Source organism: Bombus huntii, unplaced genomic scaffold, assembly GCF_024542735.1.
Source record: "Bombus huntii isolate Logan2020A unplaced genomic scaffold, iyBomHunt1.1 ctg00000080.1, whole genome shotgun sequence".
Taxonomy (NCBI): Eukaryota; Metazoa; Arthropoda; class Insecta; order Hymenoptera; family Apidae; genus Bombus; species Bombus huntii.
In genome coordinates this window covers 264,284-325,231 of record NW_026099336.1, presented here as the reverse complement: position 1 = coordinate 325,231, position 60,948 = coordinate 264,284, and the positions used below count along the sequence as shown (strand labels likewise).

Below are 60,948 nucleotides of genomic sequence, written 5' to 3'. Positions count from 1 at the left end.
CGGCAGACAATACATGGGCAAGAAGCAACGAAGAGCAAGCTGAAGAATTTTCCAACCACCTTTCCAACACATTTACACCACATAATATCAACAATAGCAGCCCCAAATGCCATACGGACGAGGATGCGCAAACCACTAGTACCTCAACTGACAAACACTACATCATACCTAAAACAATAGCACAAGAAATTAGAAACATAATCGAGAAAACAAAACATAATAAAGCACCAGGAATCGACCTAATCAGTGGTAAAATCTTGAAAAACCTTCCGCCAAAAGCGATAACACTAATGACAATAATATTCAATGCAATACTACGAATCCAATACTTTCGTAAACTATGGAAACTAGCCAGATTATAATGTTACGTAAACCAGGCAAAGAACCACACCAAACTGCATCTTACAGATCAATATCACTACTTCCTGTGTTTTCCAAAATACTAGAGAAAATAATATACGACCGCATAAAACCAATAATAGAGAAGTAACCAATGGTCAAAGAGGAAATTAACAGATACGCAGGAAAATACAAAGAAAGAATAGGAATATACCCAAACCGGCTAGCTGTGGAAACGGTCAACACCCCAAACATGGATAGAAGACTGAAAAGGAAACACCCAGCAAACCTCACAAAGGACACAACCTAACAAACACGAAGATGGTATCCCGCTGGGGGTAGCCACCCACATGATAATCAAGCAGTTAAAAAATGTCCTACCAAATGTCCAAATTAGACAGATTGTGAATGAAAAGAATTAAACAAAAAAAAAAAAAAAAACGCGTATGGCGTTAGCCATACACGCTGGTCATCCTGCTTGTATCTCGGGCTGATAAAAATATTGATAGCATTTTTATGTTGTATGACGTCTTTAGAATTTCACACGACTCTTCCTCTCTGTCTCTCTTTAAACAAGCTTTTTTCTTATTCCTTTCAATAAACACACAACATTTCACACTTTATTTTCTATATTCGTTCAGATTCGTTGACAAAAAATTTGTAATCATCTTAAAAGAATGATTTTACATAACAAATTTTTAAAAATCTCCGATATACTTCTGTTCTAATACTTCTATTTTAATACTTCTTATTTTAAAAATCCCTAGTTATTATTATAATGTAATCAATAATATAGAAGAAGTAGTAGGAAAAGTATTACAGTTTGTATCATTAATCTATATTAATCTGATTTGGTATAGTCACCGAATAATCCTAATATACTTTACTTTAATCCGAATAAATTTCATTATAACTTATGAAAATGAGAGTGATCATTTTAATGAATTCGCAAATTGTTACGACCGTTCGCGGAGAGACGCGGTCGCTAGGAGATCGCGTCAGCGAGAGGCGTAAATTCTCGCTACGATTATGTTGATCGACGCCGCGAAATAGTCGTTCCCCTGTTTCGGTTAGGATAACAGAGGTGGTTTAATGAATGTGACACTGTATTAACAGGTTAACATAGAACAATATATTTTACAATAATATGACGAAGATGTTACAGAAATTTGACTCGACTTTGCGATATCTCTAGATAAATTCGTTTGCTCGTCAGATTTGTCGAAGTGTCACGTTTGACTCGTCAGAAGGAACTGAACGCCCTTCGATTATTCCTTTGTCTCATTTGGAAGACGACCCCCACTATGCTCGGGTCACGCCACCGCTCGCGCCTATGATCACGTATGCCTCTTCTTGTGTGAAAAACGTAACGGTCAAAAATCGACGTTTCTAGAGCTCGCTACTTGGCGACAACTATGCTCTCGTCGATACATTGTATATGATCCGGCGGGCAGATAAGACGATCTGCCTGCGACGTTGTAGGACCGCGAGCGACGGTTAGAAAATACAGCCTGTGGTAAGCCTCGTGGCGTAACACAAATCTTTTGACATTTCGTGAACAAAAGGACTGTCATAAACACCATTTTTGGTGTTACTACCCGATTCTAGAAACTGAAATATTTTACGTCACGTAACGCGGTCGCGGTCGCGGTCGCGATAGGCAAATTGACAAACCTGTCAATCCCTATGCCCATTAACATCGTTTCTCCGTCTGTCTGTCGTACATCCAGCCTCAATTACAATTTATTCCCGTCACGGAGCGCTATCACCAGCCATAGCAAATTGTCCCTGAGCTTTCTTATCAATCGGAGAACGACTGCCGCTTATCGTTGACCTCGACCGCCGACCACGACGTTCAAAGTTTCCGTCTAGATTTACAAATCGACCACAACCAACGAAATTTCATTTGTTCCCTATCGATAGATTGTTTCGTAACCATTCTCGAGCAATTTCTTCGAATATCGAGGAGGTGCGATGCGTTTCGCTTGCCACGCCGCGACTAACCGTTCTCGATCCAATATTTGCGCGAGAAAACGGTCAGTCGTCGATAAGGCAAGTAAAGACGAAAGTGTGAATTGAGATAGCGAATCTGTGAAAAGCGAAATCGGAGCAACTGCCGATGTCTATGGAGATGTAAGTGGAAGTTGAACTTTTCGAGGAAAACAAGAAGAATTATTGGAAGTAAACTGTAAATTTATATTTCTATGAATAGAACCATAGAAATGGAATTCAGATGGAGATTCTTTTCGCTCTTGAGACATTGTATATGTCGGAGTCAGGTTGGAAATTTGGGGCGTTCAATGAACCTTTACTTACTTTACCATCTCGGGTGTAGCTAATGTTTATTGGTACAAATGTGGACTTGTGACTCTGGTCTAAGACTCGATAACGCATCCACGGTCAACGGGTTAGTAGGCTTGTTTCTTCGTCCAAGTCTAAGATGTAATGGTTACCCAGCAAGACGTTAGTTAACTCGTACAAGAGCGCGTACCGGTGAGAAAGTGACTTTCCGTCACGGTGGCGCTGTCAATGAAAACTATGATGGGTGTGTCTAAGAGAACGACATTCTCGGATTAGTGGAGAGACGTCTTCATTTGAAAACTGAGGGAAATTGACGCTGCTGTTAATTGGTCAATTTGGAACAAAGACTGCTTGTCCGTTCGAAGAACCTTAGTTAACAAAATCCTAAGGTTTAAAGCGGGTCCTCAGGCTAGCTGAACTTATGCTGCGCAGATGCATCGACATCTGGTAATCATTTTGCCCGAGGAAACCGTTGGAACCTTTTTTTTTTTTTACTGTCGAGTACCTCTACGGGTATTTCTTTTAATACGGGCTATGTTATTACTCCGTGCTTTTGTTAGACGGAGCTTTCGTCCCGTTGATCGCGGCTACGTTCGGCAACTGACTGTCGCTTTGAGCTCAAGCTCATTGTCACAAATCTCAAATAAATACAATTGGGTAGAATAACGGCAAATAGTTTAATTACAATTTTTATGGATTTTCCCGAAATTTCGGAGGGGCGGCCCTGGTGTTCTCTCATCTCCGACATATATAAAGAATATTTTATTCCGAATAGTTAGTTGTTTTTGTGGTGGATAGTATAGTGGATTAATGAAGTGGGAACAAGAGATTCCTGTTGCAACCCGTCAAATATATTTGAAATAATTAAATAAGTTAATAAATATATGACGTAGAATGGTCACAAGCAGGGCTGTGAGCGTTCGGTGGATCTTCCTTGGAGTTGACCATCGTCGCGGAGGCGCACGCGGATACGGTTTTCTCACGCGCGAATGAACACTCCCGACGCGGCAATCAATAGCAGCGGTGTATATCTCGTAGTGTGAACGCCGCGGGTCTTAGGTCCGGTAACGAATCCGCGGTCAACGGGAGGAGAGATAGACTGACACTGACTCGAACGTGTACTACTCGCGGATCAAGCGGTGTTGGTCCCTTCGTCGATGAGATCTCCCGGAGGAATGAATGTTCGTCCCAACGTCACCACCGAAACAACCTCTGGTAGTGTGTCTAGGTATGCCAGCTTCTCCGATCGGCGTCGCTGTCGATTGGTCGATTTGGGACAAAAGCTGCCTGTCCGTTTGCAAAAATCTTAATTGCCGAAAAAAACCCCGGTTTTATAGCGGGTCTCCGGGATGGCTGAACTTGTACTGTGTACGTGCCTCCACGTCTGGTATTCATTGTCCGAAGGGACCGTTGGAATGTTTTACTATCAAATACCTCTATGGGTGTTTCTTTTAATGAGGGTCATACTGTAACTTCGCGCCTTTGTTGGACGGAACGCCCGTCCCGTTGAGCGCGGCTACGTTCGGCGGCTGATGGTCGCCTTGAGCCCAAGTTTATTATCGTAAGTCGCAAGCAGGTAGGATTGGGTCCAGTGACGACAAATCGTTTAGTTATAACTGTAAGCTTTAATTACAAGTTTATGGGTTTTTTCCGAGGCTCCAGGAGGAAGGCTCCGGTGTCCTTTAATCTCCGACATATAAATACTGTCGAGAGACGCTCATACAAACGTATTCGCAATGATAGTGTATGATCGTTCGTAGATAACTCGATAACTCGTATAACTCCGTTAATAACTGTTAATAACTGATTCGCTCGCGATCGCGTCCGTTTATTTATACTGGTTGGGGAGAGTCGAAAAATTCAAATTCGCCTTTGTTCTACGGTTGCACATAGCGGTGACATTGTTTTGCCCGGAGTTTATTTATCGTTACATTTCATGCGTCAAGGCTGTGTCAATGTTCCGAGTCAAAACAACAACATGAGTCGCTCCCGATTCGCATCGTCCTCTGACTCATGTGCCGTTACATCACCCCCTTCCAGTGATAACGTTTCTATTAGGTTATGTTCAAAAAATTATTTACACTGTTTTTTCTTGGTAGTCGCTATTTTAAAAGTTAAATACATACTTTCGATACATACGATACATCCTGTGTCCGACAATTTACGACTCTCAACCGAAACCTGCCTGAAACCAATCGGGAAAACGGACTCTTCGCCCAGACCGCCTAACGGACCTATTCCTGGTGTTTTCTTCCGTCGTTCGATTATTATTATTTGCACCGCTTTCGTCGCGGGCGTTCGTTTGTCCTACCGGAATACGTATGTTACGAGTTTCGGCCGTTTTTTTTCTCTAAGTCGTCCGGTACTATACACGCGGGTTTTAATCGGTCTATGGAAACCGTTACGTCGCGATTATTTACTTTTATAATATAATCTTTTTCATCCCTTTTTACAACTTTATGTTAAGGAAATTCGAGGATTTGGAAATACAAATAATTGACTATATTTCACACACAACAGCTATACATCTATATTACACTCTGAAGAACGTCTTGCACGCACGCTTGTCGCCAACCGACTATCCAGAATCTTCTAACGTCTTTTGTCTCAACTAAGACCTGGACGCCCTCTGACCCTTACACACACACTCTTATGTACAATGTAAATGTATCACTTCCCTAACACTTTAAACGGCCCGTCGTACTGCGGCTGTAAAGGGCCTCCTATCGCGTCATGGCGCAAGAAAACATACGGCGATGATTTTAGATCTTTAAAAACGAAAATTTTCTGTTCGCCATGACGCGTAACCGGGTATGGCCTGACTTTCTCCATCCGCTCTCTTAGCAGGTTCGCGAATTCGAAGTTGGCCCGCTGATTAGTAAAAAGAACTTCGCCGGCAATCGTATACCGGTACCGTAGATCATTTCGGCCGCCGTTGCGTTAAGGCGCTCCTGTATCGCGGTTATAATCGGCGAATTGTACGATCGGCAGAATTTCGACCCAGTTGCTCGTGTCGTGGCACTTGATCGCCGCTTTAAGCTGTCTATATAAGCGTTGTACCATCCCATTAGACGCGGGATGATAGGCCGACGTGCGTAGGTAGGTTACGCCGAGCAACCGGTATAACTCTTCAAACAGACGCGATTCGAATTGGCGTCCTTGGTCAGTTGTTATTTTTAAGAGAACGCCGAAACGAGAAATCCAAGTTGAAAGGAGGGCCGAGGCAACGGTTGGCGCTTCCATGTCAGCGATGGGAATGGCTTCGGGCCAATGCGAAAAACGATCGATACACGTTATACAATATTGATAGCCCTCCGAATACTGCATTACGATAATGTCTACGTGTGCTGAAAATACGTACCTGGTGATTTTACTGCGTTGGCACTTTATGCATTGTTGCGTCCACGTACGGCAATCTTTGTTTACGGACGGCCAGACAAAGCGCGTTGTGGCCAGTTCTTGTGTGGCTCGTATCCCCGGATGGAAAAGTCCGGCTAACGACTGAAATACGTTGCGTCGTAACGGTTTCGGTACGAACGGCCGCAAGGTTCTGGTCGAAATGCCGCAAAATATTTCCACATTCTTTTCGGGAAAACGAATCTTCTCTAGTCGCAGTGTGCGAGAGTCAGAGTTGAGGATTTTCTTGAGCTGATGCTAACGTTCGGTGATCTACCGAGTTTTCAGTTGTCCCGATGCGAGCTCCGCAGAGAGGACTTGCTTATGTAAGTCTATGGGGGCTGGTAAACCCACGTTCCCGCAGTCAGGGAGGACCATCGGGATCAGCGGCCCGCTTACGTGAGTCCTCTATGTACACCGCAGGGAAGGTCGCCGGGAGTGTAAGCGAGAGGCTCGTTTATGCTCTCTGTATGTGGCCTTGGGTAGTAGCGCACCCACGATCCCGATGCCAAGGATGGGACCGTCGGGATAAGTTCCCGGGTACCTTGTACCTTGAGGCCCCCGCTTACGTAAGTCCCATCTGGATCTGTCGAGTACGGTTAGCAGCTCGCCGGCCGGCAGTGACGTGGCGGTACATCCACATGATAGTCCCACCAATGACTTAGGATGGTACCACGGGGGTCGAGTGTAAGCCCGGAGGGAGTAGCGACCCCTCTGCTCGGCCAATTATGGGTTTGGACTCGTGGTGGCAGTGATTGATGACCAAGATGCTGGCAAGAGGGCCGATTGAAGGGGTAATGGCTCGCCCCGAATGGTCTTCAGTGGGTGAGCAGCGTCCCGCCTGCTCTGGAACCGTCCTGGTGAGACAGTAGGGCTTGCAATCGCCCCGTTCGACCTGTAACGAGCGACAGCCCCTGCAGGCTTAGCTAATCAAGGTAGCACTGGGTGCCTTGCGCGATGGTTGGGCGTATCCCAGCCCCTATGGTCCTAGGGGTACCCGGGTGCCGGGTAAGTTGACGCCGAGGAAAGCACCCGTTAACTAAGACTGACAATACTTGTCCCGATGCGAGATGGCGTATCGGCTACATCGTTTTCTACGCCTTTAACGTACCGGATATCCGCTGTAAAGTGTGCTATATAATCTAGATAGCGAAATTGTCGCGGCGAACATTTTTTAAGTTTTTGTCGAAATACGTAAATGAGGGGTTTGTGGTCGGTATAGATTATAAAGTTTCTACCCTCAACGGCGTGTCGGAAGCGTTTTACGGTGGTTTACATCGCGAGCAGTTCGCGATCGTAGGCGCCATGTTTTTGTTGCGCGGGTTTTAGAGATTTCGTGGCAAACCCTAGCGGCTGCCATTTGTTGTTCACGTACTGTTGTAAAACGGCTCCTAATGCATAATCGGGCGTGTCTACCGTAAGGCTGATGGGCGCACCTAGTATCGGATGCGCCAGCATCGTGGTGTCCGCGAGGGCACGTTTTGATTCTTCGAAACTGTCCTCCGCCTGTTTGGATCACTCGATGGGCGTGTTGCCCTTTTCCGCGCCTCTTAACAGGTCGTGAAACGGTTGTAAAATTTTTGCGGCCCCCGATATGAAACGTCGGTAGAAGTTAACCATACCGAAGTACCTGCGTAATTGTTTAACATCCGTGGGCTTCGGGATTCTGATTATCGCTTCGACACGTTCAGTCGGCGGCTTGATTCCTTCGGCGTTCACGTTGTATCCGCATTTCGAGGGATTAATGACTACACCGTAATCATTGAGGCGGTTGAATACTGTTTACAGATGTTCGCGAGGTTAGTTTTCGTCTTCTGAAGCGATAAGGAAGTCGTCTATGTACGCGTAGACGAAATCGAGACCGCGGATGATTTCGTCGACGAATCGCTGGCACGTTTGCACGGCGTTTCAAACATCATATTGGTCGCTTCGAAATTTCCGAACGGTGTTGTAATTACCGTTTATTCCACGTCTTCCGGCACAATTGGAATTTGGTGGTAAGCGCGAACGAGATCAATTTTTGAAATTATGCGCTTACCGTGTAGATGGGGGGCGAAGTACTCTATGTGTGGTGGCGTGTACCACCTATCAGGTATCATGCGAGCGTTTAACGCACGATAGTCGCCACATGGCCGCAGGTTTCCGTACCTTTTCGGTACGACGTGCAGAGGTGACGCCCACGGGCTTTTCGATGGTCGCACCACGCCTTGCTCAATCATGAGTTCAAATTCAACTTTCACCTGCTTGAGCCGATCCGGTGCGAGGCGGCGGGGTATTTTGTAAACTGGCGGGCCTAGCGTGGTTTCGATGTTCCCGTAATTCGGCGGACGAGTGAGGCCGGGAAATTCCGCCAGTAGTTGATGATACACTGAATTACCGCAGATGATTTTTATAGATGAAACGTTGACCGTGGCTGTGTATCCCTTCGAAGATAACTAGGTCGTCGTATCGAGAAGTCTTTTATTACGTGGGTCCACGAGCCGTAGTGACTTAGAAAATCCATACCGATAATAGGTGTTTGGACGTCGGCCACAATAAAATACCACTTAAAGGCACGCCGTAGGGACAAGTTAAAATGGACCGCGACGGTCCCGTACGTTGCGATTTGTGCCCGTTAGCCGCGAACAACTCGTACTCGCTTTATCTCGCATGTCCTCGGATTCTGCTGCGCGGGTAGATGCAAATGTCGACGCCTGTGTCTGCCAGATACGAGATACGCGTGTTTTTGTCGAATAGGAAAATGCGGCGGAACATCAAGCTGTCGTCGTTTGCCGCGTTTACAGCCGTTTCCCGGCTTCCAGTTGCACGGTGAGTTGCATTTTCTCGCGCGTTCCCGAAACGTAGCGTGGTAAAAACTAAACCATCTTGTCGCAGCGTGTTTCAGGATCTCGAACGGCGGCGGTATCTCGTACGAGAGCGTGATCGTGGTCGCGGTCGTCGACGATTATCCATGGGCAGCACGTTCATTTGCGCTTGCATCTGGATCGTCTGCTCTCTCAACGCGCTGATGGCAGCAGCGGTAGAATCACTAGCTCCGACGTTTTGTGCAGGTGGATTAGATACCGCAGTCATTCGGTCTGTGCTGACCGCGACAACCTGTCCTGGTCCCGAGTGTATTTCGTAAATGCTGCCGGCGATCCGGGTCAGCGTTTCGGGGCTCTTATCCTGCACGACGGCCAGAATATGCTGCACGTGAACCGGCAGCCGGCCTTCCCAGATGGTAAGGATGAAGTCATCGGACGTTACGGGAGTGGCGAGGAATTTTATTTCGCTCACGTCGAATTCACATTTCGCGATATATATTACAACCCCATACTCGTTAAGGCGTTTAAACAAAATCCGCCAGTATTCGCGGTGTTGTTCTTCGTTTTCGGATGCGATTAAAAACTCGTCTATGTATGCGTAGACGAAATCAAAGCCTCTCGTGATTTCGTCCACGAATCTCTGACACGTTTCTCTGACGTCATGTTGGTCGCTTCGAAAATGCCAAAAGATGTTGTGATCGCGGTTTTTTCTACGTCCTCCGGCGCGATTGGAATTTGATGGTAAGCGTCAACGAGATCGATTTTAGAAAAGATACGCCTACCATACAGATTCTGCGCGAAGTCCTCTATGTACGGCGGTGTGTATCTATCCGGAGTGGTGCGGGCCCAATAGTCGCCACAAGGTCGAATCCATCCGTCCTTCTTTAGAACGATGTGCAAGGGTGATGCCCATGGGCCTCTCGATGGCTGCATCGCGCCTTGCTCTATCATGACTTCGAATTTCGCCTTCGCGGCGAATTGAGCCGGCCAGATTGAGTCGATCGGGGACGAGGCGGTGTAGTTTGGCGTGACGGGGGGGGGGGGGGGGGGGGGGGTCCCCGCGTCGCCCTGATATGGTGTTGCACACCGTGTCGTAGAAAACTTCTCCGGAAAACGGGCGGTTTCGTCAAATCAGGGAATTCCGTCAGTAGATTGGGATACGATGATTCTCCGTCGATGGTCTTGATTGACGCTATGTCGGTGGTGGCGGCGAATCCCTTTGTCGACAGTCATGTAATCGTATTAAGGAACCGTTTGTTTCGTGGGTCTACGAGCAACTCATAATGACTCAGGAAGACGAAACCGATGATGGGCGTTTGCACATCGGCAACGACAAAACGGCACTTGAAAGATCGACATAGTTGAGGGACACGGTGATGGTGCCATCCTAACCCCAACCTAAATAAATAAAAATAAAATAAAATCGAATACAGGTCGCACGATTAACATTTTTGATCTCGAAAGCCAGAGGAACGTGAGAAACTTCTCGGTATTACTTTTCCTTTTTCTTTGACATTTTTCTTTGACTTCTGCAGTACGTTCGAAAAACTTGGTCGTCGAAATGTAGACGCGCGGCTGGTAATACACTCGTTTTCGACAGAAAGGAAAATACGGAGGTGCAACTGAAAATTAAATCGATGAACCGAGGCAATATTTGCTCGTTTTATGAAAAAAAAACTGTTTTAGAGGGTTGAGTTTCAAGAAGTTTGAATGTCGATTACGAAATAACGTGAAACTTTATATTTTACGAATAATTTGGTTTATTTGGCGAACAAAATGCAGAGAGTGCAGGGAATGATGGATTTTAATAGGTATAAAGTTTTAAAATCGCGAATGGACCTGTTTCATTCGACGTAATATTACTATAAAATTTTCTCCGTATAATTAATTTCATAACGTTTATTCGTTTAACGCAATAAGAATTAATATGTCAGATAAAATTATAGTTATAAAATTAATCGTAAAAAATATAATAAAAACTGTAAAATTCCTCCATTAACAAACGAAATCTGATAGAATAGAAATTGGGAATTTTTTAGACTCTGAACGTACCAGAATGAAAATGGACTACTCGTAAGCAGACAAAATCACCATTAGGTTTACAGGTTTACAGTTGTCACAGGTAGGTTTACAGTTATCGTTTTCAGGAACAATGTATGTAATACTTGTTCGTCGTGTTACGTCTGGGTCAAAGATGTTTCACAGATAATTCTCTATTCACGATGTATCGATGGATCGTTTGGAATTTGCCAAGTAGCTGTTAATTTCAATGAAATTATTCTTTGTAAATTTAGAACGGAAGTATTATAAATATGCCGGCATCCGACGGTTTTGTGAGAATATCTCGTTATCGAATATAATATAAATTATATTCAATGTTACAATTTTGGAAAAGCAGGTCTCAATGATTTATTATGTGATGTACGTACAATGTTACTGCTTTATGGTTAAACAAGAAAAGAAAAAATGTATAAGAGTTTATTTGTTACGGCTTAATATTCCTGTCGTATCAGCAGACGCTTCTTTCCGTATTAAAGTCTTATCGTAGATGAAAATCTCAATCTCACGCACGATATTACAAGGTCTGGATCACAATACGTTACGAGTTGTTCCTAGTTATTCTTACGAGGCGATGTCCCACGCGCCTCGCTCGTTCGTCCTTCCGGTTTCAATGCATTCATCAGCTAAACACGTGGAAGGTATCAAAAAGGAGATGAGAGCTCGGACTCAGGGTTCAGGAGAACACAACTGGAGGGGGGAAACAAAACTCTGTCCGCTGTTACTTTCTTTATCTTGAGGGCAACGTCACCCCCTTTGATGCCCCCGCTTCCAGTTTCACGAGGATATCCTCGTCCGTTTAATGCCTGTGCTCTCGCACAGCACCTCCTTCGTTACCATAGGCTCCTTATAGGTCTGGAGACATTCCTTACCCTCCCGGACTTTCACCAAGAGGGCCTATTTCGAATTCTAGGCAACCTTTCCCTCCAGCCTTCGTTAACCGGTGGCCTCCTTTCCTCGTTGTTCCTCCTCTCTCTCACCCGTCTTTTTTATTTTCTACCTATTTGAACAATCCATTCGCCTCCAGAGTCGTAGGTTTCTCTATCCCTGGGGTCAACTTCGCCCCTCTTCCACATACGAAGGATCGCCTCTCTTCGCCCTTTTTATCCCATCGGCCTTCGTGTCCTCAAGCGGCGACACAGTTTTCCTTTTGTTACGCTGTTCAAACTTGTTTCTCACGTCCCCGTTTCTTTTTCCAATCTAGACTATTGGAGGGGAAGTTTGTGTAGAGACGTTAACCTCAACGGGCCTTTCAACCTGTCTCCTACCTTTACGTCCCTTCTTATTTGGTAATTTCTTTTTATTTACAAGTACTTTACAATCAATTCTCGCATTGAGAATTTTGAGTAAGTTTCTCTGGCGTGGTGCAGTGGTTGTTGACTATTATGATATATCTATTACCACATTTTGTTATTTCTTCTCTGACTGTGGGTATCTTGAGGTGGTGATGTATTGCTTCGTTGGTAACATACCAGGATGCATCTATTAGGGACCTTAGAGTTTTCGACTGGAAGCGTTAAACTATTTCAATGTTGAAATTACTTGCTGTTCCCCATAGTTGGATTCCGTATAATCCGATAGAGTGTAATTTTGTTCTGCGTGCTTAGGTTAGAACGTCGACCAACGAACCAGTAGAATTTTTTGAGTTTAGCCTTGAGTTGCTTCGATTGGTCTATGTTGTGTTGTTTCCATGTTAGTCTCCTGTCGAGAATCATGCCCAGGTATCTGACTGAATCCTTGTTAGGAATTGTTATATTGTTAATGGTCACCTGAGGGCAGGTTTGTTTTCGCAGCGTCAAACTGTTTCGCTGTTATATTAGAAACAAAACATGAGTTTCCAGTTTTCCTCGATGCTTTCCTTAGCAGAAGTTTGGTTAACTAATTTTATGAAACAGTATTTTGAATTATCCCTTCGTGCAGCAAAATCCGCTTCAGTCGCACGAGCCATGGAACTTAACAAGGTCAATGTTGGTAAAATTTTTTCATCCGTTTCATGACCTTGTAGACAAGCATAAATTTCGACCATATAAGATTTTTAACGTTGACGTGACAGGTATCACGATAGTACAAGAAAAGTGATTTCAAATTATCGGTTTTAAAGGCAGAAGACAAGTTGGTATAATCAGTTAGCGACAAAAGAAGACAGCTTTCCATAGCTGTCATCTGCGTTACTGTCTCGGGAAATTATGTTCCTTTGTTATAAATTTTTCCAAAAGTTTGGAAAATAAAATAACTGGGCCAACGATTCTATCATTTAAAATTCCTATTCGAGTATTTGCTAGAAATTACGTTTGCGGATTTAATTCTTAACACGTCTGGATTTTCACTTGCCGAGAAATGTTCATTCTGCATATCCACCGTTCCATATTTACTGAATGAGCCCTTGTCCGTAAATAATATTTTCGCAGGAAAATTACAGTTACACTAAATTTTGCGAGACATCCATCTGTAAAATTCTCTCTTCTCGGGAAATCTTCCGCACTCAATTCTTGAACTTTTCGAAAACTGTACGGGTGTAGCTTTTCTTTCTTCAATGCTATCCATATGGTTGTTGGTATCTTCTTCTGCAGCATAATCCATGTTTTAGCTAAACACGCTGCGATGTTCTATACCCAAAGTCTGAATCATCTTGTTGAATAGTCGGACTTCACAGATTTTAATGTACTTGCATCTAATAAATTTTGGTTGATTCTACGTAATATACTTGTTCTTTGTATTCTATTCTATTCGGAGATTTTTCACGTAACGCAAGTGCATATCGGCAAGTGTGTCAAAAGTATGACATTGTACAATAGACTACGAAAAGATGATGATGTACACTACGACCACAATATACACAATACGCAGTAAGTGCATTACACACGCAATAACATGCACTGCACACAATACACACAATACAACTCGCTCAACAATAATTGCTACATTCGCATGGACATTAAAGAACAAATAAAACGAATCAAAAATAAAAGAGTTTAAAAAAGTGAAAATTAAAAAGGTCTAATAATATCTACAAAAATTAAAAAAAATTGTGGTTGGTATGATACAGAATAGCTACCATCAGCTGCAACAGCATTATCCGTGTTTGTTTGGCTGCTTTCATTCGATATGTTTGTTGTTTTCGCATGAAAATAATGTTTTGTACAAATGGTCTACATGCTTCGGTCTCCCTTGCCCATATCGCATTCGGGTTTTTAATTGCTGGAATCAGTTTTATTGGGCTTTTCTCGTTATTTGAGTTCTTCTCGAAAGCCCGTTTCGTAGTTTCCCACAGTGAGTAATTGGTGTCCTCGTGGGGTGAAAGTGAGTCTAGATATTTCGAGAATTCCATATCATTGTATCCTTTATAGCCTTTTTGACGTTTTTGTTATTTCGCTCAGGACCTTTTTATTTGCTGATATTTCGTGTTTCTGCCAAATCGCTTTTGCTTCCTTCTCACATTTAATTTTTTCCAGAATTTCATTCGGTATTAATTTGTTTTGTCTGGTTGTTGATTTGCAATTCGTGGTTGCTTCCACTACTTGTGTCAGTTCTGTTAAATGCTTACTCAACTTCATCTGGTGTCTTGTTATTACTAGTACATTGCCTAAATAATTGTTTTATTGCAGAGTGATGTTGACTTACTGCAAAAGACTCGTTTGCGTTATATTCAATTATTATTGGAGTATGATCAGAGACGAGTCTTAGGTTTCCTGATATTCTTAGTTTGTTTAGATCTGTATCATTTGTGACTGCAAAGTCAAGCACATCCAGTGTTTTATTGAGTTCTGTTGATAAGTGAGTTAGCTCGTCAGCTGACCTTAAGGTTACTCCTAATATTACTCTGAGAGTGTACTTCCAGTATTCTAGTGTTATTTTATATTTTAATGATGCGTACAATGTTCAAATTTGGAAAGAATTTGTATTTGTTTGTACTGAGACGGTTGTAACTTATACGTGACCCTGATTAATTTGGCTATGGAGGTAGTGTTTAATGTTATTCTTAATTATTATTGCTGAACCTCCATGTGCTCTTCCTGATGAGCATACAGTATAGTGTGATATTTTTATGTAACTCTATTTGTTGTATAATGTATTATACAAAATGTTTTTATTTCATGTATTCTCTTTTGTAGCCCATTAGCGTCCCATGCTCTTATCTTTAATATATCCATTGATTTATTTTTGCATTAGTGCGCTGCTGATAAGTTGTAGCATGGCTGATATTTCTTGCACTTGTTACTTTAATAGCGAATTCTGTTTAATTCTGTTAAATCCATGTTTTTCTATAGCTTGCCTCACGTAGCTCTTTAAATTCTGTTTAGATTCATTGCTCCAGATTAATAACTCTAACAGGGCCCGCCTACGGCACTGGAGCTGCCAGGATGGCGAAGATGCGGGTGGAGGTACTAGAGAAGGAGATCGAGGTCTTGCGGAAAGAGCAATCAGGAAAGGCCGGGTGTGTCCGTTCGGAGAATGCACGGTACTTGCTCATGTACCTTGTCTTGTAAAGGCGTCGCTCGCACCTTGTCGCCAATAAGTTCGTTTATCTTATTGGCAGCTACTTTCACCTCGCTGCCAGCCCTCATTTCTATCAAGATGTCCCCAGCTCTTGTTCTACGAATGCCCGAGCTTTCCTTAAGAACATCCTTCGCCACCATGAGATCTTTATACACCTGAAGCCATTCCTTGCCCTCTCCTACTGTTACGCCACGAGGCTTGCCACAGACTGTGTTTTCTAACCGTCGCTCGCGGTCCTACAACGTCGCAGACGGATCGTCGCGGCTGCCCGGCAAACGAACATTGTAGTGGCAAGCGCATGGTTCACTAAGCAAGGCGACCTCCAGAAACGTCGACTCGTGGCCGTTATTTTACCTCGCGTAAAAGAATGTGGCGTGATCCAAACGTAGTGGGAGTCGCCTTCCAGAAAAGACCAAAATAATCGAAGGGCGGGCAGTTCCTTCTGACGAGTCAAACGTGACACACCGAACATATCAGACCAATAGCAAACGAATTTATCTAGAGATCAAAGTCGAGTCAAATTTCTGTAACATCTTCATCAGATTATTGTAAAATATATTGTTCTATGTTAACCTGTTAATACAGTGTTACATTCATTAAACCACCTCTGTTATCCTAAACGAAATAGTGGTTCCCCTGTTTCGAGAGGAAATTCAAAGAGCTCGGGCCTTCACTAATGAGGATCCTGGAAGAACGCCTACAGGAATGGCGTCATAGTCTGAAAACAAGGCAGAGAAAGGCAACCACGGTTGCGGGCAATGCCACCAATCGCCCTTGAAGTCGAACACAAGAGAAAGAAAGATGCGAAGAGACCAGTTGCTGCCAAGGCGCCTAGGACCTCACAACGAAGTCTTCGGTTTAGGACGCGATGGAGAGCGGATGTGTTGACGGGTTGCTCCCGCTAGCCGAGTATATGTACGAGGACGTAGGAGCGTTTGAGATGGGTGTGATTGTTATAGGGTGTAATGGGTCAATGAGGCGGGAAGTGTAGTGTAATAATAATTGTAAGGAAGTAGTGAAATGAAATGAGAGGTATGAGTGGACTGAGGTGGCAGGAGAATGCATGGGAGTGAAATAGTGTTGGGTGATGCGGGGGAGAGTGAGTGTGTGGAAATGGAAATAGAGTTGGCATGTATGATGATTGAGTAGGTGAGCAACAAGACGTTTGTGCGTAATGGGGTGATAATATCCTCACTGAACAAGAATAAGTAAGTGGAGGATGTAATAGGAAGTGTGCAAGAAACAAAAAGTACGGTTAGTAATCGTTAATTTGAATTTATCCGTTCTAAACATCTAGACAAGACCCCATCGACTATAATGGCAGATCCACGCGTCACGGTAATTAGTCGCTTATATACATACGCGATAGTGGATAACTGCAAATAAATAAACAATAACGTGAGCATGTCGTGTGAGTCGACACGTTGTAAGTCCCTATTTTTAAGGAATAAAGTCGGGCCGGCCAGGGTTCTTATACTTATAATATTTATTTGGCCATTTATTTATTGTGACACGAGCCGAACAAGGTTCTTTGGAATAAATAAATAACTAATAGGGTGCCGAATAATGAGGGGGCTGTAGGAGTTACGTGGTGATTAGTAGGTTGGAGTATGTAACGGTTGGATATAAGCACCGCTATAATATTATAATATTTTGTTATTTTATTTATTCTTTTAGTTTATTTTACTTCTTTATTTATAACTTTATATTGATTAACTAGTAATTGTTTTATTCGTTTTATTTATTTATTATTTATTATTTAAATTATTTATTTATTTATTTATTTTTATTTATTTATTACTTATTATTTATTATTTATTATTTATTTATTGATTTATGGTATTTATTACTTATTGTCCATTATTTATTATATATTGTTGTTATTTATCTATATTGTGGCGTTCTTGGCGCGCATCATCGGGTCTTTAGCAGTATGCAAGCGTTTGACAGGGGAAAATTAGATAGCACAATTATTGTAAATATAATCATTGTTTGGCTTATTTGTTGACGACCTGGCGATGTTTATGGACTTGCTTATTACATACAATATGGACAGACGGTCTAACGTAAAAAAACGTACGGCGCAGGAGGTTTCGGAACCCCCAGGCCCCGTCGGGAACACGAGTGGCTTACCAGGCTCGACCCGACGGTCATCATGTTACTGGAAGAACGGCGGGGGGGGGGGTGGAACACCAGGCACCCCCTTGTGCGGTAATAGCTACTGGGGAAAAGGAAAAGGAAAAGGAAAAGGAAAAGGAAAAGGAGAAGGGCAAACTAAAGAAGACGATAGCGGGAGGAGAGAAGCCGAGGATGATGTCTGACGTGAAACCGAATGAGAATGTGATAATCTCGGTTATTCCGAGGAAGGATGGGGGAGTAAAGTGAGGATTTCTGCCCCTTTAAACCGAGTAAGAGGCTTCAGAGGAGCCCTGATTAGTGAAAGGGCGAAGGTTGGAGTGATTGAGGAATCGGAGGGGTGCTTTGGGACTAGAGGGAGCGACCACAGTACGCCCGTAGCAGGGATAGGGCTGGCCTACGCTAGAATGTTGACCAGGAGGGTGGTCGAGAGGAACGTCAGCGCGAAATCCACGAGATCGGCTATGGCTAGCGAAGTCGAGGATAGTGCGAGAGACGATACGCAGATTAGCGATGCTGACGACGAGGATCTTCTGATCTCCAGGGCTGAGTTGAAGGGGCTCACACAAGCCATGGTAGGGATGGTTAAAATGTTCAACATGGTGTTGAAGAGGCTGTTGAAAGTTGGACAAAGAGAAGGATGAAGGGATAAGGGCGATAGGCAACATGATGAAAGGTATCCTATCTACCTTGGAGCAGTGTGGGGAACACAAGGAAAGAAGAAGAAGGAGAAGGAGAGAGCCTGCCGAGGTTGTGAAAAGGGCAGACAGGGCAGAGGTGGAGAGGGAAGTGACGATAGCCAAGGGCGGATATTCAAAAAGAAAGGTATTATCGCCGGCTGAAGGTATCAGAGCTGAGGAGTATAAGAGACCCCGAAGAGGAGAGGGCACATACGCTGAGGCGTGTGGGAGGGAGAATGGAGTGATAAAAGGTGACTACAGCGAGGACTCCGAAGGTTGGGTGAGGGTAGAAAAAGGAGGAAGGAGAGGAGAGCTCGCTTAGAGCAAGCTACACCGATGGTGCACCCGGCAAGCAACCGGCGAGTTGGTACTGAAGAGAGAGGCGTACCAAGAAACCGGAGGAGGAAGGAAGCCATACTAATTAAGGTAGAGGATGGTTGTAAATGGCTTCAGGTGTATAAGAGGATAATGGCGGCGAGGAGTTCATTGGAGGGAGCCACGGCGGTCCGTAGGACGAGAGCGGGCCACATCCTGATTGAATTCGACAGGACGGTGGTGGTCAGCGAGGCGGCGGCTAAATTGAGAGCCGCCTTGAGTGATAGTATGGAGGTGGCCGCTCTGGTGATCAGGGCGACTCTACAAACAAGAAACATCGACACCCTCACCAGCAGGGAAGAGCTGGTGGAAGAAATCAGGCCACACTAGGGAATCGAGGAGAGTGGGAAGGTGGAAATTAAATCTATAAAGGCGGCACCATGGGACACGCAAGAGGCGGTAGTTGTCCTCCCGGTGAGTGGAGTTCCTAGTGACGAGAGAGAAAGGAGATTGAGAACTGGGCTAACGATAGCCTCCGTTAGGCAGTTAGCTAATGTTCGGCGCTGTTACAGGTGCCACATGTTGAGGCACGTGGCGGCAAGGTGTACTGTTGCATGTCCTGGTAGAAAGTTGTGTAGGAGGTGCGGCAGCGCTGAGCATAGTATGAAAGATTGCGATAGAGAACCGAGACGCGCCATGTGTCTGAAACACGGTGGTATAAATGCAAGGCATGTAACGGGTTCGTTGGCGTGCCCTATGGTGCGCTTAGGTGGTAGGAATAGACGGGTGCCCAATTAGTGTCTTACAAATAAACCTGAACAGGTACAGGCTTGCACAAGACCTGATGATGCAGTGCGTATGTGAAAGCAGGGTGGACATAATGGTCATCTCCGAGCCCTATAGGCAGTTGCCTTATTTATTTAATGACGAGGGTGGGGATGCATCGGTATGGGTCACCCTATTTAATGGAAAACATGCGACGAGCGAGGCGCTGATAAGAAATGTAGGGATTGTAGGGGTCAGGGTTGGTGATGTGCTTTGCGTCAGTGGGTATTGTTCCCCCAATACGGGCAGGAACCAGTTCAACGATTATTTGAAGGAACTGGAAGGGGTCATAAAGGAAGGGAGGAAAGGAGCACCGGCGATTATGGACTTTAATGCGAAATACAGCCGCTGACAATGCTCATAGAGAGAAGCATGGTCACGATCCATTCCATAGGGATCAGTATGGCTTCAGGAGAAAGAGGGGGACTCTTGAAGCCCTGGATAGGATCGTCGCAGTTGCTGAAGAGTGTAGAAGGAAGGGCCTGGTGTGTGTTCTGGTCGCCCTTGATTGTGAAGAACACCTTCAACGCTCTAAGGAGTGAGAGGATAATGGAGGAGATCCGAAGGAGACGGCTACCGGGACGGTTACAGGAGTTGTTAGCGGACTATCTGGCTGAAAGGAGAATATTGGTACACTGTCGGGCGATGTCGTAAGGAGGAACGTCTACGCAGGGGTCCCGCAGGGGTCGGTCTTAGGACCGTTACTGTGGAATCTAGTGTATGACAGGGTGCTGGAGGCGCTGGACCGGGAGAAGACGGAGGTTATCCTCTTAACAAGGAAGAGGATTCCGAAGATTTTTAATGTTGACGTGGGGGATAGGGGGGGGGGGGAGAGATTTCCACTAGCCGTGTTGTGAAGTACCGAGGGGTAGTGTTGGATAGTGCTAGGAGATTCTCCTCCCACCTCAAAGCAGTTTGTGATAAAGCGGAACGGTTCTTGGGCGCCATACGGAGCCTACTCTCAAACGTCGGTGGGGCCAACGATTTAGTCAGGAGACTGTATTATGGGGTCTGGAAGTCTGTGGTACTAAATGGCGCACCGATATGGGCCTCCTCTCTGGGAAGAGAAACAAATAGGTCGATCATGAGAAGCGTGCAAAGGGCAGCGTTGATCTGTACGTCTACCGCCTACCGTACGGTGTCACATGGGGCTCTGTGTGTGCTTACCGGTAGCATGACAATTTACATCAAGGCATGGTTGCGGTGGAAGCAGTATGAAGTGAAGAGGCGGATCAACGAGAGCCCTGAAGAAATGGCACATGTTGGGCAAGAAGAAATGAAGGATTTGGAGACGGAGGCAGAGGACAGGTGGAGATTGGAGTGGGCGTTCCACAACCCCCACAATTGAACTACGAGACTGGTAGAAGATTCGCTGATCTTCTACAAAAGAAAGAGGAAGATCAACTACCATACGATGCAGATCCTTACGGGACACGGTATCTTTAACTGTTACCGTCTGTTTCGATCATTCGCGGAGAGACGCGATCGCGAGATATCACGTCAACGAGAGTTGTAAGTTCTCGTTACGATTAAACAATCGACGCCACGAACTGATCGATTCCCTTATTTCGATTATGATAATAAGGGTAGTTTAATGAAATTTCACAAAATTAACACAACTAAATTAATGTTTATTGCAACAACTTATTAACTAGAAAGATATAAATGGAACAACAAAAAGAAAATGTGACTACGTAATGCGCGATATAAGATGTGTGTTGACTGTTTGGCTTCTCGAAACGTTCTGATTTTTTCTGGAAGGCGACCCCCACTACCTTCGGATCACGCCACATTCTTTTACGCCAGATAAAATAACGGCTACGAATCGACGTTTCTGGAGGTCGCCCTGCTTAATGAACCATGCGCTTGCCACTACAATGTTTGTTTTGCCGGGCAGCCGCGACGATCCGTCTGCGACATTATAGTGCCGCGACCGACAGTTAAGAATATGATCTATGGCAAGCCGCATGGCGTAACACCGTCATAAGATCGGCAAAGAGTCTCACACCAGCTGTTGGGATTGTGGTGCGGTGATGGATGACGCCGAGCATGTGCTATTTTGGTGCCTTAGATGGACGGAGGAGAGAACGGAGTTGGAGGTCGAGATCGGTGAAGATTTTCAATTGGAGAACCGAGTCGTTGAGAAGATGGCAGCAGAGGAGCGGCTGTGGAACAGGTTTCATGACTTTTGTACAAAGGCGATGAAATGCTGGCTTTCTAAGGAAAGGGCGGTGGAGGTCAGGAGAAGATGGGAAGGAAGGAGGAGAAGAATGACCGGAGTCGAGGAGAGAGGATAAAGGATCGGGTACGTGGTGTAGAGGCCAACCTGAAGTAATGTCGAATGACTGTACCCGGTTGGTGCCTCGAGTACCGTAGCAGAGGGAAAATGAGGAGGGGTTTTTAGTGGGTATGGCGATGTCATCTGCCGAGTCCTACATAACCCGGAGACGCGGGTCTTTGGGTATGCGTAAAAGCGTTTTCCCCTCCTCGCTATTAAAAAAAAAAATAGGACCTCACAACGAACTCCAACAGGAGGGCCGGTGCAGGAGACCAGGAAGATGGTGCTCCCACTTCCTCCGCGGTCATCTGCGGTGACCCTAACGCTGAACGAGGGGAGGAAAACATCATAAGCTGAAGTGCTAGCGACGGCTAGACAGAAAGCCGAATTCGGCATTGAACGAGTTAAAATCAAAATGGCGATGACTGAGATTATCATTCTAGAAGTTCCCGTAGACAAAGAGAGGAAGAAGGCACCCGCGCTTACAGCATGGTTGACACAGGTCCTGGATCTGACCACGGTGAAAGTTGCGGCCCCAACGGTGGAGCCGAGGGTAACTAAGATTGACATCTCGGTCGGCAAAGAAGAACTTCGGGACACCCTGGAGAGGGCCGGAGGATGCAAGGCACTGGAAGTTTGAGTAGGAGACATGAAGACTTCCAGAGGTTGGGTCAGCCTGGATAAGATGCCCGACAGTAACAGCGGGGAAATTAAGTCAAGCGGGAAGAGGGTCGAAGTCTCCCCGAAGAAACTAATAGAAGCTACAGATGCTTAGAACTGGGACACGTGAGAGTGACCTGCAGATCTACGGTAGACCGGGGGCAGCTATGGTACAGATGCGAAGGCATCGGTTACCAGGCCAAGAGCTGCTCTGCCACCGTGCCCGGGGGCCCGCTCTGTGAGTCGCTTGGTGCGCCACCCACAGAATGGGAGAGGCGGCATGCGTTCCGCCGAAAACTAAAGGGACGAGCCGGATTCGGGAGCCTGCTACGGGCTGGAGACAGGGCGACAACGCGAGAGATCTACCGCAAGAAGAGGAAAGAATCACGAGTGGGGCAGATGGCCAGGGGGAAGCCATGGATATGGACTTAGTAAAGTAAATAAATTCATGCGGCTCCACCAGACCAACTTGGAGCGATCGAAACGGGCATAAGACCTGCTCTTCCAGGCGATAAGGGAGAGCAGGGTTTTTCTGGCAATGGTAGCCGAGCCCTATTGTATACTAGACACCCCTGACAGGGTCGCAGACCTGGACGGCTTAGCCGCTATGACGTGGATGTCAGCACCGAGCACATCCGCCGCAGAGATCCTGTTCGAGCAGGGCAAGGGGTATGCCGCGATCGAGTGGGCTGGGATGGTAGTGGTGGGCGTATATGTTTCCCTGAACAGTGGCCTGGTCGCGTTTGAGGAGTTCCTGGACGTGTTTAGCGATTGCGTGAGACGATACCTTTCACGTCAGGTCCTCGTCTTGGGAGACTTTAACGCTCACTCCTCGCAATGGGGAACACAATGACAGATGCTCCGGGCCGGATGCTATCAGACTGGGCTGCGGGCCTCGGGCTCCTCTTACTTAACAGAGGCTCGTCCAGCACATGCGTGGCATGGAGAAGATGTTCCGTCGTCGATATTACATGGGGTACCCCCAATGCCTTCCAGCGGGTCTCAGGCTGGAGAGTAGCCGAAGGGGTTGAGACTCTCGCAGTCCACCTGTATATATTCATCAAGGTCGGCCCGGAGGCAATACCCGCGAGACAGACCTGCGGCATTAGGGGAATGGAACTCTCCAGCCCGCCGCCAAGATGGCGCCTCAAGGATAGAGACAACGAGATGCTCCAGACAGCAGCCAGTGACGCGGCCTAGAACTGGGACGCCCGTACAGAGAAGACAAACATGTAGGAGGAGGCGGAGAACCTTCGCCGAGACGTCAAAGCGGCATGTGATGCGTCAATGACGCGCTCCGTGCCTGGGATTAAACTGGTGGACCTGGAGATCGCAAAGCTACGGATAAAGTGCATTCGGGCCCGCAGGCGGTTCTAGAGAGCCCGCTGTCGGCGGCTTTATGACGAGGAAGAAATCTACTTTTGAGTCTGTACGATAAATTGTTTTACTAATAGTGAATAGAGAAGAGGTCTTCTAACACTCCATACATCTACCCATGTTGATGGGTTATTATTAATTATTATTAGCCATAAGTATATAGGAGGGAAGTATTTGCGCACTTTTACTCACTGGCGTTTACTGGAGAACTAAGCCCTTGCTTGTGCAGTGTTAGGAGGTTACGAGTGTTAGGTTCTGACCTATCAAACCTGAACAGGCACCTTGGCCGACATCACACGGATGCTCGCATCCAGTGGGGATGTCAATATTGTGAAAGGAGTTTCCCGAAGCTCCATGGGGCAAAATGCCACATTCCAAAGTGTAGTGGCACTAGTCAAAGGAAAGAAGGAGCGTACAAATGCAAATTTTGCCCCATGAGCTTCTGTACTCAGAGAGGATTATCCACCCACGAATGGCATGCGCACTCTGCCATGAGAAATGAAAAAAGAAGGAGAACGGGCTCTTGTGAGAGCTCGATGAAATTTATAACAGTGAAAAATTGCCAAATGTTGAAATTAGCAAAGTCCTCACTAACAGGACAGTTGAACAAATAAAATACAAGAGAAAGATATTAAAAATAGCTAGTGAGAATACAAGTCCTCAAGAGTTTGCCGAGGAGACAGAGGGAGGGTGCGATCCCGTTAATTCAGGCAATGCGCGGACATGCGTTTAGCCTGTAACTAGCGGGGAAACATATAATGAGGAGCCTACCCATCAGTGGAGACTCCAACTAGAGTACGAAATAGAGAGAGTAACCGAGGTGCCCCCGTCGTTGAAGGAGGTTAACGCTCGGTTAACAGATATTTGGGCAAAATACAAGGAAAATAAAGAAGTCCTAACAAATAATTAAAATGAATTTATTTACACATCTCTATATGGAGCGCTAGAGAATGTTAAAATTAAAAATGACAAAAACAAAAGTAATTCAAAATCCCAAAATAGAAGATATTATAATAATAAGAATAATAATAGAAATAAAGGGAAGGAATACTCCTACGCACGTTGCCAGGAGTTGTTTAAGGAATGTCTAAGAAAGTTGTCCGACGTTGTCGTTAACAACGATCGTGCATACCTGGAACCAACCAGGCAGCCACCGGAAGAGAGTGAAGTGAGGACGCTCTATGAAGATTTATGGCGTCGGGCAGAACCAACCAATCCCCCAATCCCAGGAAGTAGAACCTCTGAGCTGGTAATAAACGAATTGTTTCCGCCGATAACCGCCGAGGATGTGAGCGAGAAACTTAATAAAATTAGGAAAAAGGCTGCGGCAGTAGCGGATGGATTTCAAAAAGAACATTTAATGATATCTGGCCTGCCCGCAATACTAGCTAAAATTTGTAATATATTAATGTATAGTTCCCATTTTCCGACAGTATGAAAGGAAAATAGGCCTACACCAATTTCAAAGCAAAGAAACCAAGCAACCAGGTGGAGAATTGGAGGCCTATAACAGTAGGCCCCATTCTCAGCCGAATTTTCTTCTCCATCCGTGGCGGAAGGATGAGAAAAGGTATTGTGTAAAATTTAAAGCAAAAAGGTTTTACATCTGAAAATGGATGTAAAATAAACATCGATCCATTGAACGCTGCCTTAAATTATAGTAAAAAAAATAACGGGGGGATATTCACAATTGTGGATATCTCCAACGCATTTGACACAATATCCCATTCGGAGTTAAGCAGGGTGACCCTCTATCGCCACTGCTATTCAACTTATGCCTAGAACCGCTGCTGGAAATGATTGAGGAGCAAACCCGTGGCATCATTGTCAGTTGTGAAAGAAAAATATCGATCCTGGCTTTCGCTGACGACATTGTTCTACTTGGTGAAGATGAGAGGGAGGCACAACAAGAATTAATATGCTCCATTAATATCTGAAGAGCCTGGGGATGAACATATCTGGTGAGAAGAGCCAAACGTTCCAGGTGGTCGCCAAAAAGGACACATGATTCATAAAAGAATCGCGAATTAGGCTTGAAAATGTCAACATACCAACGGTTGACCCAGATGAGGCCTTCAGGTATTTAGGCGCCAAAATGGGGCCTTGGAACGGTATCCATTGTGGCATCATAGTGCTAGAAATTCTGAGCATGGTCAGAAGAGTTAGAAAATTCTCTCTGAAGCCATGCTAGAAGATTGAGTTAATTACGAAGTACATATTCCCTCGATATATTTACCATTTCCTTATAAATCTACCAAGTGACAGTGTCTTAAAATTATTGGACAGCGAAGTCAGGCAGGATATAAAGGTCATATTACATCTTGTGCATTGGACAGCCACTGGTTTCTTTTATGCTCCAAAAGCAAAAGGGGGATTAGGGCTACCGAGACTTGAACATATTATCAAACTTGGTACCGTAAAAAGCGCATTGAACAATAAGAATTCAGTCGATTCAGCGGTATCTAGCTTGATCAATGGAGAAAACGACAGCAAGCTAAAGGAAATCGCAAACTCTCTAAGGATCAATTGGCCGGCCACTTCCGAAGAGGTAAAAAAAGCTAGAAAGCGACTAAAGAGCGGACATATTAAACAATGGCAAGAGTTGAGAAGTCAGGGACATGGAGTAAATGACTTCTCAAAGAGTAATACTGGCAACGTGTGGCTCGAGGAGTATAATCTGTTCAAGTCCTCGAGATTCATCGATGGCGTAAGACTTAGGACAAACACCTATGGGACACGGACTGTATTGGCACGGACTGACAAAAGAATTGATGTAACCTCAAGTGAGCGTCTCGACTTGGGCGCCTATGAAATCTTCCTCCACGAAAAAAAGCATAACAGTTCAATGCTAATATAAACTATAAGTATTAATTAATTTATTATTATTATTATTATCAATATTAATACAGATTATTACTACAGTTTAATAGCATAATTGTGAATGTCTCTAAAAATATTATATCCATATTACGTTGTTTTGACATTAAAATTTAGTATTTATCTTACATTGTATTTTGCGTGTTAAAGATATGTATAAAACAATTGATTTTTATAACAGTTTGCATAATGTACATATAATATTAAATACATTAATTAAACACAGATATATCAATTTTCTCTAAGTAAGTGCATATTTATCAAATTTATCCTGCATGCACTTTATATATGTCGGAAATGAAAGGACACCGGGACCTTCCTTTGGAATTCTTCGGAAAACCCCCAATATTTTGCCTCTATAACTTAACTGGATTATAATTGTTTGAGATTTGTGATAAGGAGCTTGGGCTCGAGGCGACAATCAGTTGCCGAACGTAGCCGCGGTCACGGGATGAACGCTTTGTCTAACAAAGGTATGGAGTAATTCTATAGCTCTCCTTAAAAGAAATATTTGTGGCGACACGCGACAGTAAACATTCCAACGGTTTCTGTCCCCTGGCTCGCCACACGCAAACCCTATTCTTCGAGTAAGATGATTGCCAGATGTCGATGCGTCTCCACAGTACATGTTCAGCTAGCCTGAGGAGCCGCTATAAATCTTAGGATTTAGTTAACTAAAGTCCTTCAAACAAACAGTCTTTGTCCCAGCTACGGGAAGATAGAAGAGACATATTTTTCAACGAACGGCGTCTTCAACTAGCAACATTCCCTCGAGGGCGGCTAGCATCTTTTTCTAACCACCAATATGGAAATTGACCAATTAGCAGCAACGTCAATTTCCCTTACTTTCTGAACGAAGGCTATCCTCGACGAATCCGATGATCTCGTGTCCTTAGACACACCCCATCATAGTTTTTCTCTGTGGCATCATCGAGACGGAAATTCATTCTTTCTTGCGATCTCATCGACGAAAAGGGTAACCCCATACGACCAGTGAATATTACGCGTTTTATTAACAAAGAGTCCGACTTAGATTTTGTGAGCCCGTACGTCTACTATCCCGTTGACCGCGGATTCGTTATTGCACTTAGGATCATTGTCATTAGTTTCTCGAGTATCTAATTACCACGGTTACTTGTCCGACTCTATAATAATCGCAGTTGCACTAGTCAATGTCTTCCCTATTGCACAACGACAATGTGTAATCCAAATGAAGATTCGTTTCACGCCCCTAACCTTAATTCTAATGTAAACCCGACATTTATAATGTAAAAAATGTATATGTAATACAAAAAGAATGTAGAATATAGGTACTAATGTTTAATCTGATTTTCTGTAATTTTGACAGTTTTGTAATCTTTTATTTTTATATTTTTATATTTTCTATATCTTTGTGCTCTTGCATTTTTTATATAATTCTATATCCAAGTAACCGTATAAAAAGGATACGAAAAGTATGGAATGGCAATGCATGTAACGGTACGTGAATGTTACGCGTGCGCAAGATAACCAGGAGAGGTTGTATAGGAATCAAGAGGTCGTTGGACAAAGAGAACGTTTTTTAGCATTACGTTATGTTTAAGACATTCATATATTCTGCAGATATTAGTTCCTATCAGTATACCCACGTCGTTATTAACAAGATGTTTATGTATTTCCATTATCTTTGTTCTAAAATTCACTGTTATTTTGGGAATTTGTTAAAAAATCTCTTAATCCGTTTAGGAGATGTATCACTCTAAACTGAGATCTAAACTCAGATCACAGGTTTTTTTTTATTTTATAGATTAGATTCACAATTTGGCCAGTTTGGACATTTGGTAGAATTTTTTAGCTGTTAGATTATTATGTGGGTAGCTACCCCCAGTGGGATACCATCTTCGTGTTTGTTTGGTTGTGTCCTTTGTGAGGTCTGCTGGGTATTTCCCTTTCAGCCTTCTATCCATGTTTGAGGTGTTGATCGTTTCCGCAGCTAGCCAGTTTGGCTGTGTTCCTATTCTTTCTTTGTATTTTTCTGCATGTCTGCTAATTTTCTCTTTGTCCATTGGTATTCCCAGATCCTTCCGTATGCCTTCGTTTCTAACGTACCATGGGGCGTTTACTATTGTTCTAAGAATTTTAGCTTGTACTGTCTCTATTTTGTTTATATGGCTCATTGCCGCTGCCCCCCATAGTGGTATTCCGTACGTCCAGATTGGTTTTATGATCGTTTTGTATATTTTTAATTTATTTTCTATGCTTAATTTGGATTTTCGACTTGTTAGCCAATGCATTTGTCTCCTTGTTGTCTGTATTTTGTCTATTATTGATTTAGTATGCTGTTTCCATGTGAGTTGTGTTTCTAGGTGGTCTAGTCCTAGGTATTTGACTTGCTTTGTTTGCGGTATGTGCGTGCCGTTCAGTAGGATGTTTGATGGTGTCTGTTTTCGCAGTGTGAGTGTAATATGGTTGCATTTATCGGGGTTTGCTTTTATTTGTTTATCTTGCAGCCACTTTTCTATTTTTGTGATATGTTCTTGTAGTAATTTGACTACTGTTTCTGGGTTAGTGTGCCTGACTAGTACAGCTGTGTCGTCCGTGAGTGTCAGTATTTTGCTATTGGTAGTTGTTGGTATGTTTTGTGTATAGTATTGATCCTAAGACGCTTCCTCGCGGAACCCCTGCCTTGATGTCTTTAACTTCAGAGTATGTGTCCTTGATTTTTATTACGAAGGTTCTGCTGCTTAAGTAAGATTTTATTAATTGGTATATTTGCTCCGGAAATTGTTTCCTGATTGTTTGTAGTAGGCTTTCGTGGTTTATTTTGTCAAATGCTTTATCTATGTCCATAGAGAGGGCTGTACAGTATTGTTTGTTTTCTAATGCTAGTATTATTTCTTTAATGAGCCTGTGCATTTGCTCTATAGTGGAGTGTATGTTTCTGAATCGAAATTGGTGATCTGGTATTAATTTTTCCTTCTATATTATTGGTTTTATGCGGTTGCATATTATTTCCTCTAGTATTTTGGAAAACACAGGAAGTAGTGATATTGGTCTGTAAGATGCAGTTTGGTGTGGTTCTTTGCCTGGTTTAGGTAACATTATGTCCTGTGCTAGTTTCCACAGTTTAGGAAAGTATTGGATTCTTAGTATTGCATTGAATATTATTGTCATTAGTGTTATCGCTTTTGGCGGAAGGTTTTTCAAGATTTTGCCATTGATTAGGTCGATTCGTGGTGCTTTATTGTTTTTTGTTTTCTCGATTATGTTTCTAATTTCTTGTGCTGTTGTTTTAGGTATGGTATAGTGGTTGTCAGTTGAGGTACTAGTGGTAAACGCATCCTCGTCCGTATGACATTTGGGGTTGCTGTTGTTGATATTATGTGGTATAAATGTGTTTCAAAGGTGGTTGGAAAATTCTTCAGCTTGCTCTTCGTTGCTTCTTGCCCATGTGTTGTCTGCCGTCCTGATTGCTGGGACTAGTTTTATTGGTTTCTTTTTTTTTTCGTGGCTTTCCATAGGGAGTAGTTGGAGTTCTCGTGAGCAGAGAGTGACTCTATGAATTTTGTGAATTCGTTATTGTTGTGCACTTTCATTTTGTTTTTTATTTCCTTTGCAAGTTTGTTTAGGTGTTTTTTGTTTTCTCGTGTTCTATGTTTTTGCCATTTAGCTTTCGCTTTTCTTTTTTCTCTAATTTTTTCAAGTATGTCTGATGGAATTATTTTTGTTTGTCTGTTGGTTGGTTCAGGTATAGTGGTTGTCCATGATGCTTCTTGGATAGTTTCTGTCAATGGTGTTACTGCCTGTCCGACGTGTTCGGGTGTTTCCAATGGGATGCTGCAACTGGTTTTGCTCTCGATTATTTCTTTAAAAATTTGCCATTTGGTTGTTCTGTTGCATAGTGTCCCTGGATTGCTATAAAGTATTAATTTGTTTCTATAAGCAGTTGGGCTGTATGCAATGAGGCTGGGTGTTATTTTTAGTTTATTTGCGTTTAGTCCCTTTGTAACTGCAAAATCGAGTAGGCCAGGTATTTTGCTCAGGTCTGTCGGCCAGTATGTCTTCCTGTGGATAATATATTGAGGTTGTTCTTAATGTATTTTTCCAGGGTTCTATCTGGAGGTGTGGTAATTCTTGATCCCCATAGCGTGTGGTTTGCATTGTAGTCTCCCGTTGCGATATACTTGTCACCTAAGTGTTGAAAGTACTCTTCCCACGTTTGTGATGTCATTTTGTGTCGCGGTGGTACATATACTGCTGACAACTGTAAATGGTTGCTGCTAGTTTGTACAGTAACGGCGGTTGCTTGTATATATTCCTTACTAGCTTGGCTGTGTTAGTGGTGTTTAATGTCGTTTCTTATTATTATTGCGGTCCCTCCGTGTGATTTTCCTGAGGGATGCTTGGTATCATATATTGTGTAGTACGGTATTTTTATGTAACTTTTTATAGTGAAGTGTGTTTCCGATACGAGTAGTATGTCGATATTATTATTATACAGGAATGTTTTAGTTTCTAGGGCCCTTTGTTATAGTCCGTTAGAGTTCCATGCTGCTATTTCAAGCATGTCCATTTTTATTTTTTACTTAGCAAGTTTGTGAGTAGTTGTAACATGACTGTTGTTTGTTGTACTTGTTGCCTTAGTATTGTGTTTTTCTCACTTACCATTTTTCTTAATATCTCTGTACCTTTAATGGATTGTCTGAGCATTTCTTTGATTTCTGTATCGTCTTCGGTGTTGTTGCTTTGATTCTCTTTGTTTGTGGGCGTTGTTTGTCTAATGTTTTGGGTTACTTGCGCGTAGCTGCGGTTTCCTTGGGGATCGGTGTTTCCGTTTATAGCTTTTGGTTCATTTTGTGCTTTCAATGTTGCTTAATTATCCGTTATACTTTGTTGTGGTTGGTAGTTATTGATTGATCTATTGCCAAGTGGTGGAAACTGTTTACGTTGTGATTGTTTTCTGATTTCGCATCCTTTATAGCTGGCTAGGTGGTTTCCATTACAGTTGTAACATTTTACTTCATTTATTTTCCCTACGTATGGACAGTGTGTTGTTAAATGCATCGTATCGTATCTTGTCATATTGTTTATTGCTCTTGTTTGGTGACCAATTTTTGCTAATTCGTCACTTAACTTTTTTTGTGTTAGTTTTTGAATGTAGTCCTCTTATAACTATTTCGTAGCTCCTTTCCGTTTTCAGCTGGTATGTGTGGTACACAGCGTTTTTTCTTTTAATTCTTTTATCACTTTCCTATAATTTTCTGGGGTGTTTATTTGAATTTTTACTTGTTCTAATTTTGTTTGTTTTATTGTGTAGTTTTCCTTCCCAACTATATCGTTTAGTCGATCAATAAGCGGGTCTATTATCTGGGCGTCGACAAATATTGGTGGTGGTTTTGTAGTTTGCGTTGATTTAGTTGTGTTTTTGGTTGTTGGGTCGTCTATTTCTTCCGTAAGTGAGCTGAAGGAGTTTCTTAATGGCAATTCTTGCAGCCATCGCTGCTTTTCTGTAACAGAATTTCCTGTTATTTTTCGTTTCTTGTTATAACTTGCCACCTTCCAGCTTTCATCCTGTTGGGTTAATTCGTTATTGGTAATATTCTCTTCATAGTTTGGTATTGTTTCCATATCAACTTCGTTTGTAGCTGAGCATTCCTGTTCTTCGTTTATTGGTTGGCTTGGTTTTGATATGTTTGTTGTTTTATTTATGTAGTATTGTTCGTCTTTGTTAATTATTTTTATCGGTGGGATGTGCTTTTTCATTTTAGTTTTGCTTGTAGTCTTCTTAGTAGAAGACACGAGTTTCCACCATTTAGCTATGGGCGTTGCCGTTCGTAACTTTCTCTTCCCCACTTGCCGCACTTTTCTGAAGCACTGTTTTACACGTCCGTTTAGCTCGGTTGCTCTGGCAGAACTCGATTTACAACATTGAGAACATTTAAATCGAAAATTCTTTCTCGCATGAAGCTTCTGTATTAATACAAAAGGCACGAATTAAGATATATGATTATTCACAAGTATTAGAGCACTTGCTGATCTTATAGATTTTATAGAAAATGTGATACATGATTGACCAAGATTATTAAGAAAATGAAGTTTACATCCGTATAAGATTAACGATCCGAAATACACACTTTGTGAAAATTCGTGACAGTTGGAGGAAAAGTAATGAATTAACGATTATGTGACAGCAATTAAAATCCGTCGATCTAAGGTCTTTATTAAAATAAATAGTTCAAAATCGTTTACATATTAGGTGATCCCATAAGTTTTTGTGTATATATTTATACACTTTTGTGTATATATTTCATGTGTCGATTTCTAAACATACGGCGATACGGGACCAATGCACTTGAGCTTAGCTGATCGAGAACAGGCTAGAGTAGATCTTCGTGGGCATAAGATCGTAATATAGTGAACACAGTGACTTCTAACAGTAAAAAATCACGAGTGAAATGCGTATCCATTTTCGACATCTCATGTTATATGAATTTCGGAAAGAAAGTTCGGTAACAATTGCCAGGAAAAACATATGTGCTGTTTACGGAGAAAATACGCTTTCATCTCGCACCTGTAGGAAGTGGTTCCAACGTTTTAGAGCTGGGAATTTCTGTTTAGAAGAGGAGGTACGCTCCGGGCGTCCTCCTCAGACAGACGGAGATAAAATTCGGGATCTTGTTGAAAAATCACCAAGTTTGACAGTTCAAGAGATGTCAAATGTCCTGAAAATACCTAAGACAACGATTCATAGGTGTTTAAAAAAAATGGGGATGGTGTCAAAGTTGAACGTTTGGGTGCCCCATGAACTTACGGAACGGAACCGTCTTGAACGAACGACAGCGTGCATGTCATTAATTGCACGTAATAAACGTGAACCATTCCTTAAACGCTCCTGGTAACTGGTGATGAAAAGTGGATACTTTTCGAAAACCCTGACCGGAAACGTAGCTGATCCCAACGAAATCAGCCGCCTGAACGCTGTGCAAAAACAGGGTTACATCCACGTAAAGTTCTTTTGTGTGTATGGTGGGATTATAAAGGAATACTCTATTTTGAACTTTTATCTAGTGGTGATACCATTAATTCAGACAAATATTGCGCTCAGTTGGAAAAATTAAGGGAAGCACTAGCTGAAAAACGGCCAGGTTTAGTGAATAGGAACAACGTTATCTTCCATCACGACAATGCTAAACCGCATGTCGCGAAAAGCGTTACAAAAAAATTGTCTGAATTTAATTGAAAAATTTTACCACATCCCCCATATTCCCCAGACATTGCCTCATCTGATTACTACCTGTTCAGAGCATTACAACACTTTTTAGTAGCTAAAAAATTTGAAAATATTGACACTCTCAAAAATAGCATAGAAAATTATTTTAAAGAAAAACAAGAGAACTTTTATCGAGACGGAACCTACCAGAAAAATGGGAAGAAGTTGTACAACGAGAGGGGGATTACATTTTTTCATGAAACTGAAAGGTATGTAAACGATCTTAACATATATAAACTCTCGAAAAACGGCACGAACTTATGGGATGACCTAATAATTAAACAACTATAAATATATCAAAAGGTTATAATAAAAGAATGTAATAGAATATCTGATGTCCGTACTTGTAAATACAACGAAAAACGTAACGTGTAGATTGCAGATGTTTATGAATGTAAAATTTGCGAAAAGCATATGAAAGTTATACACATAAAATATACAAATATTGATATATGCACGAAAACTATGCGTATATGCACAAAGATATGTACAATTTATGAGTAATATGTCTAATATTGATTTATTAACGTTATGTGAATTGATACAAAAGGATATTTAAGAATTTCGTTTTAAATAAAAATCTATTTATGACAACGCTCCAAAATTCGCATTACGATAAATTACGATAAATTATAAATTGCTTTTCCGTATCTGCAGCACTCGAATTGTACAAGTAATGTGTGCGTTTGAGGGCCCGACCTTTTGGTCGACCGCGCCATACCTGCAGTAAAAACGCATACTGGCTTCGCATTTAGATGTTCACGTTCGACTTGGGAATGACGCGCATAGATGGTCGGCGCGCGACTTGCCCTCTCCTTGCGGATCATTGGACAAGTTAAACCTACCCTTTCGGGCGACAGCTCGCTTAGCTGGCGCCACGCGATACCTGCCACCATATAGCTCGGTCCCAGCAGGTTGGCTCTCCAGCCGATTATTCCTGCTCGGCAACCATTTTGTATGCTTACCGCTTGCACCGACGGTCACAGGTTTCCTCTCCAGCTCGCACGCTTTGTGCTTTTTTCTGCGCCCCGGTTCTTCGTTACTGTTGTTTTCTTGGTTCTATCTTGTTTATTGTTCTATCTTCGATCCAGTGTTCTGTTTGTTGTATCCGTTTATTTCTTCGTTGCGATTCTTTGTTTGGTTGTTGTTGTTGTCTCTATAAACTTGAAATATAAATGCAATTTCCTTTTAAATACAGTAACGAGGTTTATTCAATTTCGATAACATTGTATTAGTAAGATATCGAAGCTAGCAACTTTTCGTTGAAGTTTATTTTATATTTCTTAAATTATTCGGGTAAAGATAACTCCACACTGACGGCCTATTGTCCACAGACAGATGTCGTAGTAATCGGCGGACAATGTCTGTCAGTGAAACTTAAGGCGCGTACGGGCAGACTACAGGCGTCTGTAGACATTGCCTGCCGACAACACATGCCAAAACATGTATATAAACTGCCTGCAAGCAACGTCGCTTGTCCACTAGAAGTTTGCCGGGTATCACTGCGTATCGATGAGTCGAAGATGCCTTGGAGATGCAACACACGGATCGTTTAAATCTACCTGTAATCAAATCAAGCTAGCCTAAAAAAAGACAAATTCAACATTAAATTGTATCGGACATTTTGCTACAATTTGCTCAACTGATAGAAATCATGCTCAGGAACAAATATATGTCTTTGCTAACTTTCTAAATATATGTAGACGACGTTTTAAATTGCTAGTAGTTGAAACAAACAATATGATATATTTTTGAGTGATCTATAAGGATTTACAGGCCCACTGGGAAATCTTATTAGTGTTCTCTTGCACTATGTATTAAAGCGCATCAACACCGATAGAAGCACTGTACACGCGATATCGTCGCAGTGTCTCCTGAAAATCGGCGATAAGTCGCTCGAAACTTTACTGGAAACATTTCTCCATGTTCTACTGACAATCACATAGCATGTGTCATTGCTGGAATTTGATAAATTTGGTTGAGAACACGAAAGAATTTTCCGTTTACAGTAAAGCAAGGGACTATCGAGTTGGAACAATTCGTGTTTGAAAATAGCGTTCTATGCTGAAATAGCGGTGGAAATTATACTACATGTAAAAGTGAGTCATAAAAACAAATACAATTTTCTTATTTTCTATCTTTTTTACTTTTATCGCAAGTTTGATTTCTATACATATAACTGTTTTCAATTTAAGGAGGAACTTATTTTCTTCAGGGCTTTTCATACAAATTTGAAAAATAACTGTTGTTTTTGATCCCTTATCTCTATCTTTATCCTTCTATTTTTGTGAGACTGTATCGGTTATTTATTCTTAATATTTACAATCCGAAGTCTAATTTATGTGCCGTATTAATTTTCTGTGAATAATTTAGAGATACGTAAAATCTTGCTATATATATATATATACTGTTTGGTACCTATTAGAAGTGCGTTCGATCTAATGTGGAAAATTCTTAATTTTAATAAAATAGTTTCAAATTGCTAAGGCTGGGGCAAACTAAGAAGTTTCTGGAATATACAGGGTAGTAAGTCGCTTCGCAGATATGTGTACATCGGGACAATATGTTACATATGTAATCCCTTACACAGTTTCATATTATCTTGTAAAATAATCATTCTTCTTTTAATATCAGTTGGTTTTTGTATTTTTATTTCATTTATCTCATAGATTATAATTCCTTTAGGAAATTTTTGCAAAAATTTTCGCAGGAAATTTTCAGAAAACCTTATTCCTGAACAAAATTTGTTTTGTACTACGAACTGTCGCATTTAAATAAGAAAAATTCTATTTATGTAATTTTGTTATTAAGCTTGTTCATATCTAACTTCAAATTATCTGTAGCTTGTTTATAATTAATTAAGTTTGAAATGTTTGTTTGTTAGTTATTACAAAAGGGTCATAGCTAAGTTTTTGAGTTGTGCTCAGGTTATTATAACTTCAGTTATTATGCTCTGAGCGTCATGTTGTTTCTTAATAAAATTCTTTAGTCTCAATAAACAATTTTCTCTGTTCGTAAAGATGGTGGTTGTTTATTTTAAGAATTTTGTTCTTAATTCCAAATATTGCGGACATTCTTTTATTATGCATTAGTTGGTATCCAATCTTCTTGGATAGGACGTATTGCATATTCCATTTCTATTTGTTTTATATTTTATCCTGTTTCCTAGACTCACTGCACAATCACGTTTGTCTCTCTGCTAATCTAACTTGTACTATTATTCTTTTAGTTATTAACAATAATTTCATATCTAAGCAACTCACTTCAATTATGTTTTCTGAGACGTTAGTATATTTATATACTTCACCGTTGATAATCCTGTAGATTATTCTATTCTCACCGTTTATTACGCCCCAAGGCTTACTGTAGGCCGTGTTCCTAACCGTCGCAAACAGATCGTCTTACATGACCGTCGAGATATACACAAAGTAGCGATAAACGCATAGTTGTCGTCAAGCAGCGAGTTCCAGAAACATCTATTCGCCTTCGGTGCGTTATTTTATCCGCATAAAGAAAGAAGCTGGTATACGTGATCATAGGCGCGAACGGTGGCGTGATCCGAGCGTAGTGGGGGTCGTCTTCCAGAAAAGACAACGAAAAGGATCAAAGAGTAATCGGTCCCTTCTGAAGAGTCAAACGTTATAAATTGCTTAGTCTAACGAATTCATTGAGAGATATCGCAAAGTCGGGTCGAATTCCTATAACATATCAACTGTATTTATCGCTAAATAATTTGTGACGTTTTTATTATTACATTCATTATTTTTAAATATACAAGCTATATTAACCTGTTAATGCAGTGTTAAATTCATTGAACCACCCCTATTATCGTAACAGAAATCAGGGGATCGATTAGTTCGTGGCGTCGGTTATCTAATTGCAACGGGAATTTACTACTCCCGTTGACGTGCTTTCTCGCGATCGCGTCTCTCCGCGAATGCTCGAATAAACACGGATTGCTTTTTAACTAAACATATTCATACCCTGTTTTCTCAAAATCGAATGCTTAAAACATCCGTTCTTACTGATGTTATTTCAATTATAATTATATCGCGTTATTTCAATTATCTAATATATTTTTTACTTTTTTCATGTAAAATCATCATTTTACCAATTGTACCATAATTATTAGGAAGCTCTGTTAGAATTTAATCTTGGAATTAAGATTAATAATCTGTGGAAGACACAATGTTTGTGTTGAAACAATATAATGTGATATTTATTAAACAATTATTACAGGAATTATAAGTGTGTGTGTTCTGGAATGTAGTCAGTTGGCTAGTTATTCACAGACTGACTGGCTTAGTGACCCATGGCCCTTGAAAAGGTTTTGAACCCCACTCTCTATGCAGTAATGAGTGTGACCTGTGTGGGTGTCTGTGTGGCGTCACATGTGCCACAGAACCTTCTAGTAGCTTCTCGACGTGCCCATCGGGAATGTTCCATCCATATTCCTACGCTTCTTCCGCCGAATTCTCGAAAGAGCATGCACGTGCTAGCCGCCGTGGTACATCTCACGAACGCACGCTAATGAGGATATCGCTGAACAACGAAGGAAAGAATCCGTTCGATCAATCACCTCATCTGTATGCGATTAATATCGTTGTATTCCAACAAACTCTGAACAATAACTTAAACACGAAACTGTAATTTGTGTCTTTGTAATTTGCAACGTTGTTAAAATTTTGTATCTCCCTTTGAAAATGCAAATAATTTAAATGAAAAAATACATGGTTTTTAAATCGTTTCTCTTATATTCGTAATAATAATTTCATTCTACAGTGAATGCATCTATTATTCAACGACGTGATTTTCGGTTGTTTATTGGAAAGTTACAATGCTGCTGATCTATAGAATTAGTACTGACTGTTATAGTAATATGCACAGCGAGTCATTTGTAATAAATTGTAATTACTTGTAATGTATATCGATTGTAATTACTTGTAAACCACTCAATTCAGAAATGCATACATATGTGGCGGCACTCGACAGCACAAATACGACAACTCGACACTAACTAATACCAGACAACGGTAGCGCAGTGGTTAGCGCCTCGAGTTACGAACGTTCGGGATCTGGCTTCTTAAATCCCGGCGACCGTAGTCCGATTTTTCTTCCACGATTCTTAAATGAAAAGAAAATACAGCAGTACCCTAGCAGCGACATCTACAGCCAGCAGCTACAATTATCATTTGTGTCTTTGTTCTCTCCTAAAGGCCGTCCAAGGGACTTGAGAATGCAAAGAAGAAGTGCTGCAAGAACATAACAAATATATTTACAAACCAAAACCAATTCATTACAACGCTCATCCTTCAATTACATCCTCCGTCGCGAAAATCCTCCGCTTCCTTTCTGTCAATCCATCTTGCCCATATGTGGTTCCATAGCTGCTGAATCTTATATAGACAAACAACAACTTGAGTAAGCAAGGGGGATGGATGTAGAGCCGACAAATAAAAGAAAAGGAGAGAGAAGTGTTTCGTCCTTGAGTTTATCATATTGTGGTGGCCGGGGTATTCAACGCTATGTCCTCGATTCGCTCTAAGTACTCAGGTTCTAGACACCCTTGGAGGGCGGTGGATTTTTCTTCATCACCCGCGATGCTCGCCGCCGCGAGCTATCTCTCTAGTAAGGAGAACCATAGCACTATCTTCTAGGGCATCGTCAAAGGCACGCGGACTACTTCACTGGTCGTAACTGTTTTATTCTTGTTTGACATATCGTTAGCGCGCCCGGAATCACGATCATTGAAATCTCATTAGCTCGATCACGTCGGGGTCACTTACACCTCACATATTTCAAATAAAATCTGCATAATTCTGAAGGAAACACAACTACATTTGGGTTATCTTGTTTTCACAGAAACCTGAGAATTGCTCAGAGTATTTTAATAAAATATTCAACTACTTTAAAACGCAAAAAATAGTTTATTGTATGGAATATATAGAGTGGTTCACGCAATTGTTTCGGCATAATTGGAAAATTCGAAATGTGTAGCTTTAAAAATATTGCAGAGGAAAAATCGGATTCGTCGAGGACAACCTTCGTTCAGAAAGTAAGGGAATTGGTCAATTTGTATGTCGGTGGTTAGAAAAGGATGCTAGCCGCTCTCGAGAGAAAGTCTCTAGTGGGAGACGTCGTTCGTTAAAAAATAGGCGTTTCGACCGTTCGCGGAGAGACGCGATCGCGAGATAGCACGTCAACGAGAGTTGTAAGTTCCCGTTACGATTAAATAATCGACGCCACGAACTGATCGATCCCCTTATTTCGATTATGATAATAAGGGTAGTTCAATGAAATTCCACAGAATTAACACAAATAAATTAATGTTTATTTCAACAACTTATTAACTAGAAAGATATAAATGGAACAAAGAAAATGTAACTGCGTTTTGGTTGATAAGTAATGCGCGACATACCACATGTGTTGACGGTTCGACTTCTCGAAAAGTTCTGAACGCCTTTCGATTTTTTTCGTTTTTTCTGGAAGGCGACCCCCACTACGTTCGGATCACGCCACATTCTTTTACGCGAGGCAAAATACGGGCCACGAGTCGACGTTTCTGGAAGTCGCCCTGCTTAATGAACCACGCGCTTGCCACTACAATGTTTGTTTGCCGGGCAGACACGACGATCCGTCTGCGACATTATAGTGCCGCGATCGACAGTTAAGAATATGACCTATGGTAAGCCGCATGGCGTAACAATAGGTTTCCCCTATCTTCCCGTAGTTGGGACAAAGACTGTTTGTCTGTTTGAAGGACTTTAGTTTCCTAAGAGTTCTGCCGAATATCAATGGTCCGCCTGGCTTGGCGCGCAGGCTCTATTACAATGTTTGGGAACCCATCGTGACATATGGTGCGCCTGTGTGAGCTGATGCAATGAACTATGAGAAGAACAGGAAGATTATAAAACGGACCCAACGTACTGCCCTGTGCATTACATTTACAGCCTACCGCACTGTATCTCATGCGGTGCTTTGTGTATTGACCGGCAACTTACCGATCAACATTAAAGCTAGGATGTTGAAAGAATCATACGAGAGAATGAAGATTTATAAGAGCTTAACTGTTGAAGGTGAAGTGATCGATAGATACATCATGTTAAAAGAAGAACTGGATGACATAAGGAAGAAAGCAATAATGGAGTGACAAGCGGAATAGGGCATTTACAAAGAGGACAACTTTACTAGGAAGTTGATAGGTAATGCGTCTATATTCGCCAAGAAAAGGAGAGACATCGATTACTTTACGATGCAAATGTTAATGGGGCATGGTATCTTCAACAGCTACAGAAAGAGGATCGGTAAGGGGGTCGACACTAAGTGTAGAGATTGTGGTGACCCGAACGACGATGCAGAACACGTCCTGTTCGTGTGTCCTAAATGGACCTAATGAACATAACGATCGAACTCGAGAATTTCCTGGATCTCCGGATAAGTGTGGTCAACTTGGTGGACACCATGGTTACCAAGGACGAATACTGGACAAAGCTCAAAGCGTTCTGCAAATCGATAATAAATTACAGAAGAGAAATGGAAATGGCTATGGGGTCAGCGAACAGGAGGAGCGGTACCAGTATGCAACGTTAAATATTCGGAGACGCGGTTAATGACAACCCTGATGAATGCTGATCGGCTATGCCGGGGTTGTCCGTGTCTAATCAAATAAAGGATCGAGGGGTTTTTAGGGCGTATGGCGATGTCACCTTCCGAGTCCTACATAACCCAGAGACGCGGATCTCTCTGGGTACGCGTAATAGCATTTTTCCCTCTTCACGCAAAAAAACCGGTTCATCTAACAAATTTTTGTTTCATGACGACGGTGTCCTCGAGATAAGGACTCATGGTAACTACAACTGCCGTACATTCTCTACTATTCTCCTCGATAGGAACATGAAGAGATCCGTTCCTTCTTTCAACTACGATCGGATTTGCAAAGTCGGATTAAGACTGATCAATTACTTTGTCTTTCCGCATTTCTATATCTACTTTAAACACCTCCTGGTGTCTATTACAATCTTTTTCCTCTACTTTACGAATAGAAGCATTTCCGTCCTTTATGTTTAATTCGACGGTATTCAGGAAGTATGTGCCAATTATGAACGAGTGTTGCATCAAGGTATCTGAAACTACATGTATCGTTACAACGTACGACTCATCATCTATCACAATATTCGTCGAAAATTCTTCGAGTGTACAATTTCTTCCGGACCCGATACCAATTTTCACATACTGATTCGCTCTCATTAAAGTTAGTTCGCTACCGGTATCGGTATTGTCGCATTTCGATACGATGTGTCCGTACTCTCTACACTTAAAGCACTTGGGTCCTCTCGACCTATTCGGGCACTCTGCACACTCATATTCTTCGTCGCCGCAATTGTAACATCTCGTCTTCTTCATATCTCCAGATTGACTGGGCATCCTGCTCCTTTCAATTTTGGCTAGCTTCACAATCAATTTTGCTCTGCGATAATTCTGTTCCTCGTACATGATTAATCTCTTCTTCAATTCTTTAATGGATGTAGTAGACTTATTGTTTTCTTCATCTACTATTCCTTCTACAATATGCTCCACTTTCGCCTCCTCTTCCATATCAACATGGCTGGCTATTTCCAGCATGCGGTACATATTCAAGCATGCGGTACAATTTATATTCTAGAGAAAAATGGCGCGCCCGGGCGAATAGATGGCGTTATACGCAATGATCCCAATTGAACTGAAAAGTCGTTATGTATTAAGGGACTTGTGTGTAGAGGATGGTTAATCGTGAGATTTTTTAGACGAGATTGCCCGTTGTAGAAACCGTCAAGTATATTTTAAAATGATTAAATAAATAAGAACAGATAATGTTCGCAAAGACGCTCGTATTAACGGATTCGCTAAGACAGTGTATAACCGCTCGCTCATAACTCGTTAGTAACTGATCAATACTCGGTAGATAGTCGGTAGAGTCATAGGACGTGGCGGATCGAGAGCGACTCGTGTTGTTGTGCCTCGGAACACGGACATCGCCTTGACGCACGAAACATATCGATAGGTAAACTCCGGACAAAACAAAGTCACCGTTATGGGCAATCGTCGATCTAAGATGAATTCAAATTTTCCGACTCCCCCCCCCCCCCCCCCCCCAGTATAAATAAACGGACGTGATCGCGAGTTTGTATATACCGAGTACCTACGAATTATCGATCAATATCTACGAGTTATTATCCGAGTCATCCGAGTTATAGTTATCGAGTTTTTCGCAAGCGACCATACCTTAGCTTCGCGAATACATTTGTACGAGCGTCTCTCGACGGTATTTATATTTATTCGTATTTATTTTATTTATTCTAAATATATTTGAGGCGTTGCAGCAGCAATTTCTCGTATTCTCTAAATTATTGATCCTCACACGATCCACTACATGATCGATAACTCTTTACGATTGCGTCCGTTTAAACTGGTACAGTATAAACTGGTCGGAGGAGAATCGGAAAATTCAAATTCGTCTTCGTTCGACAGTTGCACGAAGCGGCAACATAGTTTTGTCCGGAGTTTATTTATTGCTACATTATGTATGTCCTAACGATATTGATACTCCGAGGCAAAAAAACAACATAATTTGAATTGTCCTCTAGCTCATGTACCGCTACATGTACTTTCAAGGAGCAAAACTGGCACAGTCCCGCTTGTGACGCGAGACGGAGATTATCGTTTCCCTTACTTTAACGCATTTTGCCATTGAAAGACACGAATTTCTGTGACTTGTTTCATCTCTGTTATAAAAGTTGATATTTACAATTTTGTAGTTTTTATGCAAACGTAAAAGGTAAGTAAATATTAATAAATATTATAATAATATAATATAGTACTGTATAATAATATTAATAAATGCTTCGCTATTTACTTGTTTTATTTCCATTAAAGTATATTGTATTTTTCATTAGAGTACTTTCACTTTTATTTGGTGTAATAATAAACATATACGTTAATATTCATTGACATTAGTGTAATTGTAAGCTTCACTGTAAATTTAATAAAATTGATAAGAACGGTATTGTTAACAGTGTATATATTTGTAATTAAACTAGATTTTATTCTCAACGTTATTTCATTATTTTATTATTGTTTCATATAAATATTTTTTTTGAAAAATAATTTACATATGCTTCTAAGTTAAGTGTTTGTATTAATTGTTACATATGTCATAATTTCAAGCACAATATTAAATTATGGTATGTATTATTAAAAAGTATAGTTTAATGTATATATTAAATACTTATGTAGTATCGTTGAGCTGTGCTCAGCGCTGTAGAGGTCGCTGTTGGGTACGGCCGCTCTTTTCCTCATTTTTTGTACCGTGGAAGAAAAATCGGACTCCTACGTTCGTAACCTAAGGCGCTAATCACTTCGTCGTCCGACACTAGTTAGTGTCGAGTGGTGCTATTTAACTATCGAGTGCCACCACAGGCCCTTCTTTCCACGATACTACACTTATAAAGAATTTATTTGTAGATATATCGATTGTAGGAATATCGGTACTACATCAAAGAATCGGATGAAAGCACTAATTACCAAAGATATATTGAATATACGTTGCTTGGGTGTTAAAAAATCTGTTAACGACCATTTTGGAGATACTTTGCTCAAACACCACAACCTGGCCCTTCAACTTCAACTACGCCGAAAGTTTTGAAGAGCCGAGCAAAAAAAGAGGGTTGAAGGAAAGCTGCAATTAATATTAAAAAACAACAGTCAATGTCACTTGTTGCAAAATTACGAAGGCCATTAATTCGTGACGATGACAGTAATGTAAATGTTTGTATCATATTATGATGAAATTTAATATCTTTAATCTTACCCCAAATCTCATGTTACTGATCAATACTAACCTTTATATATAGTATCTAATAATGATACCTAAAAGATATCGGTTAATTAATATGTTGAAATCTAATCGCTTAATGTATGTACATTGTGCATATAAATTCTATTATAACGTAATTAAATATATCCTACATTTTTAGAGGAAACGTGAAAACCGATCTAAAAAAAAAGGAAAAGTGCTAGAAGTAGCTCAGAAGAAGAAATAACACAAAGCCCTACAAAACATAGTAAATGAGAAAAGTGTTTTAAGCGAAACAATTTCAAGGAAGATCGCGGGTACTTCACAGACACATTCACTATAAGAGAAGATGCAATACAGCCAGAAAAGTGTTCAATGACAACAAGAAATAGTAATAGAAAGAGAACTTTTTCACAGAGTGAAAACACGAAGATGCATCAGCTAAAAGAAGAAGATGAGTCATTCCCTGAAGTGAAAAAGTTTCAAGCAAATATTCAGAAACAAGAAATTAAAAAGCGGCAAAACAGATCTATGACATTGTGTTTCGATCGCGAGGAAGCACGCCAACGGGAGTCGTATATTCCCGTCACGATTAGATAATCGACGCCACGAAATGATCGATCCCCTATTTCAATTAGGATAATAGAGGTGGTTAATTGAATATGACACTGATGTAACAAGGTGCGAATGACAGTTTATTCCAACAACTTTGTGAAGAAGATAGTTACGCTGGTGCGTATGTATAAGATAAGTGACTGACTGATCTTCGGGTGTAGACCCGGTCGAAGGATGTTGTATGTTTGAAGGTTGAAGAATCAGTGATGTTCGGTGACGATGCTGTAGCGGAGGAAAGCTAAGGATGCGTATGTCCAGCGCACGGGACCATCGGATTTGTTGTTAATTGGTTAAACGAAGGTTGGTGGACTAGGAAGGGTCTTAGCTGCTCTCGATAGAAAGTTGTTATTAGGAAGCATCGTACGTGGGAAAACCCAACTTTCCCTTGTCAAGCCGTGGTAGACAATAATCTTTAGAAATGATTCAGAAAACAGATGTTTGTTGGGTCTGAAGGACCTTAGCAAGCAAATTAGTGGGATTTATGACGGGTGCTTAAGGTTATTGAGAGTACGCCGTAAGAATGAGCGGACATCTGGGGCCTGTCTGGCCCGCGGTGTATGGCCGGGTCCAGGTAGAGTGTTGCACGACGCAACATATTGAGTGAAGATGAAATACAACCATCTTCGGAGGAAGAGAGAATGCTCTATTCGATCCATTTGAACAGGCAGGCACGGACACTTCAAAACTTGTTCAACTAGGATAACTAGAACGAAAACACGAGAACAAAACACTAGAGCTATTGCATGAACAAAAGCTTTGAAAAATGCAAACATTGCAGAGGAAGCGATTGCATATAAATCCGCTGCGTTAAATGTGCAGTTACACTCCCCACTGACCAGTGCACTAAATCACCGGAAACCCCAACGAAGTGCATCCACTGTCAAGGTGACCATTCTGCTAACTACAAAGGCCGCTCAGCCTACAAAACCTTATGTATAAATAAGTATCCCAAGCTTAGAGCCAAAGAGACAACCAATCAAATACCCAGTCTTCCGAAATTCACTACTACTTCAATCTCCTATACTACTCCCAAGCAGTACAAGGAAATCAAAATAATCCAAATAACCACAGGGACCATTCTCAAAATAATGTCTCCAATTCATAAAACACAGACAACGTCTCTAGTGTCACAGTGGCCCCGGGAATGCAGCAATAGGATAATCATATCTCACATACCTTAGCCATCGAAACAGTAACTAGGCAGTAACAGGATCCCTATGTGACCGGCATCCAACGATAACCCCTCCACAGGAGCCAACCCCTTGATATAAAAAAACCTCCCAAGTCAGTACTCGACATTCTATTCTGTTCTGTTATAACATTCTGTATCGTTACTTTGTCAGTTTCTAATAAATTTTGTAATAACGATCATAATTGAAATACGAATCTCTCACCTTACGTGCGGAATGTGAAATAATCCCGAATCAACGTGACATTAGACTTGAAAAGTTAATAGAAAAACAATCTGAACAAATAAATAATTTGCTATCACTATTAACACTCACCATGGATAAATTAATACTCCCCGACGCAAAATAAAATCAAGACGCATAGCTCTTTGGAATGCCAAGGGGCTAGCTCAATACAAATTCGAACTAGAGCTCTTCCTAAAGCAACAGCAAGTCGACGTAATGCTCGTATCTGAAACCCACTTCACCGACAAAAACTATCTGAAAATAAATGGTTATAACTTCTACCATACCCAACATCCCAGCGGAAAGGCCCACGGCGGCACCGGAATCATTATCAAATCCAGCATTAAGCACTACGAACTTCCATCATTCCAGAAAGACTACCTCCAAGCAACAAACGTAGCAATAGAAGACTACCATGGTACAATCACCACTTCAGCAGTATACTGCCCTCCCAGACACTCCATCGCCAACGAAGATTTTGATAACTTTCTTGACACTCTGGGCAATAGATTCATAGCTGGAGGAGACTATAACGCCAAACTTACCCAATGGGGCAGAGGTCACAGTAACAGGCAAAAATCTCCTAAACAGCATAATCACCAACAATCTCAACTACTTCACCACATATGAACCCACACACTGGCCCACTGACACTAACAAAATACCTGACTTACTTGACTTCTTCATAACTAAAAATATCTCGCCAAAATATGTCCAAATCAACTCCTCGGCTGATCTCTCTTCTGACCATTCGCCCGTGATAGCAACAGTCAGTTCAACAAGTATCGAGAATACACCTAATGGCTTTATTCATAACCAACTCACCAACTGGCAGCTCTTTAGAGAAGTCTTTAATGACTCAACTTCAGCCTTAATTTCACTAAAAACTAATGAAGATATCGAAGCAGTCACGAAATACTTAAACACGAGCATAATAAACGCTATCCGCTCCTCCACACCTACTAAGACTTCCATCAGCAAACGTGAATATCCCCATTACATATTTAAAAAAATAGCAGAAAAACGTAGACTAAGAAGAGTATGGTAGTCCCATAGAACACCGGATGACAAACGCAAACTAAACAACGCAACTAGAAAGCCAATCACAATCATCAAAAATTATAAAAACGACTGTTTTCATAAATATCTCGCCAATTTGTCCCCCACAGCTAACTCCAACTACTTACTATGGAGGGCTTCCAGGAAACTCACGCGCTCCCCGCAAATAATCCCATCAATCCGCTATCCGCAAGGTGGATGGGCGTGTAGCCCTATAGGTAAAGCCAACCTGTTTGCTAAATACTTGTCTAAAGTATTTAAACCCCATTCCTCCAAAGCTGCCGCAGACATTACTGAACACCTGCACTCTCCCTTCTAAATGTCTCCTCCTATGGAACCCTTCACTTCTGCAGAGATTATAGAATCAATCAGTCGCCTAAACCCCAAGAAAGCAGCGGGGCATGACCTAATAGGCAATAGAGCAATCAATGAACTTCTCATAAAAGGGATTGCACTCGTCACATCGATTTTTAACGCAATTCTTCGCCTTGAATACCTTCCTAAGGCCTGGAAAATTTCATTACTCTCATCCCTAAACTCGGAAAACCAATATATGAAACTCTGCTCCTATCGCCCAATTAGTCTTTTACCTATCCTGTCAAAACTATTCGAGAAAATGCTAACGAATAGACTCCTTCCACTCTTGGGGGATTTGAAAATACTCCCAGATCATCAATTCGGTTTTCGGAAACAGCATTCAACAGTAGAGCAAATCCATCGCATAACACACATTATCAACCAATCCCTTGAAAAGAAAAAATATTGCTCAGCGATATTCCTAAACATTCAACAGGCATTCGACAAAGTATGACACGAAGTACTACTATACAAACTTTAAAAAGTCCTACCACACACCTACTACTCCATCTTAAAGTCCTACCTAACCAATAGGCAACTCATGGTTAAATACTTACCTACTCTATCTAGCATACTCCGAGGTAGTGTCCTCGGACGCCTGCTGTTCTCCATCTACACTGCCGATTTACCAACATCGACAGAGATAACAATAGCAACATTTGCTGACGACACAGCGCTACTAGCTTCCCACGCTGTTACGTCGCATGGAACAGCTGTACTCCAGCCGACGCTACCTGGCAGCCAGCGGCCCTCAATAAACTCAAGGACCCACCATAAACCGTCAACTTTGGCTTCATTGTTTCCACATGTTTGCCAGTCAAACTGTTTGTCTAGAAGTATTTTCAGTTTATTTTCGGGTTTCGGAAAAGTCCTTGAGTTTATTAGGCTCTTAGAAATCACGGAGAAAGCGTGTAGTCACCGAATGGGAATACCGAACACATGTTTATCGAAAAGGACTGGTTTTCCCCAGGAACGAAGTCACCCCCCGATCCACGTTGGTGGGAGACTACCTCATATCCTTTTTCATTAGCATGGCTCATAACCAATCGGCATCGCGGATGGTTACCCTCACTTCCTTGACGAAAAGTGTGAACAACGAATCCGCGTTCTTCGTTCAAAGGGCACACCCACGCCAAGCTTTCCTCCGGAAAAACATAAGAGGGAATAGTCAGTCAAGCAATTCGAGCCTCTCAAGTGGGTCATTACATCAACTCAATACTGTAGAAGCAATTCAGAAAAATATGACAAGGAAGGGATGTGTGTTGAATAATAGATAATAAAACTTCATTTACCTTAAAAACTGTTCTTTTTAATAATATTAGCCCGAAACTTTTTAAATGCATACAGAATTTGATTTTATGCTAAAAGTATCTGTACATGCTCAATCCGCCTTGCGATAGCATACGTATCTAACAGGGGATTCGTAATATATTTGACACATATTATCTTTACACGGGAAAATCCATGTCGAAGGAGCAAAAATATCCTGCAAAATTGAGACTGAAAACATATTTTACGGAATATCCCGGAAATTATTACGTTTAGAAAGATAGTTTAAACGTAGCAATTGTTTACAAGCAAGGAATTCAGCTAAACAGTTTTAATCTATAATTTAATTTTATCTGTAAATTTTCTTTAATACTGGAAATTCGCGTCTTTTTGTTAACTTTTATTGCAAAATGTTGTTCGATGCTCTGGAAAATTGAGAAACTTCAAAGAAATGTATAAAATATGGATAAATGGAAATTTTTATTTTTGATATTATAACAAAAATAACTGCATTTGTTATTATTGTACTATACTTGAAATAAATTCAGCCACTTCCAACATAAAAGTAAATTGTTTGTAATATGAAAAATACACAACATCAGACAGATATTAAGAAACACACTATGTAACTTCAATTTATATATCATGTTCATAACATATAACAATATTTCCAAAATATTATATCATAATAGAAATGTAATTATATTCTTTCCAGCCATCTTACTCAAGATCCAGTTTTCGGTTTTTGGTCGTGGACCTTTGCCCTATCGAAGCTAGTAGAATTTAGCGACACAGCCTTCATTGTGTTACGAAAGCAACTGTTGATTTTTCTACATTGGTACCATCACGTAACAGTCCTTCTCTATACCTGGTTCTCTTATGCAGAGGCCACAGGAAATGGCAAGTGGCTTGGTAAACTCTTTCGTTCATGCCTGGATGTACTCCTATTATGCTCTGAAAGCAATGCGGTTCAATATACCAAAATGGGTCGCCATGTTTGTTACTACGCTACAGCTATCACAAATGGTTGTGGGTTGCATTTTAACTGCATCAGCTTACTACTATGTACACAGTGTCCAAGTTGAATGTCACGTTACGCCTTTGAACATCAAACTTGCTATGTTGATGTACCTCAGCTATTTCATTTTATTTGCCAGATTCTTCCAGCAGACTTATTTATCTAACAAACACATAAAAAAAATTGGAAAGAAGGATTAGCCCAATAGATCTGCAAGTTATAACAAGCTGAAGTTTATGTAGAGCAGGTGAAAAATTTTTTAAATCTTTTTTACGGATGCTTTTCAGTGACATATCTTAAGAAAAACTTTATCAAAATCTCATGTGATGGATATGGACGTCAAGAAATAATTTGATGAATATAGTTCTCTCAAGTCTTTGTGAAGGCAAAGTTGTAAAGATTGATTGTGAATGAATGAAAATGGAGAAATAGAATTAAAGTAAATCTCGCACACTAAATCAGAAATAAATTTTTAATATCTTAACGATATTATCGTTAACTATAGTACGAATGAATTAATAAATCTCGTCCTGGAAACATATATATCCCTAATCTGTTTACTTATGAAACGATTTCCAAAGAAATTTTTTGGTCTCTTTTATTTGTAATGTTTCCTTCTTCCGATAACGTGACAAAACCTTACTGGAACAAGAACGGAAGCGATATAATATTTGAAAATGTAATGTGTAAATATTCGGGTAATATTAACGTATCTAATATTGAATCATTTAATAGTAAAAAAAATATTAAACACAGATTCGCCGGCAAATCTGATATACTTTTATAATAATGAATTATAGGGTTGACATATTTATTGTCGTACGTATAAAACTATGAAACTATATATATTGAAAGAAGCCATAGAATACATAACAATTTGTATGAATAAAGTACGAGTGATATTAAAAAATGGATCATGCATTAGTCCAAAAACTTTATCGAGCCTTAGAATATTTTCTGCTATTTTTAAGTGTCAATATTGATTATTATCTTGTTTAGTATGTAGGGAACGCCTCTCAAACGTTTTTCTATTTTCATTCGAACTACCTATGTACGTATATATGTATGTATATTATACCGCCGTTTTCTGGTGGTATTACATATTCTAATGGTGTAAGAAAATACTTATACTCATTGTTTTGTAAAATACACACTACCGGTGAAGAATTGATAACCTTCCCATTGCGTCTATATTATATCATCTACTAGTTTTATTATGAATTTAAGAGTTATTACTACAAAAATTAAAGAAATGATAAAATTTTTGCAAACAGTGCTTTCTTTTTAGTTTGTTACAATATTTTAAAAAGCAGCCTTATGAAACTTCAGAATCGAGGAAAAAATATTCGTCGGTGTGACGGTAAGCTTTAATTAAGGCTTTAATGAAGGACGGATTTCTTCCGGTACCCCTGCGCCATACGCGGCTATGTTTGTTAAAACTCGAATCACATGGGCGATATCCATAGCCGCACTAGTTCCAATATATGTATGCCATGTTTGTGTTGACACATATACCGCAGCGTTAATATCATGGACAGCACTGCTTCTATTTTTCAACAAGCAAGTTTCAAGTATTGCATTGCGTCTGATGCACCTGTCACCCGCTCAGAAACAGTAATAAAGTAGACGAAACATCCTGCATGCCACAGCTATCGAAATAATAACAAAACAGCAACTGAATAGCCGCCTCTGATATACATCGGACGATAACCCCTCCAAAGGGACTAAAATCTCCATATAAAAACCCTCCTACATTAGCGCTCAACACATTATTCTGTTAATTATTCTGTAACACTTTGAACCGTCACTCCGTTGGATTTATACAATAAAATTTCCATCATCTTATACGAAGTTCAATTCCTTCACGTTATTCGTGAAACGTACGAATATATTTACTGCGACGCAAGAAGAGGAGATCACCAGCGATCTATTGGTTTCATGATTTCTTCTGTCTTCGACGTGACACACGCATTTGACTGGCTTGGAAGCTGTTTTGCGATCCGACCATTGCAGCCGAATTAGTAACTATTAATTTTTATTAAATAATTTTATTTTAAGAGTTAATTTTTACCCAATAAAAATTATTAAAAATTATTTGTTATTAAATATTCTTATGCTAAAAATATATTTTTAGTTAGTAAAAATTAATAGCAATTAGTGAAACCTATACATTTTTTAATAACTATTAATTGTCATTAAATATTCTTATTTTAACAATAATTACGAGTTAAAACAATTAGTTTCACTTAAAATATGTCTTCACAACCCTAATGTAATCACAGAATCATCTGAAGGAAGAAATATGTGTGGATTTCGAAGCTTTGGGAGGTTGTGAATTCATAGGGACAAAATGTTTTTAAATTCAACTCCTGAAATTTGATTTTGACCGCGTCACATAATCTAAAGAACTCTTTATATGTTTTTTCGTTATTCAGCCAAATGGTTCCTTATTAATATGTCGGAGATGAAAGAACACCGGAGCATTCCCTTTGGAATTTTGGGAAAATCCCGTAACATTGTAATTCAGAATCTACCATAGCTGTAATTAAATAATTACAGTCACCCAGTCCAATTGTAATTGTTCGAGAGTTGTGATAATGAGCTTGGGATTGAGGCGACAGTCAGTCGCCGAACGTAGCCGCGGTCACGGTATGAACGCTTTGTCTAACAAAGGTATGGAGTAATTCTATAGCTCTCCTTAAAAGAAATATTCGTGACGACACGCGACAGTAAACATTCCAACGGTTTCTGCCCCGTGGCTCGCCACACGCAGACCCTATTCTTCGAGTAAGATGATTGCCAGATGTCGATGCGTCTCCGCAGTACATGTTCGGCTAGCTCGAGGGCCCGTTATAAATCTTAAGATTTAGTCAACTAAAGTCCTTCAAACAGACAAACAGTCTTTGTCCCAACTACGGGAAAATAGGGGAGACGCGAGATGCGAATGCGATGCGAATTTACGAGTAATAGCCGACATGAGTACAAAGATCAATGAATTAAAAGACGACATGCGTTCACTCAAGACAAAAAAGGAAATCGAGACACCCGTATCACCGCCGATAATTCCCTAGGTGACAATACCGACAGACGATAGCCCCCAACAAATGAAGTTAAAAGACGCGATCGAGTCAGTACCAATATTCGACAGATATCGACCCTCAGTATTTCAATATTTAAGAGCATGCGAGCGCGCACGAAACATGATTCCGCGGCATCAGGAGCCTCAGTTGGTAAAATTATTAATGAATAAGCTTCGCGGGCACGCGTTCCTCGCCATAGAGGACAGTTAACTAGACAGTTTGAACGATTTCGGGAACAAATTAAAGGATATGTTCGGCCGGACTCAGATTTGGACGACGGCCTCTCCGGATTATTTCAATAAAAATAAACGAAACTCCAAGTACTCCCACCGCTAGAATAATTTCCCCAGATTTAAAAACTAAGACAAATTTACTATTAGACCCCGGATCAGAAATCAATGTCATCAAGAAACCTGCCTTATCCGAATCAGGAATCATGCTGCAGCAATCATGCAATCGTAATGCAGGTTGCGGGAAATCCAGTTATTTTTCACGTGGGGAGCACGAGGCGGCTACGGGTTCTCAGGGCGTAGGACCACGCCCTGGTCCCATCGGGAAACCACGATGAATCTAATGTTCTCCTATAGCCGGGTGGTGACTGGTCGGCGTCTTCGGCCCCCGCCAGTTTGCCGATCCGGTGCGAAGAACCTCGGAGAAGTTGGTGGGCCCGTATCTGCCAAGACCACTCACCTCACCTTCTTGTGGGGCTCCCTGTCACCCTGCGCCGGCCTTTGCTGGGGCAGGGTGCGAAAGAGTGAGTGGCACCAGGATGGAAACCCTTGTTGACGACCTCGGCGACTTCAGAATAACAATGCACAGAGAAACGAACCAAAAAATCGTTTACAGTGCAGGGGAGGGATACCACAGTACCGGCGCAGCCGCGGGTTGTAAAACGGGCCCCGAGTCGTCATCGAGCAACCGTGACCGTCCGGGGGTGGGCCGCCAGGCCCCCGAACACGCTCATGCGTCTGGCGAAGGGGACACACGAACTGGGGGGTCTCGGAGAGGGTTGGAGGAACTCGACGTTATGACCGTCGGCCCGGGACCCTCACGGGATGGGATGTGGCGACGCCGCAATCGCGGCGGGGCGGTGAGATCCGACGACGAAATGTCGTCATGCTCTTCCTATTCGACCGCTGCCGGGACGGTCATCGTGGAGGTTTTAGTCGGTTGGAGTCCGGCATTACCACGCCGCATTTCCCCAGAAGCGACCTGGTGTCCGTGCGGATTTCCTCCACGTTAATAATAATAATTATAAAAAAAAAAGTTATTTTTCACGTAGTTGACTCATTGCTGATCGATCAAGATGGAATCTTAGGATCCGAATTTTTCGCAGGATGCAAGGCTCGTTTGGATTACGAGCGAAAACATATAAGTGGGGAAATATTTATATCCCCTTCGATACAAGAGAAAAGATAATCGTGCGGAAACGAAGTTCGGTACCATTACAAATGTTCGATTAACATTACAAATCTGGAGATAAAAGAGGGATTTATTCCCAAAATCGAGCCAATCAAGGGAGTCTATTTTGGTAATGTAGGTGCGAAGAACCATAAGGCACAAGGATATACAAGAGTAATAAATACCACATCGAAAGATTACGAATTTATCACACCTACAATAGTAATTAAAGAATTTGAGAACCTCGCCTCGCCGCCTGAAGTTCCGTCTTCTTGATTATCTCACCTTTTTTTGGACACACGGAGTCTGCTGAAGTTTCGTCTTCTTGATTATCTTGTTTACGCTATTTTTAATTTTCCACATCCTTGAGACACGTAGATGCTGCTGAAGTTTCGTCTTCTTAATTTCTCATGTTTCGTTTGGTGTTAGTGACATACGAGGTGCGTGATAAAATGTAGATATTGTAGTAGCTCGTATTTTGTTGATGTTTCGTCTGCGATGCTTCCCAGGCCTTCCCTACTGATGCCAGTGGAACGTGCCAGGCGCGTGGCAGCTTTGTCCTTGCTGAGGTTGCATTTGTGATGTATTTGGTAATTTCCTTGCTCATGTCAATGAAACGTACAAGGCGTGTGGCAACTTAGTGTTAGTCGAGTCTTTGCACGTGTAACACGCTCTATTTCCTATGTTCCCCAAGAATTATTAAAATTCCAATGGCAAGTTTTTGATACGTCATTCCATAGGAGATGGCGCCAAGTGGTAGTTTGTAATAATTGTTAATTTGCTTGGCGAGTTTGTTCTGCTTGGCGAGTTTGATTTGCTTGGCGAGTTTTTAGGTTAGTTTTTCCTTTTAGGTAATAATATGCATTAATTCATAGTAATAAGTGATTTTGATAGTGTTTGATTATTCGATATTTTGTATGATTGGTAGTGTCGATTTTGTTTATTGCATTTTCATGTTTTCCCTTATGAATACAGGTTATGTTGGATCATGGATACTGATATGTCTGAAGCTGTAGAAGTATGTATTATTTTAATTTGTTTTGACTTCATCCTGTTTCGCATTGTTGTTCGTTTTCTTAAACTTGTGTGTTTTATTTTAGTGTGAGAAGAAGAAAAAAAGTCGTAGGCCGTTCAAACCTCCTCCGAAACGTTCTAGGAAACGTGGTCGTCGTGGCGGCGCAAAAGCTCGTGGGCAGAGGTTAAGGAGGCTGGAGGGATCGTCTTCCACAGAGGGTAGCAATAGTGTGGCTCCAGCCCCATCGTCGAGTCTCGGTGATCCTTTTGGTTATTGATCTAACCTTCTCCGATGAGGACACCCTTCAGTTGCCGCCAAGTTCTCCTTCGATCGAAGTGGTTGATACAGATGCCTGTGCCAAGGTTCGTTTTTGGGAGGAGATCCCTGATCAAGTGTTGGAGGCTTACCTACGCCACCATTCCTCAGGTCAGGCGGGTACTTGTCCGGACGTACTCTCATGGTGTTTAAATAGGTTTCGTGAGATGTATCCGGATGCTCCGTGTGTGGATTTTGACTTTACTTGGTAACAGTGCCTTATTTGTTCATGTGTGTATATATGCCTAAATGTGTTCCCAGCGGGTGTTATTTTATTGGAGTGATTTTGTCTATATTCTTATATTTTATTTAATAAGATATGTTTTGTTTTCTGCGTTGAAAACACCGTAATCACTGGTTGATACAGCGAACAATTGTGAACGAAATAGATCGAAAGTTGATAGAGTTGTTTTATTCCACACAATTCATTAAATCTTGAGCAAGAACGATTATTTCAATTTTGAAACTATACTCTCTGTGAACAATCTGGATGACATAGTGATTTATTCAAGATCTCCTCACGAACACGAAATTAAATCTAACGAGTTAATGGAAATACTAATGGAAGCCAAATTGCGATTGCAACCCGATAAATGCGAATTCCTACGACACGAAGTTATTTGGGACACATAATCAGTGAAGATGGTGTAAAACCCGATCCACAGAAGATCGAAGCCGTATCGAAATTTCCACGACCAAAGAAAGCAAAAAATATCAAACAGTTTTTGCGACTAGCGGGATACTACCGAAGATTTATACCTAATTTTTCCAAAATTGCAAAACCATTAACACAACTATTGAACAAAGACATCCCCTTTAAATGGTCGGAGAATCAAGAAAATGCATTCAACAATTTAAAAACAGCGCTAATGGCAAAACCTATTCTGCAATGTCCGAATCTTTCCAAACCCTTTAACTTTACGACAGACGCTTCAGGTTATGCAATAAGCGGTGTAAATAGGATAATCAAGAAGACGAAACTTCAGCAGAAGATAAGCAGCACCCGCGTTTCCTCAGGTAAAAGGGAATATGAGAAATTAAGACACAGCGTAAACAAGACAACCAAAAAAAAAACGAAACCTCAGCTTAAGCTAGCAATTACGATATTCACATTTTGTCACAAGTTAGTTACCATTTGGTCAATTGAAGCGTTTACACCTCCACTCTGTCAGTCTGTCTCAATTGAAATCTATAAGTATTAACTACAGTTTGTCTTAATCGGAATCAAGTTAGTAGAAATTTATAAGTATTAACAAGAGCTACCATCTTTCGATAGAAGTGTTTACACCGTCACTCTGCCAGTTATCTCTCGAATAATTGTTTCAAACGAAATTTATAAGTGTTAACTACGAAGGTTGCCCAAGCGAAATAAGTGCCAAAGTTCGATTAACCGCCGAATTGTATAATAGAACGCGATTGACTCCGCATACATTTAAGGTGAGAATTTTAAAGTTCGTATATTCTCTGCTCTGATAACTTCGCAGTTGTACGATATTTGAAATCGGAATAGAAGTATCCGTCGGCAGTTACAATCAACGAACAAGAATATCAAGCACACGATTAACGCGGATTTTGCCCAACACATTTTGGATTCACAACGACCGTTCTCTGCATTAACTAGTGATCTGACGCAGCCGAAACGTTGTGCTAATTACGGTGTTTTCAATCATAGAAAACACCTATGGTCTCCGTGTTTCTCTTCCCATTATTAGCACATATTGGGCGAGAGGGACGAAGATCTGCTTCGCGCGGCCTCCTCGGGGGCGATGGCCTCCCCTAGCGACAAATTAATCGGTTAGGGAAATTTGCATTGTTGGCTCGATCAAGAGGATCGGAGTGCAAGGAGTGTACTGTTAGTAATTCATGAGAGACCCCGGGAACACTTCTGTCAAACGTCAGGATGACCACCGTGGAGTTTTAGTCGGTAAGAGACCGACGCTGCTCTGCTGCTACCGCAAAGGTGGAGTGTCCACGAGTATTTCTCCACGTACAAAAAAAAAAAAAAAAAAAAAAAAAAAGAAAACAAGCGGAGTGCACTGAGTGCGTCGTCGTCCCACGACATCCCGACATAAAAATCATGCCGAATTCTCCAGAATGTGTTTTAGGCAGTGCAAATTTATTCATTGGAAATGACTCTTTTAATGAGTATCTGGTGAGAGAACCGAATAGGTATCATTATTAAGTTATAGATAAATACAAAATTACATCAAAAACAAAGAAATGATCAGAAATAAAGAAATTTTTAGGCCCACCAGTTCTAACGAGACCAGTAAAAATGAATGCTCCCTACGACTATTGGTCAACTGATCCATGTATAGAAACTCCATTCTTCTCGCAAGGAATAAGCAGAAACAGATTTTTACAAATAACGCAGAGTTGGAATTTTTGCAACAATTCGACGACGAAATATCATCGTGTTCTTCCTCTTCGACCGTTGTGAACGCGCTCGGCAAGCGATCATACCGGAAGATTACTGGATCAAGGTTGGCCTCATGGAGGGCGAAAGCGTCCAGCGCTGAACTCCAACGGCGCACGTGGTCACTGTCACGACCGGCATACTTCAAATCCGACGGACTGACGATAGAGATAAAGATGTGGCGGCACTCGGCGACAATGTATATCGCTGAAGTGCCTAATGAACCATCAACATCCCAACGGTCCTTCCACCGAAGGTTCTAGAAGAAAGAGCACGTGGCAACGATCGCGGACGCCTAACAAATGCATGGACGGTGAGGATGTTGAGGGATGACAAAAGAAAGTAATCGGATCCGATCGAAAGTAAAATCATAAGAGTCAGTCTTAGAAAGTCACGCCTAGAGTTCGGAGGTAGATTGTAAAGTGTATTGATGTTAGAAAAAAAAAAGTTTTCTTTTTTTATTTTTCACCTCAAATTCCTTTTTTATTTTGTTATTTTACGTGACATCACCACCACCTCCGCCGTCGCCTCAACAATGGCCGATCTCTGCCGTCTCTGCATCCGCGACGGTGCCGTTGGCGGCGACGACGCGCGGAAAGAGGATATAAAGATGGAATCGGATGAAAGAGAAGGGACCGAGAAGGACAGCTAACCGATTCACGGACATGAACACGCGGACAGCGCATATCTGCGGAGGAGGGTGCGCTTTCTGGAGAGTGAGGTCAGTCGTCGCCAGAAGACGGTGGAACGGCTGACCAAGGAATGTGTACTAAGAGGGCAGTAACAGAAGGAAGTGTAGCGACACTCTACAGCAAACTTTCCAGCGGTTTCTGTCCCGTGGCTCGTTACACAAAGACCCTATACAAGACAAGATGATTGCCAGATGCCGATACATTCTTACAGAATATTTTCAGTTAACCTAAGGGCCCGCTACAAATCTTAGGATTTTGTTAATTAAGGTCCTTCAAACGGACAAACAGTCTTTATCCCAATAGTCCCTAAATCTACCACCTACTACGGGAAGATACGGGAAATCTGCTTTTCTCACGTACGACGCTTCCTACTAGCATCTTTCTCTCAAGGATGGTTAGTATCCTTTTCCAACCACCAAGTCAAAATTTAGCCAATTAACAACGACGTCCACTTCCCTCACTTTCCGAACCAACGCTTTCCTAAACGAATCCGATGATCTCGTATCCTTAGACACACCCCATCATAGTTTTTCCTATCCAGCATCATCGTGACGGAAAGTCAGTCGCGAGACGCCTGTCCGAATTGATAGTTGATAGTTGGCAGCAATCACTGATCCGAGTTGCTCGACATCTCAGGCAATCATCGTCCGAACTCGTAGCGCATATCGAATCGTATCTACCCGAATCTACCCGAGTTCGAACTTGTAATCGCGAACCGCGAACCGCGAACCAAAATTAATAACCGCGAGTTTTACGTCAAGTATACTCATCGAATATATTTTGTTAATAAATACTTATTGTTAAACATATTCGAGTGTTCCTTCAATACCTATCACGCCCATCACCTCCGAAGTAACGACGGTGAAGGGCAAGCGGTGGGGATCACCACTACGAGGGGACGAAAGGAGATGCTCCCGGGGCCCCAACGGGAATGATTATGGGCCATAGAATAAGAATACATATAAAAAATTTCCTGCAAAAAGTGATAATTTCGTGGATAGAAGATTGTGGATCAAAGGAAAACGACGAAGAAATATCTAGTACAGCAAACACTTATGAGCTGACAAGCAGATCATCCAGACTAGATCACCCACAAAGACTATCAAATTTCGGAAAACATAAACTTATAAACATAGTGTCTAGTCGTCGGAGTAAAAAAGCCCCAAAACCCCAATGTAGAATTTGCACAATTAAAAAAGAAAAGAAGTAGAATATGTTTTGTCTGTAAATTTTGCAATGTTCCATTACACAGAAGCGATTGTTTTGGACGATATCACACTTTTAAAAAAATATTAAATTATTATTTGCTTGAGGAAAATCATTGTATGGATTATGGAATATTATATAAATATTAATCTAAAAACGATTCTAATAGATCAAATAAATATCAATATAAATATTATAAGTAATTTCGCCAAATTTGAGTTAACATTTCTATAGGTATGAGAAAAAGCGCGTATATTCCCGCGCGATATCCTAGAGTCTAAACAGAGCTAGAGTCTAAACTGGCTTCAACGATGTATCTGCGACCGAGTGAGAGGTAGACAGTACATAGGATTTTCAACCGCTACTGGTCGGTAAAATGATACGATAGTACACAACAAGTGTATAAGGTGAAACCGTGAATGTGCGTGCGTGCGTGCGTGCGTACGTGGATAACGATAAGGCGAAGC

The 60,948-nt window shown here is 41.5% G+C and overlaps 1 protein-coding gene, 1 long non-coding RNA gene and 1 pseudogene across 3 annotated transcripts; all 3 read left to right on the top strand.

The window, feature by feature from the left end:
• The first annotated feature begins 22,555 nt into the window (after positions 1-22,555).
• Positions 22,556-23,142, top strand: LOC126876507 (uncharacterized). Its single transcript, XM_050639361.1, has 2 exons — positions 22,556-22,720; positions 22,798-23,142. Exons 1-2 carry the CDS (start codon positions 22,556-22,558, stop codon positions 23,140-23,142), a joined length of 510 nt encoding a protein of 169 aa, XP_050495318.1.
• A 26,777-nt stretch (positions 23,143-49,919) lies between these two features.
• On the top strand, positions 49,920-50,724 carry LOC126876506 (elongation of very long chain fatty acids protein 6-like; annotated as a pseudogene).
• A 4,295-nt stretch (positions 50,725-55,019) lies between these two features.
• On the top strand, positions 55,020-56,580 carry LOC126876523 (uncharacterized). 2 transcript variants are annotated; one of them, XR_007694250.1, is made up of 3 exons: positions 55,020-55,277; positions 55,813-55,855; positions 55,938-56,580. It is a non-coding gene; the product is annotated as an uncharacterized LOC126876523 (long non-coding RNA). The 2 variants fall into 2 exon arrangements; XR_007694251.1 differs by lacking the exon at positions 55,020-55,277 and adding an exon at positions 55,566-55,670.
• The last annotated feature ends 4,368 nt before the right edge of the window (positions 56,581-60,948 follow it).

Excerpts from the sequence above, each read along its gene's own strand:
- LOC126876507 (XM_050639361.1), top strand. The coding sequence starts at position 22,556 with ATGGGAGAGGCGGCATGCGTTCCGCCGAAAACTAAAGGGACGAGCCGG. Across the intron at positions 22,721-22,797 it reads AAGCCATGGATATGGACTTA|GCGATAAGGGAGAGCAGGGT; the intron begins GTAAAGTAAATA and ends CTGCTCTTCCAG.